The sequence below is a fragment of the Pavona decussata genome, unplaced genomic scaffold (assembly GCF_977016875.1).
Source record: "Pavona decussata unplaced genomic scaffold, jaPavDecu1.1 SCAFFOLD_563, whole genome shotgun sequence".
Taxonomy (NCBI): Eukaryota; Metazoa; Cnidaria; class Anthozoa; order Scleractinia; family Agariciidae; genus Pavona; species Pavona decussata.
This window is the reverse complement of record NW_028145845.1, coordinates 349,090-421,178: the sequence shown is the minus strand read 5'-3', so window position 1 is coordinate 421,178 and position 72,089 is coordinate 349,090. Positions and strand designations below refer to the sequence as shown.

At 38.7% G+C, this 72,089-nt stretch overlaps 3 protein-coding genes across 5 annotated transcripts in view; 1 reads left to right on the top strand and 2 right to left on the bottom strand.

Annotated features, from left to right (window-relative positions):
* The first annotated feature begins 2,343 nt into the window (after positions 1–2,343).
* LOC146449874 (uncharacterized) lies at positions 2,344–22,670 on the top strand. Of its 2 annotated transcripts, XM_085101008.1 has the most exons (9): positions 2,345–2,848; positions 3,403–3,648; positions 5,431–5,754; positions 18,673–19,017; positions 19,677–19,715; positions 19,889–19,936; positions 20,414–20,536; positions 20,997–21,016; positions 21,047–21,371. In XM_085101008.1, the coding sequence occupies exons 1-9, from the start codon at positions 2,689–2,691 to the stop codon at positions 21,059–21,061; spliced, it is 1,320 nt and encodes a 439-aa protein (XP_084957134.1). In that variant the 5' UTR covers positions 2,345–2,688; the 3' UTR covers positions 21,062–21,371. The 2 variants fall into 2 exon arrangements, with proteins under 2 accessions (XP_084957133.1, XP_084957134.1); XM_085101007.1 differs by lacking the exon at positions 20,997–21,016 and having other exon boundaries at positions 2,344–2,848; positions 21,237–22,670.
* A 10,183-nt stretch (positions 22,671–32,853) lies between these two features.
* On the bottom strand, positions 32,854–52,373 carry LOC146449873 (uncharacterized). 2 transcript variants are annotated; one of them, XM_085101015.1, is made up of 7 exons: positions 51,869–52,373; positions 46,893–47,027; positions 40,141–40,455; positions 39,477–39,818; positions 36,526–36,582; positions 36,109–36,234; positions 32,854–34,450 (listed from the first exon to the last, which is right to left on the bottom strand). In XM_085101015.1, exons 2-7 carry the CDS (start codon positions 46,969–46,971, stop codon positions 34,002–34,004), a joined length of 1,368 nt encoding a protein of 455 aa, XP_084957141.1. In that variant the 5' UTR covers positions 46,972–47,027; positions 51,869–52,373; the 3' UTR covers positions 32,854–34,001. The 2 variants fall into 2 exon arrangements, with proteins under 2 accessions (XP_084957141.1, XP_084957142.1); XM_085101016.1 differs by lacking the exon at positions 51,869–52,373 and adding an exon at positions 47,304–47,399.
* Positions 52,374–68,187: 15,814 nt separating this feature from the next.
* The window catches only part of LOC146449872 (uncharacterized), a 6,508-nt gene continuing 2,606 nt past the window's right edge, over positions 68,188–72,089 (bottom strand). The window contains exons 5-6 of the mRNA XM_085100996.1: positions 70,798–70,916; positions 68,188–69,355 (exon numbers count right to left, since the gene is read on the bottom strand). Of these exons, the coding sequence (XP_084957122.1) occupies positions 68,925–69,355; positions 70,798–70,916 (550 nt within the window). The 3' untranslated portion in view covers positions 68,188–68,924. The remainder of the gene's footprint in view (positions 69,356–70,797; positions 70,917–72,089) is intronic.

The following is a 72,089-nucleotide window of genomic DNA, read 5'->3' as shown; positions in this document are numbered from 1 at the left end:
AGAGGGGAATTTGAGCGGCCAAGCGGAATTCACGTGTGGATATGATTTTTCCTGGTTTTTGGTAGTTAGGAGTTTTTCAAGATCAGGCTTTCGCCTTTGTGAACAAAATGGTCGCTTAGAACGTCTTCAAAATAGCTCTTGAATGTCTCGTCAATAAATCAGTTTACAAAACATGAATCCTTGCAAAGAGATCTTGGATCTCTTACAGAGTAAAGTATTTTCGGTCCCAAAAGTTCAAATTTCCGGGGAATATTGAATTTTCAAATTGATTGGGAGATAGTCTAGATCAGAAATGAAATGGCAAGACGACAGCTGAGAACTTAATGTATGCGAGGGATTCTAGAGCTCGCTTAGTCAGTTTCCAATTAGGATTGGTGTTGTGGTCTGCATACAGAATGAGTATTTAATTAATACTCAGCAAACCGCGTTTATAAGCTTTTTTCGCAAGTAATCAGGGATGAACCTTATACCCTCTTCAATTCTTGAAATAATGAAAAGCTTGTAAATATGTAACAATCCTTTCATTTCTATCAGCTAGCGAATCCCTTTTTTTTTTTTTGCGTCACTTGTTTGTTTACTACTTATTTAACTTTTATTTTAGTCAAGTCAGTTGTAAACACCAAATGTATTTGTATTTAGTTTAGTATAGACAATCCTATGTACCCGCCTCGACTAGCTTCAGCTGTTTGCGGGTAGGTATATAAACACCTTGTAACTGTCTATTTTTAATAAAGTGTTGTTTTGTTTTTTTGTTGTTGGTGGCAGATTAATTTTATATTCAATCAAGGAAGAAAGCTTGATCTGAAAAGTTCCCTTTCTATGGAAATCACTGGGAACGCCATCTGCATGAAGTCCTGTCAGTGATAACTAAACAGCTCCCCATTACAGATATGGATTTTTAAAAAGAAAATTTTACGTGCGTCAAAATAATAATTTAAATGATAAAGAAAGGTTCTTAATTTCTTAATAAAAACATCATTTTACCGCGTCAATTTTCGTCGGTCCCTTTGATTAATTTTTTCGCCCACAAAAAATATATTAGTTCGTTAACTCTTATTTTTATGTACATCTTTTCCATTTTTAACTTTATACGTTCGGCCCTCAGGCTCCTTTATAGAAAGAAGAAAGAAAAAGGGAAGAGAAATTAAAGGAGGCGCGGAGGACTCCCATCGTCCCCCGCGCTCCTCGTTATTTCACTCTCTCCAGTCCCTTGGTTGTCTCCGCTCGAGCGCGAAAGAGGCCTCTACAGAGGAGTGTTCGGCCGGTAAGTTTCAACAGCTGTTGTAACCTGTTATAATAACGCACGGTATGAGTTAGTTCGGCAACTGTTATATATTTTTGCAAATTTGTGACTTTGTTGATTTGCGTGGTTGTATATTAAATTTTAGGGGACGAATTAAATTTCTACGACCTCTCTAGTGGCTATAAAGTAATTAATTTCGAGAAAAAAGTTAAAATTAGATCTTTTGCAGGTACAATCGATTTTTGTTTTGTGCAAATTGCGGCTTCGGTAAATCGCCCCAGGCAGAAAGCACATTTGAACAATAAGCTCCTTTATTATTGAAGGTGCTTCTCATGAAATTTTAATAACTCGACGAATTTTCTTTCATTCACCACTGCCGAGTGTCGGCCAAATTTCGTCCCTCGAGGGTTCACCACGTCAAAGCAGGCAATTTTACCAATAACAAGTGACTGCTGCAATGATCAATTAAGTTAAAATAGACTTTTGTCTGCCAACAAAACAGCGATGTCAAGTTCAATCAGCTGCAACTTGCACTGAAGGGATATGAAATTGGTTTTATAAACAGAGTTGATAACTGGCGGTAAATTGGCCACCGCTCCCGTTTGTAACCGTTAGTCCTTCGTCAGAGAGCTGGATTCGCTCTGACAAATTTTTATCGAATATAAGGCAACCTTGACATGATAGCTTAACTCTATAGCAGGAATCAATGTTAGGAACGATAGTTAACGAAATGTTCGGTCTATTAGTGCTTCTTCTCCGGCCGGTTTTTCTCGAGATTTTTATACAAAATATATCCTTATGCTTCTCGTTAGCTTTGCTGAAAATGTACATTACCAAGACTGAATTACATGAAATGTAAGAACCCCAATCTATTTTCAGCAAAGGTCTGCCAGAGGGGGCAGCGCACGAAGGAAAAATCTTTCCTTGAAGCACATTAACCATCGAAGCAAGTTGCATTACATAAAATCATTTATGCCCCTTGAGAATAAATTTCGTTTGCCTTTCTATTATTATTATTTTCTTTTTCTTTTTTCTTTTTACTATAACGGACTAATAAACGTTTCATTACTTATTTGTTCATTCAATTCGTTGCACTGGTTGATCATTTTAAATTTGTTATTCGACCGATCAGTAAGTTTGTTTGTTGCCATCCTTGATATTCAGTTCCGTGGCTTCAGTTATGTTACAGACTTCCTCTTTGCCTGTTATATATAAAGCGAACAATCAACTTGACCACAAATTGAAATTAAAGAACATATGAATTTTAAAAGAGTGAATTGTGCTTCAGGGCCTCGTTTAGGGATCCATTGAAACCATTTAAATAACGTTTGCCAAATGAAAACCGCCTTGCCAGCATCTGTTGTCTGATCGAGAATTACTTCGTATGATTGGATGAATTGCAATTACAAAATGTGACGTAGGATGGCTTATTAAAAATACATGAAATGGTGGTTTACAAATATCGAGGAAGTTCGATGGGATCACGAAAGATCAACATGAAATCGCGAGCACAGGCATCAAGGCAGATCATCTGCAAAAAATACTTCAAACTCGGCGTCATGAAATTCTTTTTGCTTTGTTCTTTGTCAAGTCTGATCCTCAAAGGTATGGCAATTGTCCCTTACATTAAGTAATCATCAGAACAGCCACCGTGTGCTAAATTGCACGCGTGAAGCTAATCGAACTTTAAAACAACGGTTCCTACCACAGTGTACGCACACGATCACACTGACAGGATTTTCGCCGATCGTTTACGTTGCTTCCAACAAATTTTTACTCGGAAACTGAGGTCTCATAATTTGTCTCCTTTCCTTTCCGTTTCAATGAAAATATTGACATGCACGTGTTATGGCATAAGGCTACAATTTGTAGAGTACATTTGTAGAGTCTGAACTGTTTTGTTAAAGATTTCAACATAACCAGGAAGTCAAGTTGTGTTTACGACAAAAACTTGCAAATTTGATTCTTCTTTTGTTTCAGTCATTTTCTTTCCTTTTATTTTATTCATAAATAAAGTTAAATATGTGAGTCAGCTGTATCATAAAGCTACAATTTTTTCATAGGAACTTCAGGTGGCTTACATTCTGGTCGGCTTCCTTCTGTGAAAACACAATTTTTATAGCACAATTTTAGCTCTTTTCATTCTTTCTTCCTTACAGATGTCTCATCTGCGAGTAGCCTGGGGTGTGAAATAGTTAGAGCGGCACTTTGCTCCCCGTCAGGTGACTGTCTCTACACCAATCAGATGACAGTTAACCCAGACGCCAACATAACTCTCAACTGCTCGATCAAAAATGGAGGGACAACACTGGGAAAGACATGGAAACAAGTGAATGAAATGCTAACCTCAAACGCCCTCCTGGTCTTACAGCAGGGGAATTCAACAACTCGTATATACTTCGCACGTAAGTATCTCCTCTTTTATTTGCTGTTAAAAAAAATAATAATAAAAATGAAAGAGGTAAGATTTTCAAGAAGCATGTACATTAATTATGCGTTCTACCACTTTCATATTACATGTCATAAACCAATAAAGACAGCAATCATGAATAGAGTTTGAGTTTATCCAATACGCAATGAACTGTATAATTAATAACAGGGGTGGCGAGGAAATCTTTATTAGCCATTTGTTACAACAATGTTTCGATAAAATTTTCGAAACTTCCAAAACCGAAGGGATGCATGCCGAGTTTCGTTTTACTGCACTCGTTGACTTTGAGGCCGGTTTTTCGAAACACAATTAAACTATGATGGCTGAGTTTAATCGTTTTTCTCACGATTGAGTCACATAGATGTGGATCGTCACGTTTCGACCGCAATGCTGGTCTTCACAAGGCGATGGTGTCGATTGATTGCGTAACAGTATAAATAGCACCTTGGTTGCTGTTGATTGGTGCTGGTGACCCTATCTTAGGCTGTTGTTGATTGGAGGATTTCAATCCTTGTCGTTTAGACTAGAAATTGTTCCCTTGGCCGTCCACCTTGGTACCGATCGGCTGTTGTGTTGTTAGATCGCCGGCATCCTCGCTTCTGGAATTTAAATTTCATTATCCCTGTTGATGTTGTCAGGGTGATCATGAAGTCTTATGTGAATAGCCTCTTTAATCCTACGAGTGTACCAATGTGGGTCTCGGTCAATAAGCTTAACCTCATCTCAGAGTGGATAGTGACCTCGTCGCATTGCTGGGTTCTGAAACGGCGGAGAATTGGGTTCGAGCAAGCCGTATGTCTCTATCGTGTTCTTTAATCCGTTCATGCATAGATCTTCCCGTCTCTCCAATACAGACCTTGCCACCGTGACACTCGCAGGTTATCTTGTAGATTACTTCGTCTTGTTTTACATGATCGACAGTGTCCTTAGGTCGCACTAAGTGTGATCTAAGTGTTGTGTGAGATCTGAAAACTGTCCGTATGCCCTGTTGTTGTAGGCAATTGCGAAGAGCCTCTGATAACCCTTGACGTATAGTAGCACTGCAGTATATTAAATTTCAGGCGCAGGTTCTTTGTTCTTCTGAACGACAAGAATTGAAATCCCCCAATCACTAACAACCTAAGAGAGTACTGATCAACACGCACCATTCTACACAAACCAAGGTGCTATTTGTATGTAACGCAATCAGTCGACACCATCACCTGATGCGCGGTCGAAACGTCGCGATCCACATCTATGTGACTCAATTGTGAAACAAACAATTAAACTCAGCTATCAGTTCAAACCACGATGACGAGTAGAGTAGTAAAACCAGGTTGAACAGCAGCTGGTAATAGTTAACTTGAATTCACATGTCCTACAGTTAAAACGCGAAAAACCAGTTTCTGTTCTAAAGTAGGAGTAGTGTTTACTCCTCTCCCCTCCCCCTCCCCCCCCTTTCCCTACCTTGATGGGATGCTAGTGTTACCCCCAGCGGTATGTCGCCGGTCTCCATTTATGCACCTGGTGAAGAGAGACAACGTGTAACAAAGTTTCTTTGGTAAGATAATAATATAACTGCTGAGGCGAGGCCTTGAGTACAAACCCTCAGATCTGGCTCCCAAACTACACCAGCAACCCCCTACAGGCCGTAACGTCATCGGCAATGATCCATCGGCTCTTGGATTCACTGATTTATACTGCACAGTAAAGTTTCGTGACTGATAGGGACTTCCTTCAGGTTAAAAAATGTGTCTTAATCTTGTTCTTCTCTTAGGCGCACTACAGTTAACTTACTCAACAAATTCTCCATGGCTCATAGTAGAAAATGGCAAAGAGAATTATTTGGAATGCTATTTCCAGGGATGGCCTAATCCTAGTGTAGCATGGTACAAGGATGATAAACGAATCATAAATGGATATAAAGGCTTTTACTACACAGAGAGGGTGTTTGTAAATGATCAGAGGCCTTCAGAATACATTCTTCATTTTCCAGCTGGCGGTGAAAGATATGAAGGATTTTATACCTGCGTTGCAAAAAATAGCATTCTTGGCTGGTCGAGTACTAAACAGTCCCCTACGATTGAGGTGACATATAATTGTAAGTAATTTGGTTTGTTTCCTGATAGAACCCGTAAATAATTCGTCTCGTTAGAAGGAATTTGTTTTTTCTCGTCCCACTGTATTAAGTTTTTGGAATTTAAGGGTGGCTGTTCATGATTTTTACTTGTGCCGTGAGTCCACAACTGCCTGGAAAATCGTCGGCTTTCGGATATATATTTTTTTCGTGCCGGGAATTTCCACAGGTATCCCAAGCCCTAAGAGTCTTTGTAAAAAGTATTGCATAAGTTGTACTTCACAATTAGCCACATGTATAATTTGCTTTTGGCTACCTACAATTAAAAGAAATTTGATAAGGGGTCATACAGTTTGGTTAGATGACCAATTCCAAAAGCCAATTGCCTATCTCTAACAAACGCCTGTGTAAACGCTTTCCATGTATTGGATTTTCATGTCGTCCCAGGTGATGGGTTGTCTGAAATCCGACATATTTTTGACTTTGAAATTCGAAATCAAGGCATATGGAATCTGGAATCCAGGGGCTAGAATCTGAATCCAGTCATTGGAATCCATAATCCAGTGGAAACCCAGGAACCTTACTATTAAACCAAAACGAAAAAAAAGTTCTGGAAATTTCGGTTTGAAGTCAAATGATAAGACAATTTTCAGGAAAAAAGTCCGTCCGGAAATTGTGGAGTGCCTTCGGAGGTACTCCTCTTTTCCCATTCGGAATGGAACCGGGGAAAATTCCTTACAATTTGCATGAATCCTCCGCTTCTACGGGTATGCGCAATCTCATCCTGTTGGTCGGTCGAATTCGGAAAATCCCTTACCATTATGCAAAGGTTACACCAACCGGATTTGTCCTACAAATGGTAAGCACTCCTAGGCTCCTCTGTAATTCGGAATACTATTAATAATAGTTTTTCAAAACCACAACCCACTCCCGCAAACTAAACACACCAAACCAGCATCAGAACCAAGACGGGAAAAAGCACGGTAAAAAGAAAACCTAATGAAACGTTTTAGTACACAGCTTACAACAGTTGCCACCCAGCAGGCGTTAAAAAAAGACTTCGTGAAAGGAGAAGCTCTAAGGATTCTAAGGACAAACTGTTCTAGCCGGTTACGTTTCACGAGAACATTAACAAAAAAACTTTAGAACGCGCCTGATCTCGAGAGTTTATCCTAATAGTCTGGTGGGCAAAATCCTCTCAGCAGTTTATTTCACAGATATACAAAGAAAGCACGAACACACACACAAAAAAAGGAAATTTTACACTTTGTGACACAATTTTAGCCATCACTGCCATGTTTATAAACATTCTAATGGGCAAAAGGCATTTGGCATTTAATACAAAACCAACCACTAGTCAGAGAGAAAGGAATTTCCCTTGATATTATAGAAAAGCAAAATTAAAGCAAAACTATATATACATCGACAAAATGGACAAACAGCGGAAGTCGCACCGGACTGTCAACCCCATTTTAACATGTATAGTGCACAAATTCGTGCTTTAATAGCAGGACCTGCTATCCAAAATAAAATAAAACAAGAATTAAAACCTTTGGAATCTGGATTCAAGCCGAAGTATGGAATCCGGAATCCACAGTGCGGAATCCGGAATCCAACTCCCCCTTGGCGATTCATGGCCTTAACTGCGGCAATCAAGAAATTTCGCCCGGAGGTGTGCAAAATGAAAAAAAAAAAAAAAAAAAAAATCGAAAATTCCCAAACTTTGCCAGGACATGGGTCTAGATGAAGTATTACTAGAAAAAAAAAATACTTTGAGTTCGATTAGATTTTTATTTTTGGCGAACGGCGACAAAGTCGGTTCGGCCGCTCCAACATCCACACCATACGTTACTTGAAAGTCGCCTAAAAATAAAAAAAAAATAACAGTTAATCCGATCATTAAACATCTTAATCAAAAGAATGCATATTTAGGAACAGTCTGAAGTGTTAGTTATTCAATTCCATCGCGAACTAAATATTTTTTGGATTTTTAATTTTTTTTTTTTATATTTCGCCAATTTTGGCGGAGCAAAAACATGGCAACATTGGGAGGGTAAAATCCCTTCTTGGTACATGGCGCGCACAGATTGAGTTCGATTGAGTTCGATTGAAATTTAGTTCGATTGGGTTCGATTTACTATGCCGGGAGTAAAGAATGCAACAGAAAAAAATATTTATACAGTGTTCATTCAGAAGGTGTTATAAAATGAGAGTTATGTCTGTTAGAGAAATAGTTTCGCGCCAATGGAGTCTGACTGGGTGTTAAGACTCGGTTTCTTCTTGCGGATCCAAAGCATTTCAAAGATTAAGCGATTAAGCTTTCCCTGACATTTCTTTAGGATGGTGAAGTTGCTTTTCAGGTCGCCAATTGTCAGTGACACGTGCGAAGGCTTGTATCCTCACCATTCATTTCGTGCGGCTCCGCTGCTCAACCCTAAAACGTAACACTAATTCTGCGAACAATCTCACCAGCAACGCGAGCTAGCCTACCGTCAATACGATCAAGTTCGTGTACGCGCACCACGTACAAAAATTCGTGTCGCCTCAATACAGTCTATGAGGGTCACTAGATGATTTCAATTATATGATCACTGCTGTTCATTGTGAGAGAACAAAACAACAAATACAAAGTTAAAACCATACAAAATAATGGGTAGTTTGTTATTTTTCCATGCTCTTGCTAGAAGTAGCTCAAAACAAGTTGCCGGGTGGCCGTCAAAGACTGGGATCTAATTCTTTAACGACGTTTTACTCAAAAGACACCCATATAATCCTACCTAGAATCTTGTCATTTAAACTTTGGATGAAAATAAAACACGCAAATCTGTAAGCGACGTAGAAGGATGCAGGTATTGACTCAGTGACAACCAACACCCACCACCCTTTCCGTCGTTGTTTAGTTTTCATTATTTGCATGGTTTCCTTCGCTAAAAACGAAAAGGGCTGCAAGTTTCATAAAAGAGGACTATATAGCAGTCACATTTGTTAACCTAAGGATATTCTCTACGCGCTGAGTTAGACAATACCCAGGACAAAATGGTCCCAGGGTTAAGGTGATTCCACCGAAAAAGAAGGAGTATTTAAAATTGTCTAAGACTTGGTCCAGTTCATGGCTATGTTATGAGCATTACAAAAATGCAATAAAAAATGGGGGTCACCGTGCTCGTTTTTGTGCAACCTGAATGGCTATTATAGTAAATAGATGACCCACGAGGTTTACATTAGGAACGCTAGTAATCAGAAAAGGGAAATATCATTTCTTGTAGAAAAACTAATTTCTTGTATTAAAATATCGAAGTAGTTGAACAAAATTTACTTTAATCTTACACAACAAACTATTTTAATTGAACTGGAATAAAGATTATGAAAGAAATTAAAGATTTTGCTGCGTGTGCACGTAAGCAGCACTACCTAAATACGTGCTTTTTAAAGCATTCAAATAAAAATATCTCAAAGTAGAGTATTAAACTTTTCTTTAAATCGCGATATATAGTGGCCAACCCTATGCCATTTAAATTGATGCATTAAAAAATGGGGTCACCGTGCTCGTTTAGAAGAAAAGGACCATTTATTTTCCTGCCGAGCTTAACCTCAAGGAAATCCCGTAATATTGTGCGTGCGCGCGCTAAATGACGCGAAAAATTATGCGCAGTAAGGATGCGCAATGCAATTCGGTGGAATCACCTTAAATGATGAATACCCGCTTATCTTTGGTACTCTTAAAAAGGTCTCCTAAAAATGATAAAAAAAACAACCAGACATCAATGTATTATTTCAAGATTCCAAACAAGCTCCACAAACTTCTAGAGAAAGCGTAACGACTGGAATGCCTTTTCTTTGCAATTTGGACGTGTGGCTGCGTGGCCACGTGAACGCCTGGGTATTTGTCACGCGATCTTTTCCTTTGGTTCGAACGCGTCGGCCGGTGGCCGTCTGCAACTTGTGAGACAAAAAGTAGATACCTATCTTCATGTTAAGTGCTCACAGTTTGGTTTGTACATATCTGAAAATAGTAGTCGAACCTTAGTAATCTTAGTAGTCGAACCTCCCTTTGCGACCACCTCTCATAAGCGACCACTTTTCGACAATACCGAAAGTTTTCAAGTCAAGTCACTATCGGTGGAACCACTTTAGGCGACCACCTCTTGTAAGAGACCACCGCTAATAAGCGACCACTTTTAGAGATGATTGTTTAAAATTTTCAATTGTTATAAACCTCCCGTAGGCGACCACTTGACATGGTGCAATCTGCTGTTCCTCTCACGGGCGGAAGTTGAAAAATGTGTCGCTAAAACATATTGGCCACATCATTGCATTGGACGCCGTAAACCTCACAGTCGGAGCTATCGGAAGTGTACATTAGAATAAACTTAATCAGATTGAATCCCTTGTAGGAGAGTCCAGCGTGTTGAGCTGTCGTGCAGTGTGTGTATTGATTTAAGAGCGGCGGTCAGGAAAAAGCGAGCAAAATCTGAATTTTCCGGCGAAACTTAGCAGAATCGATATCTTTCATCTTTGGTCCATAATAAGGTTTTACTAAAGTAAGAATCATGGTGTGGCTGAAATTGGCCAGAAACACTTGCGTTTTGAGAAAATCAGGAAAATCAATCGAAGGCTTGTGAACTGAAAAATAATTGAATTTTAAACCGGAAAATCACCACTTTTAATTGTCTCCGCGTTTGTTTTAGAAGAAGCGTACGAAAATCGGGATTCCTTATATCGAAAGACAACCTCTTTCTGATATGATACCCGATGAATTTGTGGTTCTAATTTTATCTGGCAAATTTAAACAATTTAAAACCTGCGACATATTTTTACAGCTGGCGAACTCTGCAACGTAGTGCCAAGGATGTTTCGAAAACGAAGACCCCAAAAGCGAAGACCGAAGACCTAAGACCCCCTGATCGAAAACGAAGACCCCCTCATCGAAAACGAAGACCCCCTCATCGAAAACGAAGACCCCCTGATCGAAAACGAAGACCCTTTGATCGAAAACGAAGACCCCCTGATCGAAAACGAAGACCATTTCGCCTCAGCTCAGACCTAAAGACAAATTCTGTCAAGTGCCTTTGTCAGTATTGACATACACAAGACAGCATTTGTATTAAACTGCGATTTAGGGGAAAATTAGGTATCATTACAAATCCTGGGAGGGGAAGGAGTGGGTTGACAATACTCGTGTTCGTTTACCTAAAACAAAATATGGAATCCGGAATCCGGAATCCGGAATCCCGGATCCGGAATCCGGAATCTGGAATAAAAAAAAAAAAAAAAAAAATGAAAATTCGTCGACATGAAAATTTCAACGAAGGTTAAAGTCACTTGGGAAACAGTTTTTATAGCTCTTGAAAAATTATAATATCAGTCAGGAGCCCAGTGAAATTTTCAAAAGTTTGCCCAAGTGTTAGTATTCTAAGACAGTCCCTTTAAAGCGTAAAACTTTAAAACACACCAAAACGACACCTATCTATTTTTATAAAATCAAATAAACAGAATCTGTAAATCAGGAAAGACTTTATTTTCTTTCTATTTTTCTTTTTCTCTGCAACTTGCCGTATGCTGATTGGCTTGTGAGTAGGGGATTTTCGTTCTTTCGGAAAAGTTAGGGGAGAGGGATGTGTACGATTGGTGGTGTTTTGACAGGCACAGTAGGCAAATTAGCGCATTCACAATGGTGACGATGGAAATATATCTTTACACATGTCATAACATTGTGACTAACGTATATTACGGCTCAACAAATTGTTTGGGCATAAGGGTGGGAATGGGGCTTAAAATATTTAGACTTATTACCTCTAAATCAAAATCAATAGATCTACCGGCTTCCAAGGTATCTAGAATTAGAGGATATAAAATAATTTGTTATCTAAAGCCTGCTATTGTGATTACTAAATTATGGGAAATCGTTCACAGGTTCCTGAAGTTCTTACTGTATTTCAAAAAAGGCCATCGACATAAAACGTTTCCTTTGTACTGGCAGCTCGACACTCTTTTGTAAAAAGGTGCATAAATGAATACATGCATACATGATTGAACGTACGAATGTATGACAGAACCACGACCGAGTGAGTGAGTGAGCGAAGGAACGAAAGGAATGAAAGAATGAACGAGCGAACGGACGGACGGACGGATGGATGAGTTGATAAATGAATAAATAACTTTGCCCGCTGTCTATCCAGGGGCCCGTTTCTCGAAAGTCCCGGTAACTTATCGGGCCCGAAATCAAATATTCAAATGAAAATCTAAAGAATAAAAGTGCGGGTCGTAGCTAACAAACCAGTCCATTTTGTTTTGTTAACTAATAGTTTTGTCATATTATCTGCAAAACTATTGAAACCTCGACCTTGAATGTAAACAACAGCTTTCCGGGCCAGTTAATTATCGGGACTTTCGAGAAACGGGCCCCAGGGTCGGTGCCAATTCAAAGCTTTTTTTTTTTAAGATGAAATCTAAGCCACCCCAATACGGATTTGTTTCAAGACTTTTTATATTATTATGCAAAGACAGTGAGTCTTGCGAAGAGTTGATGAGTGACAAACGCAACACTGACTCTTTTCTCTAGTTACGTTTCATTGTCTATCTACGTGCTATGGCAGGAGGAAACGTTATCGAGTAGGAAGAGGTGTGGGGATATTTAAGGGTACGTTTGAAGATTGGGAACCTTTGTTCCAAATGAGTGGCTCAACTGCCTAAGCAATTGAAATCTAAGGGAAACTTTTCCAAAGCTATAAAAACTGTTTCCCAAGTGATTTTAACCTTCGTTGAAATTTTCATGTCGACGAATTTTCATTTTTGTTTTTTTTTTATTCCAGATTCCGGATTCCGGATTCCGGATTGCGGATTCCTTGTTTTAGGTAAACGAACACGAGTATTGTCAACCCACTCCTTCCCCTCCCAGGATTTGTAATGATACCTAATTTTCCCCTAAATCGCAGTTTAATACAAATGCTGTCTTGTGTATGTCAATACTGACAAAGGCACTTGACAGAATTTGTCTTTAGGTCTGAGCTGAGGCGAAATGGTCTTCGTTTTCGATCAGGGGGTCTTCGTTTTCGATCAGGGGGTCTTCGTTTTCGATCAGGGGGTCTTCGTTTTCAATGAGGGGGTCTTGGGTCTTCGTTTTCGATCAGGGGTCTTCGTTTTCGATGAGGGGGTCTTAGGTCTTCGGTCTTCGGTCTTCGCTTTTGGGGTCTTCGTTTTCGAAACATCAGGCATTCCGAGACTTTTGCTTGAATGTCCTGGTCTGTCGCTCTGTTCATGTGATGATATGTACGTTAGACATGTTAAGCACACACTCATATGACCTGTTCGCGATACGATGAGAATACTTGTGCATAGTATTTCTAAATTCAAATACTTATTAGCTGTGTACAAGCTTACTAGCTATACTAGTAAACCATCTAAAGTAGACGGCGCGCATACAGCGCATATGCATTTCTCAAAGACGATACTATTCTTGATACTATATTACAATGACATACAACGGCATACAAGACTGACATACCTCAGTAAACGGTCTTTAGCTGCGTAGGTAGCGTTAACGCAAAACGATTTTGGCGATTCCTAAAACAAAAATGTTAACATTTAAAAAAATAAATCAAGGATTTTCTAAATGTGTTAACCAGCAAAGAAGATCTGGTTGTCGAAACTCTAAGCACACAAAGAAGATAATACACAATTACATAGAATTAACTGTTATCTAACTTGGTCAGAACAATAAGTCTTAACGGCATACTCAGAATAGTAGAGCAGAAACTACACAGCTACCCGAGAAGAGAAAGCACAGAAAACTTACCTTGTTGAAATAAAATCAAAACTATATTTCCCCACTCTCTAGAAGGATGTAGCCAAAAGCGTTTGTTGAGACGTGACCGCGCCGGCAATAGCAACGTTTTTGACCGCTCGGCTGTCACACATGCACAGGGGTCAATAAATGTTGTGTAATATGACGCTGCGCATGTCTAGATAGACGAATTGTAAGTGACCATATAACTAGGCCGCACACTGAGTCCATTCTTCGCACTTCCAGGGTCTAATTTTCTAGGGGCCGGCTGGTAATCAAGTCTACCAGGGAAAACCTCACATCACAATTTACCAGCTAGATTCATCCCGAAAATGAACATTTTCCAGCTAGGATGAGCTTTTGAGTTTAAATTAGTAAGCAAGCAATTGTTTTGATGCGGGCCTCCCAGCAAGTTCCATGCCAGTGCATAAGAATCCCAGCCAGCGCACTAAGCCCTGGGGAGCGGATATTTTGTATATCGGCTCCGGTGAGCACTCCTGAAACATCCTAGTGCCAAAGGTCAAGCACACATTTCAGTATGTGGTATAACTCGAAATATTCTCATACTTTAGCTTTCAGTAACAATTGCCTTGATGTACTTCATACCTTAAATTCAGGCTGGGTTCTCCATTGAGATTTTCACAAAAGGTTGTTACAGTTGGCTAATTTCGACCACGACATCGTTTGGCGGAATCAAGTATTAAACTGCACTGAAAACAAACCGACGCGACGGGTAAATTGCCAATTACAGCTTCAAGGCCTTCAACAATGCTCCTATCTTGCTTTGTCAGAAGGATTTCTGTTTTCCCCTCACTTCCTTTTATCCATTATCGACGGAAAAAGAAGGAATCGAAAAGATTTAGACATGTCTGACAAAGTTGCGTGACAGCAAATATGCAAATTAGTTTGATCGTCACTGAGATATGGCAGAAGGCAGTAGGGAGGGGGTGGGGGACGGGAAAGGAATTCATATAAACACCTTTGTTCCAAACAATTGCTTTAACCGGCCCGTAGTAAGGCTAAAACAACTTGGGGGCGGGGGGGGGGGGGGGGGAATTGTGAACATCAAAAAGGAGCAGATTTAGTAAGCAAAACAATATAACTTTGCACTTGCATCACACTATTTGGTACATTTCTTTGCCGTCACTGTACGCGGACTACACGTTTGAAGGAGGACGTAAAAAGACAACGATAAATTTTCCTTTCTCTTTTTCCAGTGAACTTGGAATCGGGAAGTAAGAATCCTTCCGCACAAGGAGAATTCGCCTAAAATAAAAAAAAAAATAGTAATAAAAAAAAGTGAGCTGGAATTATCGCGATGAAGTTTTAAAAGAACGCGAATTCTCTTTATAGGTAATGTTTTCGAATTCGCTACTGACAAATACAAATCGGTCATAAGGATTTTGGTTCTTATTTGCGATTCACAAGGAAGGAATGCCTTTGTTGCTGTTGTATAAAAATCGAATGTTAGCGGTGGAAACTGTCAGGTAATAAACAAATGATTAAAGGTTGTGAAAAGGCACTTACAGGTTAGAATTCAAGATTGATTGTTGCACATTATTGCTATTTGCCAATTTTTTATTTTTTGACACATTGTTTTCTCACAATTTCAAAAATTCTGGAGGGAGGGGGGGGGGGGGGCTTGCCGCTCCCCTTGCGACGGACTTGTTTAACAGTGTGGCTTTATATACCAGCTGCTTCAAGAGATCTAGGATAACGAACTCTTTGTGACAACTTTTACGCAAATGACTAATACCCGTGGTTCTTTATTGAGTTTTATTTTTCGTAACGACCAGCAACGAAAACCGTCAATGCGAAAGATACACGGGAGGAACAGATATTAAAACCTACACTCAGTAAATGAAGTGCAGAGCGAAAATCCACTTCTTCTCTAGAGGCGGGGGGGGGGGGGGGGGTGGGGGGTGGCTTTACTAGTTACATAACCTTATATTTCAGCTTCTTCATTGTTTCACTTAGAACACCATAAGCTGCTTCCCTTGTTCTAAGGATTAAACTAGGACGATGCCATGGCATGCAGACCTAAAACTCTTAGCATTAGGCCTCTTTACGGCGTGGCAAAGACACAAACTTCACACTTTCAAGAGCTGGGATCAGGCTTCTTTTTTCTTCATTTGAAAAGTTTTCAATACTTTCCTTTAATAGGGATAATACGTCTTTCGCATGGACGTTACATAAGCCTGAAAAGCTCCAACTAGGTCTTACTGATGTCTTACTTTCCTCAAAAGAAGTGCCTTTTTACGAGGTGATGGACAAAAAGTCGTCCCGGATCTACAGTCAGTAGCACTAGAACTAGGGTTCCAAGCACAGAAAAAATAAATAAATAAAAAAAAACACTGAAAACTTCACGTTTAATGTAATTAACGGCTTTCATCGCATATGATGAACTGAAAATACACCTCGGAATGCTAATATACTACGCTGGAAAAGACTGAAATGTGAAAAAAGGTAAAGTGTTACATCAGACGTTTTTACAGTTCACTATATATAAAAGGTAATGGAAATTATGTATACGCATACCTGAACCAACTGGAATAAATAGTCCTAGTTTCTTCCATATCTAATGGCACGAATTTTTTGCCAAGTCCTCGTTCTGCTTTTGCGACTTTTTGCGCCTGGCCGTCATGGCCTCGATATCGGCGGAGGAATTTGACACTCATTTGAACCTCGACGCCAGCCAATGCCCAGAGATTAGCGGTGTCGAAGACAAATCGTCAATTCCGAAAGGTTTAACTCCATGGTGAAGGAGATAACCGTTCTTGTCAGAATAAGTTCAATTTCGGTTTTCTATATCGGCAATTAAAATATATTGACAAGGAAGACTTGTGACCCGCGATGTTCCTTTTGCAATTTACTTCAGTTGATCTGCTCCTGTCTCTGGGGTCATAAGAGCAAGGACCTACGACCAAAGAGCTAAAAGAACACTTAACTTCCATGACAGCACAAGAACATTAAACCAAAGTGACGAATTTTCCAGTTTCCGTTATTGAATTTATCTTACTCTTACTTTACTATATGTAATTCAATTTACTTTGGTAAACACCAGTGCGTGATATTATTCACTGATTATTGTTGATTTTGGAATTTATAAAACGCAACCCTAACTATTTAGTGAATTAAAAACAGAATAGAAAAGTTTGACCGGTCTGAAAAGTTTGACCGGTCTCCAATTTTTATTTCGGGGAGCATTTTACCATAGCCATAGGGGAGAACTTCAACCCCATAGATTTCCTTTCTGATGCGGTTTCATTAGCAATCTGACATCTGAGCGAACTCATGAAATTGGCATCAAGACGCTTACTGGTCCTTACTAGATATGGTTTTATAAGCAAAAATCTCACGGTGCAAACAAGAAAAATCGGTTCCAAGCCCGGACTTTTCCTTATTCACATTAAAAAGGATGTAAAGTTTAAAAGACATTTGTTTTTATTTTATTGTCACGGTAACGCAACAAAGGTTGTTTACTCAGCCGTTGTAGGAGTTTTAAACGAATCATGGTGACTTCAAAACCGTCGTGTGAAGTGCTTAATTCAAAACCCAGGCTGATTTTAATATATTGTCAAGAACAACATTAAATTACTCGAAAGGCAAAGATTAAGAAAAATTGGCCTTATACCACATAGCGAAAACCATCTTTAAAATGTATCCGTTTTTGCGGGATTTTTTCTGTTTAAAAAAGAGACATTTTCCTAAGCTCTGTTTGCTTTTATTAATAATGGTTAAGTCTAGTTCAAACTCTTCTTTAAAAGTGTGTAGCTTCCTCTGTCAATACCGAGTATAAAAATACCATGGATCTTCTTTCCTTGCAGATGAAGAGTCAGTTCAGAATATTAATTTCACACTGCCGTGCGGGTACTTCCGGGATCCTCGCGGGTCAAATGTTTTTCTTCTCAGTTTTCTAGAACGTTAAGCGCTCCTAGAGAAAACTAAAGGCGTCAAATTTGTTCTCTACTTAAGGGATTTTTGTAGCCAGAAAATGAGCAGAATTGATTTTACGAGTTCTGCCACCAAATGCTCGATATTTCGTGACCGCCACTCTTAATACTTAATGTCAGCCCACGTTTTAAGCGTTAATTAAACTGACACGCGCGGCCTCTGTGAAGTGCTTAGAACTGTCCTGCAGCAGTTTATTGTTAGCTCCCAACTTATCGACGTACAAGTGTGGGATTGTCTTGCAACATACACGCCTGCTGGTGTTTTGAATGCGTGTAGCCACGTACATCACAGGTTTCATAGAATAGTTGTTAACTTTTTACTTATGTTCCATTCCTTGAAAAATTTAGACAACGCCACCTGGAGTAACAAAAGAGTCAAGTTTCATTTACAAGAATTGTCTAAATCGCTGTATTAAGTAATTTGTGAGATACAAACAATAATCAACATATACCCTAAGATTTTTGCCTAGAATAATTTTTGACCACTCTTAATATATTTGTAGCTAAGAAACGTTATCACTGGGTTTCGATAAGCGACTATCAACTCAAGTAACGTATGGTGAAAACCGATGTGGGAGCGACCAAACCGACTTTGTCGCCGTTCGCCAAAAATAAAAATCTAATCCAACTCAAAGTATTTTTTCTAGTAATACTTCATCTAGACCTATGTCCTGGCGAAGTTTGCGAATTTTCGATTTTTTTTTTCCTTTTGCTCACCTCCAGGCGAAATTTCTGGTCAGTTAATAATAGATAGTTTAGGTGGGGTTTAACAAAACCACTTTCTAAGCCGTTTACAATTTTGCCACTATTACATCTAAACGTTGGCAGTTGCTGACTGGAGCAAGAAGGCTTGCATTCCAGACTAGAAACTATTCATCTAGTTCAAATGTAACACTTATAAACGGATTTGGAGGCCCACTGATTTTCTTACGCCACGGCCTAAGTAAAACTTTGTTTAACTATCTGGCCCTGACAGTTTCACCGTAAGAACGAGTTCCTGTCAAAATAGGAAGAAAAAAAAAGAGATGCAGTTGGAATGAAACATACCTATGTATTGTAAAATTGGCTCAATTAATCTTTTAAAATTCAAGGCTGAATTATATCACAATTTACGATTTTAATCGGATTATATCACTTACGTGGCTCTTTAGCATCTGTTTTCCTGAACTACATTCGAAAGAATAATTAAAATTACTCTAAACACAGGCCTACGGGATTACAGCCCAACTACTGGTCATAAATCTTCAAAGAATCACGCCACAGCCAATACAAACACCACCCTAAAGTGCTTTGTTGACTCACAATTGGATTATGAGTTTGACTGCGACCTTGAATGGCATTTCAACAACAAGTCGCAGCAATTGAAATCCAGTGGAAAGTATACGACAGATTTATCGGAAACAAACAGAAAATGCAAATGGGCTTTTACCCTCACCATTAACAACGTTACGGATGATGATGAAGGGACGTATAGCTGTCACATGAACTGTCACGACGGATGGAAAAAAAATTCAGCGTCCATTGAGTTAGATGTTTATCCTCCGCAAATTGGTAAGAACTATTTTTCAGTTCCATTTTAGGCAATATTTGAATACTTGGTGGACGGTCGGTCTGGCAGTTGGTTTGTCGGCTGGTCGGTCTGTCGGTCACTTGATTGCCTAGTTAGTCAGTCGGTAAGTGAGTTGGTTGGTTGGTTGTTTGGTTGGACAGTGGTTCAGTCAGTCACACGGTTGGTTATTTGGTTGGTGGATCCGTCGGTCCGGGAGGCGGTTGGTTGATCTGTCAGTTTGTTGGCTAATGGGTGGATCAATCTGTTAGTTGGTTGTTTGGTCAGTCGGTTGGTCAGTAAGTTGCTGGATTGGCCAGTCGGAAGGGTTGGTAGGTGGGTTGGTTTGTTGATTATGTTGTTGGTTGGTCGAACAATTGGTTCAGTGGTAGGTTGGGGATTGACTCATGGCTGAATGACTTATTGGTGTACACAGAGTGGCTCACTCACTGACTCTCGTTCAGTTTGCAATAAGCAATAAGCAACAAACCAATCACTAACACGACGAAAGCACTTATACTGAAGAAGCAGATAGCTGTTTCTTGAAGCGCAAATCAATTTTTCAACATGTACAAATTCAAGATAAATCTGCATTAACGAGGTCATTAAAATCAACTTCTCATTCAAATATTTTCTAAGGTTCGACTTTTAATTTTAACTGCAGGGACCGTTCCAATTACAAGAGAGAAAATAAACATTTCAGGTACTGATTTCTTCATTCCTTAACTATGACGCTTTAAGATAAGGCTGTGGTCTACTGAGATACTCCGTTCTTGGTTTGAAATGGTTGACCCCAGTAGAATGCGTCCTCGCAGTGTGTTCTATTCCTAATCATTCGTCCATTGTCACTGTTACTAAATAAATTATCTTTTCCAGTTGTTTCAGCAAAGGCAAAACATCCAGTTGAGGTACCCAACAAATCAGGTAAATATTGAACCCTCGAGTCGAGCAGGTTATCCTCCTCGAATGCAGCTTTCTACAGCATAACCCTGCTTTAGAAGGTCTTCGATCATTGTTTGTAAGAGCTGCTTTCAGAGCTGGCCTCTTAAGTCAAACCCGTTTTCAGACCTGGAGGAATGGCGTTGGCGTATTTGAAGTGGCAAATTAAGCTTTATTACGGCGAAAGCGAAGTTTTGCAATATCTCCTTTTCATTTTAAGATGAAGAGAAAAACGCGTTGAGATATGTTTTGGCGCTTACTGTAACACCCATACCCAATCGGACCAAAACGTCTCAAAACCGTACCCACAGCATTTAATTAAGGAGGTCCATATCTCAGCCGCAATAGTTCGGACACCGGCTACTTCCACAAACAAACTATTGTAGCAAATCAACCCCAACCAAAGTAATTCGGCGTTGCCAATATAACTTTATGTGTCACGAACTTCTTAATTTTCCTTAGGGGAGAGCCGAAAGAGATGGATCTCGCCCGTCATTGCTTTATCGGCAGGAGGTGCCTTTGTTGTGATCATGTTAGCCAGTCTTCAATACCTCAAGGAAAAGTGTGCATCCAGGAACTTTAAGCGTAAGTTAAATACGTTTTATTCGATGAGTGAAAAGGATAGCAATTTTACCAATCCGTTCATAGAATCCGAGGGCTCTTCCACAGCGGGTGGTCTGGCGAACGAAATCCTGCAGACTCAATATTAAGCAAGGGACAGCAATCTGGGTCACAGTTAAACCGATTAACCTGAGTTCATGTTCGGGTTTTCGTGCGGTCGGTCAACGCCAAAGATACTTGACTGCTGATGAGAAATTAACATGGGCTTTTAACACAAAGAAGTGAATTCGTACAGTCTGAAAAATTCTTTTCGGGCTTTTCGTAATTTTCTTGAACAACATCAACAAACTTTATTTACCTCAGAGTCACCAAAAAGCATTTACAATGTAATACACAAATAACAGGGGTACTGGCTGCCTGAAATAACCTTAGAGTTAAAAATGCCAGGTAGCCAGTTAACAGAAAATATATTTTATATGTTCAGGTCAGGCACATAAACAAACATAGACACAAGTGCAAACAAACATAGACACAAGTGCAAAAATATGAAGAAACAGAGTTCAGATGATGGTGATATCCGAAAATCTGGAAGCGGCAGGTTGCAATACAGTGTAAACTGACAATTTATTAACGTCGAGCCGCTGTGCACAGGAGAAATTGAAATAGGCTTTTGTAGTTGATAACCCTGTTTATTAAATATTTGGTGATTTGCTTCTCAAAACAGGCTGTCCAGTTGAAGAAGGTACGGGCAGTAAACTGTTTATCAGTTACAGCTCAAAAGACTTTACGTGGGTCAGTGAAAATCTGATCTCTCTTCTCGACAAACATTCGATACCATACAGCATTCACATCCGGGACTTCGAGCTTGGAAAGCCCATCGTCCAAAACATGGCGGACAGCGTGTACGGCAGCCGCCAAGTGCTGATTGTTATGTCTGACAACTACCTGGCCAGCAACTTCTGTCGGCAAGAGCTGCACATGGCCTACCAGAGACGGGTAGACACGGGGGGTTCGTATCTGATTCTTGTGATGATTGGCAACTTCAAGAAAAAGCGATTGCCTGGAGCCTTGAGAAAAACGAAATAACTGGATTTTGAGAAGCACATTAAGAAGCAGGACTGGGAGGAGAAATTGCTGGAAGCTGTATTTAGAGACAAAATTATTAACGTTTAGAGAGAGATTTGATTGAGCCAACATTTTGAACCCCTCTCACCAAAAACTCACCCCTCACCCCTTCCCTCGGGAAGCGGGAAACTTAAAAAAATTAGTTAGAAGTTACTTTGATTTCTTAAAAATAAGGACGGTGCCTACTAATACAGAGGTATTTTTGTGCAGTTTATTACTATGCGGGAAAAGTAGGTCTTAGCAAGGGCTATTGGAATCTAAAAAGAAAATTGGGGTAACTACGAATTTTTTAGAGATCATTAAGAAACAATAATTCTAAAAAGTGCTAAAAATACAAAACAATCTATCGCATTTTTTTTTTATCAAATTGAAGCTTTAGTATCTCTGAAAAATGTATGGTTACCCACAATTTTATTTTCAAATACCAAGAGCACTTGCTAAGTTCTGCTTTCTCTGCACAGTTTTAAGCCACGCAGAAATATCCCTGTGTTAGTAAGCACCCTCCATAGGAAACCCGAGTGTCTCGAGATGGGCAAAAGGTATGAGCAGGAACAAAAGTAGACACTGTCCTTTAAACGAACGATCGAAAACGTTGTTAAGCTCATTCACGTGTAAACTTTTCCAAGCATATTTTTCTCACGGCTTAAGCTGTCAAAGTCGGCGCGAAAAAATGCAGGCAATAGGATAAAATTCGAAAACCTGATAATTTACATTTTAGCCAAGGTATAGGGATAAAATAACGGTTTTCCCTGCAAAAAGGTCTGGTAGCCTTTTTGACGCATACGTTGAGTCATCTATTTACTTATTTATTATTTAGCTTGATGGTTAGTTAGTTAGTTAGTTAGTTAGTTAGTTAGTTAGTTAGTTAGTTAGTTAGTTAGTTAGTTAGTTAGTTAGTTAGTTAGTTAGTTAGTTAGTTAGTTAGTTAGTTAGTTAGTTAGTTGGTTGGTTGGTTGGTTGGTTGGTTGGTTGGTTGGTTAGTTAGTTCGTTGCACTGTAATAATTCGTTTCTTAAATACTGGTAATTTCTACAGATAAAAACACTTTTTTAAAGGAAATAACACAGGACAATCAACCTAAGGCAATAATAGTACACATTCGTAACTTAGTACATTACTAATTATTGTTGCAATAAAATAAAGATGTTCCGTTCGTGTACATTGTTTGTACTTTAGGTAATAAAGTTGGCATTATAATAATAATAATTAACAATAGGCGCACTTTTGTTCTATGTAGACCAGTTATCAAGCGAAAAACTGTTTTATTAGCATTGATAAATATGCATCAACGGGTTACATGGGAATGATAAAAACTATGTTGGTGTAAGCGAAAGGCTCACTGTTTTCTTCTTGTCCTTTTTTTCGGTCTACCACTTTATTCTTAATTCGCACGCAGTAAACCAGTTTTGCAAATTTAAAGGATTGTTTGTCCATCTTGTAGTGTTTACTATTGTTTTATTTACGATTGAGATCATTTTTCCGAGGTCACTTTCCGAGATTCTGTAAATAAACTTAGCTATTCCATTACCACGAACCAATTATGTTCGTAATAGCGGTGCTGTGCTCTGGAAAAGCTTACCTCAAAATGTGAGACAAGCAGGGTCTCTGGCATGGTTGAATTTAAGATACTTTGAGATGTTTTTTAAATAATTAGAGGCACGGCATTCATTGATAACAGGAATTTTATTAGTAAATAATGAACATCATGTGTAATAATAGCGAATAGATTTTTAGGTTAATATTGTATTATATATATTCTCCCAAACCGGATTGAATTTGACCATGGGTAAATAAAGATTACTACTACTAAGTGCACCAGTACTTAAGTACTACTACTACTACCACACTACTACACTACTACTACTACTACTACTACTACTACTACTACTACTACTACTACTACTACTACTACTACTACTACTACTACTACTACTACTACTACTACTACTACTACTACTACTACTACTACTACTACTACTACTACTACTACTACTACTACTACTACTACTACTACTACTACTACTACTACTACTACTACTACTACTACTACTACTACTACTACTACTACTACTACTACTACTACTACTACTACTACTAACCCCCTAGCATGATGCATCATGCGTCCTACAGTCATGTCCTGCAGAACGGTTCACCTCATGGTCAACCTTGGCCCTTTTACCATCAGATGCAACAGCCACCCAAGCCCACCCAAGCCATCAGTCCGAGAACCATTACAGCTGCGAATACACATGGGGCAACAAGGACAGCATCAGTTTCCCGCCACGAATGCTGCAAAGATGACGACAACTCCCAAGGAGAGTTCGCCCTACAGTCATGTCCTGCAGAACGGTTCACCTCAGGGTCAACCTTGGCCCTTTTACCATCAGATGCATTAGCCACCCAAGCCATCAGTCCGAGAACCATTACAGCAGCAAATACACTTGGGGTAACAAGGACAGGATCAGTTTCCCGCCACGAATGCTGCAAAGATGGCGACAACTCCCAAGGAGAGTTCCCCCACCTGTCCTGAAACACAGATACCCCAGGATATCATATCCTTTCTACGTTTTGTAAAATCATTTTTATAGACATCACAATTGAGTCTGGAACATTGAGACACTTAAATAGCTAAATTAGGATAAACTTTCTACCAGTAAAATGAATAATAGTTAACCTAGCAATCTATCATTAGCACTCGTACGGGTCATCTTGATACCCCAGGCACATTATCTTTCTGTGCTTGGAACGTCAACGGACTATCGTCCAAAAATTTTGGAAACAAACTAAATGATGTTGATTTTCTGAGCGTTATTACTAATTTCGATTTGATCGTGCTAACAGAAATCTGGAATTGTCGCGACTTTGACATATCCGGATATAAATCATTTGTTCAAGGCCCCATCCCTAACCAATCAAGAAAAGGGGGGTCGGTACTCAGGAGGAATAGCTTTATTATACAAAAGCAACCTTCAAAAAACTATTTCCATTGTAAAAACAAATCAAAACTTTCTATGGTTTAAAATTGATAAAAAATTCTTGAATTCGTCAAAGGATTTTTACGTTTGCGGGGTTCATATCCCTCCATGTAACTCTAAATATTTCGATTCCGAAATATTCGATCAACTTGAGCAAGATATACTGTGTTTTTCTTCAGCGGGATCAGTGATTCTACTAGGCGACTTTAACTCAAGAACTGGAAAATACTCCGATACAGTTTCCCAAGATGGAAACAATATAATCACCAATGATCAGTCAGAATCAGCTTTCCACCCAGCAGAAAGAAATAGTTTCGACAATGTTCTAAATACTCACGGGAAAAAACTGCTTGAGATATGCAAAACTTTTGATTTAAGGATAGTTAATGGAAGGGTCAATGGAGATACCTTAGGTAGACCTACCTTTCATGGAACAAACGGGACAAGTGTTATTGACTATTTCATCTGCGATCACCATACATTTCTAGACGTTGCCAACTTTGTTGTTGAAAAACCATCCCCCATATCAGACCACAGTGCTATCTTAGCGTGGTTAAATCTTAACACCAATCTACCAGCAGGGGAAATTCAAAGAGCAAATTCTAGCAATCGGTTAATGAGATTACCGCGCCAGTTTTACTGGGAAAACGACTCCTTCTTAAAATTCAAAAACACGTTGCGCACGGAACCAATTCAAATTCTTATCAGAAACTACTTAGAACGAGACGATGGTGATGTTAACACCTCGTTAACTGATGCTGTAAACATTTTGACTGCGACTTCAAAACTTTGCCTCAAGATTAGAATAAAAAAGCCTCGTAAACGCATAAAGAAAGCTTCAAACAAGAAATGGTTTGATAGCGAATGCCGATTAAAAAGACATGAAGTACAAAAACTCTCAAATCAAAAGCATCGCGATCCTCTCAACTCCGAAATACGCGAAAAATTTCACCAAACGTTGAACGAGTACAAAAATCTCCTCGATTTAAAAAAGAAAAATTTTCAGAAAGAAAAAACAAAAGAACTCGATGAAATATCATCAAATCCTGACAAATCATTGTTCTGGAGTTGTCTTAAATCGATAGATGATACAATCCCCAACAAAAATCCTCCTTCAATACCAGAAGACAAATGGTTAGAACACTTTCAATATTTACACTCCGACGAGCCAAAACCATCTACACATCAAGAAAAAATTTATAATGAGCTACAACAATTAGAAAAAGAAAAAGACCAACTTAACTCCTTAGACCAAGTAATAACTCAACAGGAAATACGTCAAGCTGTGAAAAAATTAAAGAATAAGAAATAACCCTTTTCCGACAGAATAAGGAACGAAATGATCAAAGCGAGCCTTGAAACACTAATGCCTCTTTACATCAAACTTTTCAATCATATCCTAAAATCTGGACAGATGCCAGATGTATGGTGCCAAGGCCTGATAACCCCCATTTACAAATTTGGTGACAAGAATGATCCGACAAACTACAGGGGCATCTGTGTATCAAGTTGCCTCGGAAAACTGTTCTGCTCAATCTTAAATCAACGTCTACACTCTTATTTAAAAGAAAACCAAATATTACATAACTCACAAATTGGCTTTCTGCCTGAAAACCGCACTGCAGACCATGTTTTTACTCTTCGAGCCCTGCTAGATAAATACGTTCACTATCACAAAGAAAGGGTCTATGCCTGTTTCGTAGATTTCCGCAAGGCTTTTGACTCCGTCTGGAACGTTGGTTTATTTTATAAGCTACTCGGTGCTGGCATTGGAGGACAATTTTACAATCTAATTAAAACTCTTTATTGTAATTCTTCCTGTTCTATAAGAATTGGAGACAACAAAACACGATCTTTCTCGTACTCCTGGGGTGTCCGTCAAGGGTGTATTCTAAGTCCTCTGTTATTCAACTTTTATATTAACAATCTGCCATATTCATTTCAAAACGCGCTTTCTGATCCATTTGTCCTCCCAAATGGAACGAAAATAAACTCACTTCTGTATGCTGATGATTTAATCATTCTGTCGAGATCCAAAACAGGATTGCAAAACTGTTTAAATACGCTATCTTCTTACTGCAAATCATGGATGCTAAAAATCAATCCTAAGAAGACGAAAGTAATGATCTTTCAGAAACGCTCAAAGAAATCCGTTGACATTAATTTTAAAATAGACACCGAACCTGTTGAAATTGTTCAGGAATATACTTATTTAGGAACTCGTTTAACCCCAACAGGAAATTTCACTCTTGCGTTAGATCACTTAAAAGAAAAGGCCATGCACGCCTTCTCTGACATCCAAAAACACACACTCCTCAGTAAACTAAATCCCAACACAGCATCTCAGATCTTCGACACAATGATATTCTCGATCCTAAGCTATAACAGTAAGGTTTGGGGTATGTACACGAAGCAGGAGTTCAAAACATGGAATAATTCCCCATTAGAAAAAGTACATTTAAAGTTTTGCAAACGCTATTTGGAGGTAAACAAAAAAGCCTCTAACCTAGCATGTAGGGCTAAGTTAGGGCGATATCCATTACTTATTGCAATAAACCAAAAAATTATGAAATACTTTGTTTACCTAAACAATAAGGAGAATGACTCTATCGTTAAGCAATCTTTTCTGATGTCAAAACATTTACACTCCATTAATAATTCCGGTTTTTACTCCAATTTTATGGGCATGTTAGAAAAATACTATTCATCTGATCTAAATCCTGAAAATTTTAGCAACGAGACAATAAGGCAAATTGAAACTAATATGAAAAACAAGTATCTACGTTTCTGGCAACACAACCTTGAACACTCAAAAAAGTTAGAGTTCTATAAGGTTTTCAAGAATGAATACTCTTCGTCTAATTATTTAACTCATTTAAGAAATTTTCCTGATAGACGAAACCTAAGTAAGTTTAAATTAAGTAACCACAAACTCAGAATTGAAGCTGGTAGATATCAGAAAGATCATCTTCCTAGAGAGTTAGGATTATGTCAGTTGTGTCAATCAAATCAAGTGGAAAATGAAACTCATTTCTTGTTTCAATGTAGTTGCTACTCTTTACAGAGGCAGACATTCTATGAAGACATTAGTAAAATGATACCTGATATTCAAACGAAATCGACATCAGACATTGTGAAACTACTCATGAACTCTAAAGACTATAATGTAAACAAACTGGTTATGAAGTTTATTTCTTCATGTATGATTATACGTGACAGGCTATTATTGGATATTGATGATGTAACATAGAATTAATTATATATTGTTATGATACTTTACACTGTTTTGTTAGTAAATTAGATTATATAAGCTTTTGCAATACTGTAAATCTTGTGGTCATGCAAATAAAGCAATTACTACTACTACTACTACTACTACTACTACTACTACTACTACTACTACTACTACTACTACTACCACCACCACCACCACCACCACCACCACCAGTACCACTGCCACTGCCACTGCCACTGCCACTGCCACTGCCACTGCCACTGCCACTGCTATTACCACTACTACTACTGCTAAATCTGATCTCTGCCTCAATTTCATGATCGATATCGGTAGGCAAATTTCATAATCCCTATGGTTTCTCCTATGGTTCTTCACCACTTTCTCTGTTTTTTGTTTGTTTGTTTAATTTTTTAATTCTCCCACTCGTATTTTGCCTTTGTAACGTGTGTGGTGAAATAGCTTTTAAAAAAATGAAATGGTGGTCAAATTCTGTTATCAACTTTTTTGATAAAGCCAAACATTCATTCCCACTTTCCACGGACGCAACACCACAGTTCCTTTAGAAACAAACCCTCCCCCTCTCTTATCTATTATAGGCTACTGTTTTCTTTGTTGTTGTCCGACAGATGAGCCTGGGTTTCCTGCACCCTCTCACAATACACCTTCGTGTTTAATCTACCCTTACGTGTCTACACTAATAATGTAATCTAAATTAATACAATTTAATGAGTATATTTGTTATACTGATTAAAGGATTTCGCATAAGCTTGATTCCAACTTGGCGTGCAGCACTGAGTTGGTTTTTAGCGCATGTACAACGAGAGCAACTCGAATAATTGTTTCATCACATAGACATGCCTCCTGGTTGTTATCGTTTTGAGGAAAAGTACGCCATTTTTTTCAGTTTGAAAATTTTATCATTTCCAACCACGATCAGTTTTTGATTGAGTATCGTAAAACCAAATTCCAAGTAACAATTCTGGCCGATCACAGCCGAAAAAATTGGGCCAATGAATGATCCACTCGGAAGCAAATACACGACGCGAAAATGCGCGCGAGCAAGGCACGATTGGTTTTGGTTTCGCTTCTCACTGATTGGTTGAAAAGGTGGTGCGAGTGTTTCTGACCAATCACATAGCGTAATAAACCAAAGCTAGAGTGTCGAAAGTAATTTCGCGTTTTCTTTGATTCTGCTCTACTGCACTCTGTGATTGGTTGGCAAAGTCCATGATATTTTCTTAACCAATCCAGGGACCAAACCAAAACCAATCACGACCGTGGCTTGCACGCGTTTTCCCGCGCTTGCCATTGTTTTCATCTGCATTTGCCTTGACTTCTGATTGGTTCTTTGTGCTGTTTGCCTCTTCTGTGATTGGTCAGAATAATTAATTAGGGTTTGGATTTCCGACACTCAATCAAAAAAACACCAAACTGAGATTTGGTTGATGACAGAAAAAAGGATTTCAGAAAATATGACGCAAAAGATACGAAAATCTATTAACAAGAGAGGCGTAAATCAATTGCATCTGTTGGTTGAACAGTGAACTAAATTAACCATGTTGTTTAGGGACTGTGCAATAATTATCAGGAGGGGGGGGCTGAAAAACCAGAGTTATCTAGCAAAAACGTAGACAGTACCCCCCCCCCCCTCCAAAACTAAAAAATTAGTTCGAAGCCCCCCTCTTTTATGTTAAAAAGAACGTCGCACCACCCCCCCCCCCCCCCCCCCACCAACACACACACACACGCACTCACTCCTGGCCGCCACCATTACCATAGATGCCTTTAAGTGCATACCTTTTATATTGTCATATAACTGTAAGCGTACGCTTACTTGTTGGATGTCGTCGTCTGGAACAAATAATACCTCATATGAGTGTTGAACAAAGCCATCCGTTTCGGAGTCATCTGAATCCAACTCAGAGCTGTTTTCGGAAGTGCTTGTGTGAGAATCAGAGTCGCATTCGGAATCACTGGATAGGAGTTCTGTGTCACTGTCATTGGCACTAATTCTTTCGTTGTTTCGTGTTCCAGTTAGCGAGAAATCAAGAGCACGTGCTACCAGCACGGCTTTGCTTCCAGATACAGGAAGATTGTTCTGCTTAAGATAGATCTTAATTTGTCTTGCTGTGAGGGATTTGACTTCATTTTCTTCTTTCCAGTTAATGTCTGGAAGGGTATTGCGCTCAGCTTCCCTTTTTTTTAGCTTTCAATGCAATAAACTCACGGTGTTGAACAAAACGTTTGAGAGTGATTTCATCAACCATCAACTTCTCACACACCTCCTGTACTTCGTTGGCGTTGGAAGAGGTTAACATACCAGAATCGACTAACTTCTTGACTTGCACACTTGGAAGTTGTCGATCGATTTCTTCACTCAGACTGGTCACATTGGATGGAATATACCCGCGTGGTAAGGCTGCTGTGTCCCTAAGATCAGGAACAGGGAACCAATTTGCAGGGACACCAGCTGTCCACCCTTCCTTTTCACACGAATTACATGTGGGCTCACAAGCAAACTTCAGGTATTCTAAGAAGTATTGCCCTTGTCGCACATGACTGTCCTTAAGCTTCTGAAGCTTCAAGGACATAGCATTTCCGCACATCTTTTTACGTTTATCAGCAGATGCCTTTCTCCACTGAACAAGATGACAGTAATATCACTAGATGTAAAAATGAGGCAAATAAAATCAAGCTTAAGCTTCAAGCCATCAAAGATAAGATATCAAAACAGGACGACAGCCTCTTCTCTGAAAACGCTGGTAAACTCAAGCCTGGACTGCGCTGCCATCACAGCTTCAATAATGACAAACGTTATTACGTAACATTTGGTATCGAGAAGGATATTGATCGCTTGATTGAAGACTTAAACAAAGCATTTGCTAAGTACCGGGGTGCTTACCACATTGGCTCAAAATCCAAAACTTCTGAAGCCAGAAAGAGAAAGGAGCAGAGAAAAAAAATCAAAGAACAGGAGATTGAACGCTTCAAATAACAGACGAAAAAGGGCTTGCGTTATATTTAGATCCTTGGGAGGAGAGCCTGTTGAACTTTGTTATGAGCCAGAGATGTATGGAATTCAGCAAATCGATTCAGTCGATGAAGAAACATTACTTTTATTCACATCAAAAACCGACAAAGCTTGTCTACGAGATCTGTTTGATTCCCATTGTTTTACGGGGGATGCTAAAAAACAAGTGCATGATTTTTGCTTAACATAGGGTCAGCTTAATTAAATAGAAGAAGGGTTAAAATTAATCAGTTATCTTTTCATTTTGATGGAATTTTTTCAATAATCGTTTAACAGCTGTTCGTATTGATATTTGTTACAGTCTATCATGAGGCCTGTATTGAGAATCTTTAATTGCGTTTAAGTTTATTTACATTTCGAATAAAACTTAAGGCCCCCCCTCTGTCAAATGAGTGATTTTACTTTGACCCCCCCCCCCTATCTTGGCAGCAATTTTAGGTAATGCCCCCCCCCCTCTGGTTTTTCAGCCCCCCCCCCCCCTCCTGATAATTATTGGACAGTCCCTTATAATAGCTGTATTTTAGGCCTCATGCACCGATCAAATCAAACCTTAAACATCCCTCCCTCTCCCCCCCCCCCCCTCCCTCACAGGGCATATCCCGGACATTTGACCATTTTGCGTACCAAAGTAGTAAGGCATTTTAAGCGAAAGTTCTTCCATGGGCGGGACAGTTTGAGCTTTACCTGGGTGGGGTGGGGGAAATTGAACCTGAAATGTCTTTCTTTCTTTTTTTTTTTCTTTTTTTTTTTTTGTCTGTGGGCATACACATGGTCTCTGGTTCAAGGAGAAATTGTTGTGAGCAATAAGCAATATTCGCTCGCCAGAAAGAGTATCAACAAACCGTTTGCAGTTATTTGGAAGGTACAAATAGTAAATTTGATCAAATGTGAACGAACCAGTTTTCAAACAGTGTATACCAAAAATTGGAACATTTGTTTTCTGGGGCGGGCAATGTATCGTCCAATTTGACGATAGGGAAGGAAATTTTAACCGCCGTGAGCTTTTCAGTCCTGTGAGGCCGGAATTTGAAAAAGCTAATTTTCAAAAGTTCAAATGCCCGGAGGGTTAATATTTCGAATTAACAGGTGCATTGTACGGATATCTCTATTACAATCTTTTTCAACCGCTAGTAGATCACATGTTGCACAAAATTCGCGAGAACGCCAACTGTGATTCTCCATAATTAACGCTGTTTTTTCTTTTTCAGAAAGTTGATATAACTAAGACTTCACTAGGTAATTACTACACTAATAAAATGCGTACGCCTAAAAACAGACATCAGTTAGTCAGTGTCCTCCAGCCCTAATCCTCACCTAAACGCAAGTAATTGTGTCAGGCATATGTCATATGAAAGTGGCGAACACTGCGGCTAATATGAAGTACCCAAATCCAGATCTAGAGTTATGCCCATTCTGGTGGAGACAACTAAGGAGGCTACACTTACAATACCCAGAATAAAATCTACTGTACCCAGTGCCTATTTCAGTGGCACCCAGCGGATAATGTTGGTGAAATTCAATTTGCGGAAGACCTTAATAGGAAATCGGATTTACTTGTAAAAGACTGGTCTAATTTTATCTTGACCAAAAATTGACCTCTAAATATTTGAAGGGGAAAATGTGTCATCCCAAGTGTGAATTAAGGCCAGCTTTCATCCCGGCTGAATGGCGTGCTCTTAATAAAACATTAACCGCTCCCATTCCTAGCACTCCGACAATCAAGACAGACAGCGGCCATTTAACTCCAATTTTTAATTTTTTATCAAATTTTTCCTTGCGGAGAAAAAAGCAAACCCCACCACTGCTAAACAAAAGTCAGGTTAAAAGATTACTATTCAGATACAATTGGTAACTGGGAAAAGGTTTATTCCTTAGCCTTTCACACTACATTAGAATCAAATCTTAGGCCGGAATTCCAATAGCTGTGGTCACTAAATTGTGTTGTTTATACCAATGAAAAGCTATTTCAGCTCGGCCTAACTGACTCTCTGAGTTGTACTTTCTGCCAAGAGGAAATATAATACGTCGAACATTTTCTTTGCTCGTCAAAAGTATTTCGGAAAATGAATTTTGGAAACACGTTTTGTCCTGGTTAAGGGATAATGGAATCTAAAAGATAAATTTGATCTTTGCAAAATTTGCTGCTACGGACGGATCTCATTCTAATCAATCACATGTTACTATTGGGCAAATTTTATCTTTACTCCAGATGATACTAAACAGGTGTACCTCTAGTACTCTTGCAGGTTTTATCGCGAGGACTGGACCTGTATACAACATTGAGCATGATACTACAAGAAAGAACAATAAACTATTGTAACACCTAAAGAAATGCGAAAAATTAACCCACATACTTCAATAGTATTACACGACTCGGAAGCTACTTTTGCAGTTGCAAGTTCTGTGTGAGTGAATTGTGTTTCCTCTCTTGACTTGTAATTTATTTATTATTGTTGTTTTAGTAGCTTTATTTTATGTGCTAGTATTACGTTATTATTCCCTTTCTGTAACTGTGAAAATTGTATTCTTGAATATTTAATAATCAATAATAATGATAATAATAATAATAATAATAATAATAATAATAATAATAATAATAATAATACTGTTCCAACTAAAGAATTAGAATGGTTCTTGTGGCTCAACGAAAGGATAATATATAATCCCTAGCCTTGGAAATGGGTCATATAACCCTATTTTGTCACGCTATGCTGCAGTTCTTAAAAATAGATAATTGTAACACTTAGGTTGCCACTTTAGGTTGCCTTCGATTGACCATATTCCAGAGTAAGAATTAGTGGAATAGCTGTTACGTTTCTCTTTTAAGTAAATTTGACAGACATTTCTGCAAACTTTCGCTGACACATGATAATTTAAGAGCGATTTTGTATTCCAGTAACTCCAAAAACCTCTTTTAAGGGATTTCTTGTAATCATTGTATGTATTCTTATTCTGGAATAACGTTAATCGAACGCGCTTTTAGTAAAGAAGAACAAGGGCTTTGTAGAAAGGTTCATAGTTCGTCACACTGTTCAACACGTCCTCACTATGGAAGCGTAGAAACCCAGGATTTCCAGGCCAGGGCTAGAAATTTGTGTGCAATTAAGTTTATAACCACCCTGATCTACACAGTGATAGCTTGTGCATCTAATACAGCTTTCAACAACTTCTCCTCCCAGTCTTGTTTCCTTTTGTGTTTCTCAAAATCCAACACATTTGTTTTCCTTAAAACGCTAGGCAATCGCTTTTTCTTGAAGTTGTCAATCGTCACAAGAATCAGATGCGAATCTTCCGTATCTACTATCCTCTGGATGGCCATCTGCAGTTCTTCTCGACAGAAGTTGCTGGTCAGGTAGTTGTCAGACATAACAATCAGAACTTGGCGGCTGCCGTACACGCCGTCCGCCATGTTTTGGACGATGGGCTTTCCTAGCTCAAAGTCCCGGATGTGAATGCTGTATGGTATCGAGTGTTTGTCGAGAAGAGAGATCAGATTTTCACTGAGCCATGCAAAGTCCTTTGAGCTGTAGCTGATAAAAATTTTGTTGTTCACAAGCTCCAGTTCTGCTTTGCCTGGAAGGAAAATAACAAATGGAGTACATCATAAATCTTCTAATTATTGTACTAAGCTATTGACACCTTATCAAACTGAAAAACATATCATCAAGAAGCTGTCCGTCGTCATCTACTTTCTTCCTCCAAGATGGACACCGCCGTAATTGAACAACTCTCCAGGACGGAGGCCAATCCAATCTAGATCCTCCCCAGGACAGGCACCTATCAAATGTGGACACTTCTAGAGTATGGACACCCACCTGATGTTGTGAGCTGTGTAAGATAGGAGCCTGTCTAATTTTTGTCACGGACACATATCTGAACTAGAAATTCCGTAAAGTTGTCACTTTAATTCTTTATACCAAGCTCATGTGGATACCTCTACTAGACAGTCGCCCGCCCTCAACAATACGAGCATCAATCTAACGAAGTAAGGTCTCTAAGAAGGACACTGATGTGATCTGGAAAATCCTCAAGATCGATGCCTATAAAATGTGGACATCTCTGCAAGACGCACACCCAACTGATGTTGTCGTCACTCTTAGAAGGAAAAGTGATATAGACATGTGCCTTTCTAGGACGGACACTTCCCTGATTATGTCACCAGATAGACATTTATCTAACATGGACACTACTCGAAGACGGCTCCTAAACACGTCTTCAAGACTCTCATCTGAACCCATCTAACATGGCCGGACATCCTTTCTCCAAAACGGAAGCCCATTTAATATGAGCACTTTCTCCAAGGCTCATCTAATTTTGGCACTTTTCAAGATGGACATCCATCTAATATGGACACTTTGAAACAACCGTGATCCACTTAATCTGGACACTTATCTAACAAGGCCTCTTTCTTAAGATGGCCACTATTTCAAGAATGTACCACCTCCCTGTAATTAACGAGCATTTCATGGGTTGACCTTGGGATCCTTCTATAATGGGAAATTTCGAAAATGATTTATTCGCTAAGAGGTCAGTATTAAGACTGCAGAACTGTCGGCTATTTTTGTTGCTCTTTCACTTCATACTTCTGGGGCGGATCCAAGATTTTATTGAAGTGGGACTCGGATAAATGTCCGCCGAAGGCGAACCATCCTTAGGGTTTCCGGGGGCATGCCTCCTCGGGAAGGGTTTGAAATTTATGTCCTCGGAAAGGTGATTTCCAGCATTTAAGGAATAGTTGTACGTTGTTTCATGCCTTTGAAACAATCTCTGTTTTTAGCTATTTTAGAAATGGACTACGCTTAAATATTTTCAATAATCGAAACCAATCTTAAAAAACAAAACTGAAATAACGGCTATATATTTCTACTGGCTAAAAAATCACGCTGAGTTTCCTCAAAAACGGGATCAACAAGTAACATTCTCCGAGGTTGTTGTTCTGCAAATCTCAGCTGAACTACAGCATCACAATCGACGGGCTTTTCATAGCGAGTGTTCATTAGCACCAAGCAAGAGAGTCTCTCCGTTGTGATAGAAGTCCACAGGTCTTCACTAGTTTAAACTGCACGTGATTAAACGTTTTTCATTTCAGTTTAAGGGTTCGACCGAACCACCCAAACCACCCCTGGATCCACCCCAGCGACTTCCTTCAGATTCCTTAATGTGAAGACAAAAGCGGTCGTTACGAGGTCTTCTATATCTTCTACATTGCAATAGTGTAAAGAGGAACTCACATTTTGAGGATCCTTTTCTTGAAAACTTTAAATTGCTCTTCTTCAATAAGCACGCTACTGCGAGTATAATGACGAGGAAGACACTAGAACACACAATAGGAACAATCCATTTTGCTACCGGGCGACCTGTCGATTTTAAAAATTAAAAATTAAAATTATAACTTGATAGACATATGTTGTTTTTGTTGTTGGCACGGGGGTAGTTGGGAAAAGAAAACCTGACTTCACCCACGGGGAGTCAACCTGTGATCTTCCGATCTCTAATTCAGATGCCCTGCTACTGAGCTACAGGAGACTCGTGGGAGCTAGGCCATTAAACTAGTTTGTGAACGACGCATGAACGATCGAAGCGATTCGATCGACCCTAACTTGTTTTCTTCGCACCTTATTAAGTTAAATCCAACTTCAAAGACTTACTTGTTGGTAAATGCGGGTATGTTACTTCAGTGGAAATGATCGTTTCTGGTTCCTTGCCTGCGAAAAAAAACTCCCAAATAAACAAACAATCAAACAAACTCGAGCTCCTGAGATGAACACATTGTAAAGAAGGTAAATAACTTGTCACCTGGAAATTCCTCTTTAATTTATTCCAAGAGCATGCATGGGGTATAGTACGTGTCCTTGAAGAAATAATTATTATCATTTTAGGAAAATAGCTTGGAAAAAAGAGAAAATAAAAGAAAAGACAAGAAAAAGGGAAAGAAAGAAGGAAGTAAAGTAGTGGGGCGATTTGGTTAAGATAAATTTCATGCTTTCAGGCCCTGGCAAAGTCAATCCACCTCAAATTTTGGGCGATGGAAAGAAAAAAAAAAGGAAGATCCTCCGGATCCCTTGCCCCATGTTTTTTTTCTTTCCACGTTGTTATCTTTACGGTAGTGAAAATGCTAAAGTTTCCCGATATTTTGGCAGCTGCAGACCAACCAGGAATCTGGAGTTTCAGCTAATAGACCTTATTCTTTGTATATGATAATTGTCCATTACAAACCACGTTATACACTCAAGAGAATCGATCCTTTGTCTTTTTGGAAGTAAAGAATGCATGCCAGCGTGAATGTAACCAAACAACGAAGCCGGGATAAGGTTTATCCAGGACATCACCTATCCTTTTTGTTTAAACAAAACTAAAAAAAAGAATGGCTACAAAATGATTAGTGCTGCATAGAGGTGCAATGAATTATAATCACACTCACAAAACGATTCTCTGGTCCCTTTAAAAGTATGTTCGCAAAACTACCAACAATCGCTCACATCATTTTAACATCGGTGGACGGTTACTCCGATTGTTACAGCGAATACAGGGATGATACGAGAAACGCGTACAAAGACATTTTGCGTGGTTTATGACAATGTGGGAGAATCAGATCTTAGCAAGGGTAATTGAAATCAAAAAAGAAAATTGGAATAAGCATGATAAATATATGTTATTCACCAGCCGGGAGGTCCGTATTGGGAAAAACTGTGCCCGAGGTCGGCCGAGGGTGGTATCCAAGACAGAGGGCACAGTTTTTTCCCAATAAGGACCGACCTAGGCTGTTGAATAACATTTTTATTTTTTTTTTCTCAAACCTAACGAAATGCTTGCAAAAAAAAAAAAAAAAAACCCGAACAATTTAGGGCTGTAATTATGGCAAGATTCTCCGTAAACTGAACAATTTTCTAGCGAGTGGATAGTATAGAAAACAGAGGTAATGCAAATTAAAGAAAGAGGCTTCACCGAAACATTTTTATTTGCGTAATAATAAAGGTGATTTAAAAGGCTTCCAAACAAACTTTGAAACATTTTGTATGAATATCTGTCACGATCTGACACCTGTCAATTAGAGAGCGCGTAGGAAAAAAGCGCATGTACAGTTTTGAATGAACAACAGTTCAGGCTTCAGTTGTTCAAAGGCCGGATAACTTTATCCGCTGGATAAGGCACTCTTCAGCGTCTAAAATATACTTCACGTTAAATGTTGTCCAAGGTTTTCGTACACTCCCCAACTCAGCAGTGGTTAGAGTGCACATATTCGGTGGTGCATAAGGAAATACTGAAATCTTTGCACAGATTGAAACTGTCGGATAGTGACTTATCCACTGGATAAAGTTATCCGGCCTTTGAACAACTAGGGCCTGGTGTTAGCGTGGCAAACAAAGTGAACGATATTTTCTTCAAAAACACTCAAATGAACTAACGGCAAGTATTAACCAAAGAACTTGGATGGAGTTCAGTTAACTAATTAGAATCGGAATCATCGCTGATGATATTTCTTCTTTTCTTGGGCTTCGCAGACTTTGGGCTTTCTTCTTTTTCACGGTGAATGTTAAATGTGAAAGAACAACCTTCGATCTTCCCGATGCAAGCGAAGAAAGAAGAATTTCCCTGGACTTATGGAACTCTCGGTCTTTGAGAATGTTTAGTTTGGAGTTCTTGTCGTTTAGATATCGCTGCAGGCTTCTTTGAAACGATTGTAGTGTTGCTGGCTCATACGCTCCGCCATCTTTCTTCGTTATCTCCATCATGAGACGACATATCAAGATGTTTAGCTCGTCCGCAGGTATGTCCTCAACTTTTCTGGCTTCGCCCACCTCAAGAAAGAATCTTTTCCAAACGTGTAAGTCGTACTCTGTTTTTTTTTTCACTGTGTTTTCCGGTCGTTGTGATAAAATATACTTTTGCACACTCGCCAATGTAAACTGGACATTTTGCTGGTTTTCTTCAAGTTTCGAACCGGTGTTTTTTTTATCATTGTAATTTTCCATCTCGTCGGGGTAATAAAACTCGCTTTCGCTGTGATAGCTTTCGTCTGAGTCTATGTCGAAATTAGTACTTGCCATAAAAAAGTTAAACGTTTACATGATAAGCTTAAATTTATGAAAAATTGCAACGAAGCAAGTGATGTAATCGACGTCTCATCACGCAAGGGATACCGCCCACTGTGAGCGGGCCGGATGGGAGAATACCGCCCGCTCCCGGAACCAATCAGATCGCAGGATTTGTAGAATACCGCCCGCTCACGCACTGAGAAAAAATATATCTTTTTGTAAGATATTTGAGCTCTAATTTGGGAAAAATACGAGACTTTATAATAATAATAATAATAATAATAATAATAATAATAATAATAATAATAATAATTCATATTTGTCACTTTGTATGGCGCAAATTAACATGTGCATATGATCAAATGCGCCTATACTGTTATTATGTATTTCGAAGATTTTTAGAATTATTGTTGCTTAATTGTAGCTGAAATACGCGTTGTTACAACCAATTTTCTTGTTGGATTTCAATAGCCCTTGCTAAGATCTGATTTTCCTGCAAAAACATAACCTGCGTAAAAATGCATCGCTCAGCAAAAAGCAGAAATTATGTATTTTTGTCCCACCTGGTTTAACGAAAGTTACCAATGCAATGGAATCTTTCTCAACTTTTGTCAAGAAAGAGCATTTCAACTGACAGAAGTATTCTCCAGCATCTTCATCCGTCACGTTAAAAATCTTGAGAGTAGACTCAGCCTTCAAGAGCCGCCTCTCACAATTGTTGGTTTTGTGTTCCACAGTTATTGTATACTTTGTGCTGTTTAGCAGAGTCCTGTTTCTGTAGTGCCAGGTTAAGACTACACCAAAGAAACAGGTTTTCCAGCTCAGTGCTGAGCACCTCAAACTTGTGCTGGAGAACATTTGGGCCAACACCATTTTTCTGCCTGCTTTTATGTATCCTTCTCCACCTGTGTTCAATACAACGAACTATTTCAGAGAAACCAATATTTTGTTTTATCAACTGAATTGATAAAGTAATTTGGGCAACGTAAAGAGATTCGAGGGCTTACGTTTTGAGTTTTAGCGTTTCGTTAGACGGCTCCAGAACAGAAGGGAACTTTTTTTTATCTATTGGTGGCGGTGGGGGCTGGAGGGAGGGGGGGGGGGGGGGGGGCGAAGCTACTTATTTTACTGCTACAGGTTAATTAATTTTTCGGCCTTGTCTAATACTTGGTTTAGGCAAGTTCGGTACTCTTACATTTTAGGGCATCAGTGTGGCTGAATACTTACAGAGGACGTAGATATCAATTGTTCGACCGTTGGGACAACTGGTGGTTTGACTGGTGTCTGTTTTGCAGGTATAATTGCCTTCATGTTCCAGTCGTACAGTAGGAAAATGAAGCGTGCCGCGAAATTTGCGATAATTTAACTTTTCATGTGATTGATAAAGACCTCCAGTTCCATTGGTGATTGCTTCATTACCGTTTTTGTACCAGCGGACTACACGAATAGGAAATGAGAAGTCGCAGTCAAGTTTGCTGGTTTCACCCTCTACGAAAGTCTTTGGTCCCCCACTACAAAGTGGCGTGGTGTGTACCAGAGGAACTACAAAGAAAAAATGCTTTGATGAGCCAAGATAACTGATATAAAACCGTGTCATTGAAAAGAGAGTCCAACCCTGGAGGGAGAGGTGAAGAGGAGTTGAATTGCTATGGGTGGGAATTCCAATATTAAGGTGGTTACGGAGGCTAAGCTGACCTTTTCTCCTTATATCGACTAATCACACTACACTTTAATGTTTTCACCGCACCCTATTTCCATTCTATTGCAAAAATGCGGTAACTCCGTGCCTACGGTACTGTCGGAATTAAATACGCCTACGTTAAGGTGTTTTAACACCTAGGGGCTAAAGTGAGCCCTATCGAGGGCTGAAATGATTTTTGGTAGCATCATTTTTGCCCAGGTTGTGAGCAAAAACGACCCCACCGTTATCGGTTGAATCAGCCCCAAAGTCACCATGGCAAAATGAAACTTATCTTCTGAATTTACGGTGTAAATTAAATTTGCAGCGATAGCCCACGTTACTTTTGCATGACAGTCCTCTGAGGAGGGGATTTTCAGGGGGAACACAAAAGGAGAAGGAGAAAGGAGATCACGAACTCCCTTAATGTACGTGGGTATTCCAATTAACGATAAACGAAAAATTCAGCAGGGGTTAATTCGCCACAGGGGAAAAAGGAATACAAACAAGAGCACCAGTGGTGAAAAGTTAAGCAAAATGTTTCAATGATGGTTTATCCAAGTCGCATAAAATTATAAAGAACCGAATCTTATCTCTCGAATTTCTGAGCTGGCCCTCCGAGCTGGTTTAATTTCGTTTTCAATTCGCGATGTTTCTTCCTCCGAAAATAATAATTGTCATGTTTCTTTAGTCCAAAAATGAAAAGGATTATAATTGCCATGTTGCGAAGCGTTCGAGGTGATACTTTATTTAAAAAAAAAAAAAACGGTAGTTTTATCCATCAGAACTAAATCCGAAAATCTCCGGCGATTTAGACCTTCTGAAGGGATATTTACCGAAACAGATTTTTAGGTGTCCCAGCAAAAGGTGCTAAAAAGGAAAATTCGAAACACGTTAGTCAAATTTTATAACGATAAACGAGCAAATGTGGCTTTGACTGTTAAACAGTATTCATTTTAATTTTCTTGACAGTATTGTCTTTTCATAAAAAAAAAAAAATGCTTCAATACAGGAGAACCCAACAGGAATATTTAAGAAAAATACTTCGGTTGTCGTTTTCTGTTTTCCAAGGTCATTTTTCGTATTTTCATATCTGTGCACGCTAACGCAGTCTGAACTGTTCGAATTGTTTTTATAGGTGAATTTTTAAGTGGCAGAAAAATTTAGGGAACAGATGTCTATCTCCCTAATTTACGAGTTGCTGTCAGTTTTCCAAAATTATTAGCTGTCCTTATTTCGATCTGTTAACAACATTTCTCGTCCCTTTGAAAGGAAAAAGAATATAGAAGAAAATGCGAATTTTTTTTGCTATTCCCCCAATGCGAATTTCGGACTTGATTTAGTCCATCCGAAAAAATATTCAATAGAAGGAACCACGGGTGTCTAGTTATTTTAATTTGTTTTAGTTTTAAAGTGCCCATATCGGAAATTTTGTTATTTTCTTATCTGAATCTAAACATCACCCTAAGAACTTCAGTGAAAAAAATTTTCGATTTGCATAAAACGCGAATTTTTTATGAATTTTATAAGACGTTCAAATTTGCCGCCATTTTGGCCCACCATTCGCATTAGTCTCCTCTCGGTTTAGCAAGAGCTGTGACGTAGATTCAGGAGCACGTGACTTCAGCCTTTCTCTGGATCTCACTGAAAACAAGTCGCGGTATTTCTGTACGTTTCTCGAAAATGCCGGAAAGATGTGTTGCAGCGAGATGTGGAAACATCAAAGACGAAGCGAATGGAATAAGCATGCACAGGATTCCTTTTTTTGGCACCACATGCCCGCAAAGACTGAGGAGGCGAAAGAAATGGATCGATAATATGCTGGAGCGGAGGAAGATGTGGACGCGCGCATGGAAAGACCTCGTCCTTGTGCTCGATGCACTTCAATGACGAGGATTTCACAAGGCTGATGAATTCAGGTTTAAACCTAAAACGTGAACTGAAGTAGGATGACATCGCGTTTGTGTTTATCCTTTAAAACAGCTAATCGAAAGGAAGACGAAGACCAAGAGCCACCTTCGAAGAGGAGCAGGGAAAAGCGAATGGTAAGCTTTCGATACTGAATATTCACACCCGCTTGTGACATTCTAAGCGTTGTAACCTTTTGAGGTTTATAGTTTGACCTCACTGTTAACTCAGTCGCAAGTTTTACAAAATATGGCGTGATTGTTTTGGTATATATACTCATAGATCGTGAGATCCGCGAAGTTTGGTTGAGACCAAGCTCTCAAAGAATACTTGCACAAATGCTACCACTGATGTAAATAGATCGATGCGAGAACAGTCGCACTCGGCGAACACAGAAAACATTGTAAACCACGATGTAGATAAGGTAGATAAAATGCAGCAAGAATTCAACGAGCTCAAACAAATATTTTGTACACACATGTGTTGCAGAATTCTGCAAACAATAAAAATGTTGAAAAGTCTAACAGCGTTATCTTTGAAAACCTAACCACCACAACGGGGGTTCAAAATAAAAAAGGGCACAAAACAAATAACAAGCGCAAAGAGCGCAGAAAAAAAAAATTGGCTAAAAAACAGATTGAGACACAAAGAGAAAAACTCGAGAAATTCATGAAGAATTTTTCAAACAAACAACTTAGCGACAGCCTGTTAGCGTTATTTCTAAAAGGCTCAAATTTGTCCCGACACCGGTGACAGACACGAATTACATTAGACGCCAACTCTTGTTAGACTTCGAACATTTCGCAAGACGTATGCGCCTAAAAGATACAATGAATTTCGTAAACTGTGGGACAGTGACAAAAAGGAAATTAACCTGTTCATTGGACAAGCTAGCAGCTTCCATCCTACAATTAAATTTACGGCCGAAATTTCAGAGAACGAGACAAACTATTATTATCGCAGTTCAACACGGGTCCTTCCTGTAGTTCCGCGAGAACAATGTCGCTAGTCAGCGCTTCCCAATTGCCTTCGAGTTCCTTGCAGCAGTAGCACTCGCTGATATTTGCTAGCAGATCACGGCTACAGTTACCACAAGTACATCTACATGGAAAATAATTCGTTCGAATGTATGTGAGTACTTGGCCATAGTTTTGACAGATGATAATGAAGAGCGCGTATGCGAAATGCAAGGTGAGAACTTTACCATCCACTAACACGCACTCTATTCTCCAAGCGTTTCGTTAAATCTTCCTCGAGTCGTCGCTTCTCCTCTTGTTCCTTACGATATCTTTTTAGCCATTCTTCGTCTGCTATCGGCTCGTCCGCGTACGGTTCGAGTGTATCATCATCTTCACACGTATTACTTGTTTCGTGGACGCCATCTATCGCCTCACTTCACTTCGACACTTCGACGCTTTCAAATTCGTCCTAGCTGCTTTCTTCAGCGGTTTGCTCACTTTTCGTGTCAGATAAGTTTTCTGCCGTGGAATATACTTATTTGGAGCTAAGGCCCCGTTTATATGGAAAAAAAGTTGTCCCGGGCAAGAGGGTCACCCTCCCAGCCGAGTCAACTTTAGCGAGCGTTTATATGAGAAAAAAGTTGACCCCTTTTGCCCGAGCCAAGAGCTGACCGTCTAGAGATCATGAAAACATGCGAAAAAAAAGCCGCCTCGAAGTCTGCAAATCAAATCGGTTGTTTTTCGTAAGTTTACAAACGTTGGCTTTTTATACCCAAGAAATTCTGGTTCCTATGGTTTTTGAAACCAAGTTAAACAATTCTGAAGTTAAAACTTCCCGGGCAAAATCGGTTTGCGAAGGCTACACAAGTCGTGGTTGACTGAATCTAGCCGCGTGACATTTCAAGTTCTTTTCGCGTTGAATTTCGCCTGTAGTTAAGTCCGTAATCACACAAAACTGAGATACAAGTGTTTGTTGTTGCATGACTTGATAACACTAAACGCCAAATGATTTATATACCTTTTCATATAATTTGACTTTGTCGGCGTTGAAGTCGGTGGCATTGAACTCGCACATTCCCAATGACAACAGAGCTCGCGCATGCTCTGATTGTCTCGCCTTGACGGAGTTGACCCGGCTAGGCGAGCCAAAGTGTTTATATGGAGAAAAGTTGGCCCGGCTAGGAGGGTGACCCTACCATCGCAAAAGGGTGACCCGGCTAGGCGGGTCACCCTTCTAGCCGAGCCAACTTTTTGTTTCTCATGTAAACGGTTCGCCAAGTTTTGTAAGGAAATGTAGGAAAAGTTGGCTCGCCCAGGGTAGCTCGGGTAGGCGGGTGACCCTTCTACCCGGGACAACTTTTCTCCATATAAACGGGGCCTAAGTTTTTCGTTCCTACCGGTGAATCTGACGATTTTCTTTCTGCCGCGAATGTACTTTACTGAAGGTCAAGTGAGTGGATAGACTCGAGAGTTCCTGAATGTACGTCACAGACCATGTCACGTGGCCCTATTGTGAGCCCGTCGGCATTCTCATCAGCGGGGCGGGTGGACCGCAACAAAATAGGATTTTAAAGATTTGTAAAATTCATAAAAAATTCGCGTTTCATGCAAATCGAAAATTTTTTCCGCGGATGTTCTTCGCGTAATGTAAAGATTCAGATGAGAAAATAAAAAAAATTCCGTTATGGGCACTTTAACTCATCTCTCAATCTTGAGTGTTCGAAACATGGCTTCTTTTTGTCTGCCGGCTTATATGTCATCTGCCGGTTATCATTAAAGAAAGTGATATACGGTGTATGGTATGGACAAAGCTAGATGAAAATTTATTGCTAACAGTTAATTAAAGACTTAAGATATTTCAGGACAGAATACATAACTACAACATTAATTCAGAATAGAACGGATAACAAATTTATGTTGAGTCTACATAGGACGCATACCAATAATTTTATCCGCTCGAAAACGGTCTTCATCTTATCAAAAATGTCCTTAATATCATGCCTTATCAAACAATTCTCTTAAAATTAAGGGGTATTGTGGCTTTTTAAGCGCAAGTGCATACCAGGAATAAACGCGAGCTTTGATCATTTATAAACAATTTTTTTCTACTGCAGCAAGGCGACCTCATTAAAATGTAGAAGGTATATCACTTACTGAAAATGGCTGCTGACAAGTTGATTTGAGAAGGGACTATCGAACAGTTGCCCGTTTTCTAGCGAGAGGATAAGAGAGCGAAACTCATTATAGATAGCGGGCCGGCGGAAACTCGCTTACAGCGGGCAAACTCGATGCGTCGTCTCCGACTGACGAACAAGGGAACACAATATAACCAAACATTACCACAGTGCCATCTGACAGATAAACTGGAACACGCAGAAAGGCAACAGCGATCGATCCTGTACGGGATAAAATTGCCAGGCCTTTTTTCTAGTGAAAAATGATGTAATTCAACGAAGAACTCGAGTACCTCAGCAATGACACGTTTAATTGTACGATAAATCTACCCCCTATAAAAAAAAAAGTTGTTGCAATGGAACAATTGATCGTGCAACGATTATATCGAGTGTCTACGCCTTTAGGTTAAAGTGTTTTGGTCAAGATTTAGAAATTCGTTTTATTCAACCAATTGTTTTGTTTCCCTTACAGCCCCAACCCGAGAGTGGGCAGGAAAATTATGGTGAATTGTAACTTTCACTTAAGTCGTCTTGTCACCAAATTTCTGCTCTCGCGCACACTGATTTTCTGTCTCTGAGAACGAGAACGCCGCCAACGCGTTTTAGTGTCAATGAATCAATTTTTATGCTATCGGAGATGCAATGTAGCTGGGACAGTCAATCCCTCTTAAACCCAATTTGGCTGGGTTCAACCGCCAAAACGGTTTTGTTGAGATTTAATTGTGTTGTTCTTTCTCGTATATTGTGACGTGTTCGTATTCCCAACGGTTCACTTTAGTGGATATCTGGCCGTAATCATACCTCAGAAATTTATATTTAGTTGTAAATAAATATAAAGTTTTCTCAGGCAAAATGTCAGCACAAAATTTCGAAACATTGGAAATTTAATTCCTTTCGTTTTCGAAGCGGCAAATATCTCGTTTAAAATGCGAAAAAGGCCAGCTAGCGTTTTCGTTAACCTAACAACAGCTCGTGAATTCGGGGAATAAAATTCCTTTTCCTTAAACTTTCTGCAACTTAGATTATCTGCTAAAGCATTCGGACAGATCTCACTGTATTGGCTTACACAAATATGTCTTTAAAAGGACATGAAACTATCTGGAAACACAGAAGAGAGCGTATAAAAGCTTAAATTTCTCTTTGGGCGGCACCTGTTTTATTTTGTTTTGCTTTTGCATAATGCTTTCTTTTCCCTTTAATGTCTTTTAACATTAATAGTTCCGTGCTCTCTGGGTTGCTGTCAGAAAGACGTCAACTTACCTGAATACAAGATGCCTGCAATACAGCAAAGCAAAAAGCAACTGACTCGACGAAATTTCTCCATGGTTTCTTTCAACATCGAAATCCAAAACACTTGCAACCTTCTCACATCTGGTCTCAGATGCAAATTCAGAACTGAGATGAAAAAAAAAAAAAAAAAAAAAGAATAGCAATGATAATCCTTCTACTCAAAATATGCACATTATTTATCAACTGTCTAATTAAGTGACTTGGTATTTTTTAGTCTTTTTCGTATTGTCAGCAGAGAACTAATTGATCGATGTTGAACGTAAGATAAATTTTTCACAGCAGGGTAGCTCAGAGCTTGGCTTGTCTTATTCGTTTTCACCAGGAGTTGAAATTATAGCCACCATTTAAACTTTGGAAATCAGAAAAGTGTGTAATTTTTACCTTTTATGTGTAAATTTTCGAATCACTCAACATGTTTTCGACTTCAAGTAAATTGAGAGGTCTTCAAAGCAACCAAAATGGCTGACCGGCCAGCACCTGTTTCGTTTTGCATTGCTTGTGAACGCTGAATTTAATTATGCTTGGAGCTGTCTCATTTACAAGTGAAAACTGCCCCTTGTCTGTAGAATTAAAATCAAGCTAAGAAACAATTACGCTTACACTGCAAACAAATTCACCTATGCCTTTTTCTTTGTTAACTCTTTTAATGATTTCATAAACTTTCAAACTCTTGACATTTAATGGAACTACGTTCTCTATGTTAAGTAACACTTCGAAAATACAAAGGTGTCTGATTTCGCCACTTGCCACCGAGAAACAATAGCCGCATTTTCTTTGCAACTCTCATCCTACTAGGCGAAAATCCTTTGAAAATGTTTTCAGCTACGGATGGCAACGAAGGTTATTGATAGCACTTGTAATGAGGGACTCTTCCCACGCGCCTTGGGTCTGAATTAAACTTGGTGAAAAGTTGTTGTGTCTCATTCTTTCTTTGACTGAAAATTCACTTGACTTCATGAGAGTTGTGATGTGGAAGGTTAATGATTGAGCAAGAAATTTAAATATGAATTTAGCAAACTTTTAATACGACCATAAAAGGTAATTCTCAACGACCAAGTTGTCTTTCGTAAACATTAACCTGGGTCAATTAAGACTTCCCTAATGTGTGCGTGATAAATATCCTACTGCGTGGGTTTTACTTTTGTTTTCATGGCCCTTCTTTGACAGTTCGAAAAAAAGTAATCACCGAAGATTGCTCCACATAAAGGAAATGTTGAGTTGATAGTTGATCCTGATTCACATAATGGGCTCCTGATCAATGACGGTGGTGACGTCATAGGACGTCGTTTCAGGCGCCATGAAAAGTGGCACAAGGTCGAGGTAACTCAGCTTAATAGAGCAACGTAATCACGCTAACCAATCAGAAGAACGCAAACGGAGCAATAAGCCAATCATAACTCGAAGCAATGCAAATACACGTAACCAGCGCCAAGAGTGCGCCAAGCGCGGGAAAACGACTAGGAGCAGGTCATGATTGGTTTTGGTTTTGTTTCTCATTGGTTGAGAAAGTGGCGCCAGTTTTTGTCAACCAATTACAAAGCGAATTAAAGCAAAACTAAAGCCGCGAGTTACTTCAAGACTCTGTTGATCACTCTAACCACACAAGCAACCAGTGATACACTTTACTGTAAGACGAAAAGGTCTAAAAAAAAAAAAAAAAAAAAATATTGAACAGGATGAAGATGTAATTATTCCGCGAGCATGACAGAGTGTGTCAGATAACCAAGCTAAGGGAGCAATAAATTACCCAGCAACTTCAAAAACGAGTGAGGAGCGACTTCTTGAAAAATTCATTTAAGCTTCAGTGGACCCATTCCTTGCAAAATCGCACGAACGATTCTCCAGTTATGCTATGTCTAGAAATATTTTCCCAACTGAATTTTGAGTTGGCCGGAGACTGGGTGAACAACTAACATCTAGGGTACCATAATAGACCTTATTCCAAAATGGCTGCCATTTTAAAATTGCTTTGTTGGTATTTACATTAGCCCTTCTTGCCTAAGTTTTAAGCTCAAAAATTCAACGAATATTTTACCCTGAACGAGGCAAGAAGGGCTAATTTGAATGCAAACAAAAGAATATTAAAATATAATCCATTCAGGAATAAGGTTTATACCCCTAACTGACCCCTTTTTCAAGAGATAAGCTCTTATAACATGGATTTTACCGAAACCTCTCTTTTAAAGAACTTTAGCAAACAGATCGCTTCCACGCAAAGTTAACTGAAGGACAAAAATGGTTTTTGCCGATAATTACCTTCCATTATGCCTGTGGGATCATTAGGCGACAAGCGGCGCCATAAGGCTTTAATTGACACGCAGGAGCTTAATAGAACTTTTGAACAGATGTTCGCGGCTCCTCTCACAGCAATTGCATCATGATAACCGCTCAGTATTCAAAACGTCGCATACGAAATCTTATCATGGTACTTTGCGAGCCTCAATTTTTGCGAATTTGTTTCCATCGCGAAAGACATTACAACTTATGTTACCCAGTATCCGACCATTTCTGAGTTGTTGTGAACCTCATTATGAAAGCGAGGCTAAGTGCAAATCTTTTCATATGAAAAATAGGTTTGTTTGCATATGAATAAAAACTAATTTTCATAATAAAAACTTTGCACTTAGCTTCGCTTTCACAATAAGTTTCAAAGTGTGTTTTGGAGAAATACTAAAATCTTATTTATAGTTCGTTCTTCACTGGAGAAATCAAACAATATTTTCCTCCCGGTGCTCTATGAACAATTTCATGTTAGAGAAAAAGTTCTATGTTAAATATTTGAGTTGCTTTGTTTAAAGTACAACAAAATCTCCGTGACAGTGCCCCTTTACAGGGGAAGTATCATGGGGTGTTGTTTACTCTTTCTCTGGCCAGAGACACTAATCGACAGATTTATTGCATTGGGATGATGATTTATAACAAAACTAGACAATTAGTGTTTTTTCCTCTTGACAGACAAACGTTTTTGGGTTTAGAAATGACATCAAATTCGCGTGATACTTCCTTTTAAGACATGCATAAAATAACTGGCTGCACGTTTTTTTTTTTTTTTTTTACAAAAACGGGTTTTTTTTTATAAGAACGTTGAGGCTGCGATTAACTTAAATTAAGAACATACTAAGAACATTACCCAAGCTGAGAGTAGGTTAACAATATTTTTATTACGAACAAATGTTTTTAAAATGAACAGTATAAATACGGATAAAATAATACAGATAAAAATTCAGTCTATGTTGTCCAATTAACTCAAATAATAGGTGTCTTGATCACGTCCGCATGGATTTATTGAAATACTATAACAGATAACTAAAAACATCTTAAGAACTTTTCAGGTTCAAATTGCCAAAATAATAAGAACGTTCAGCCTCATCCCCAAAATTAGACGTTCTTCTAATAAAGAGTGTAGTTCTACAGGAACTGCCTTCAGCCAGTTATGATTTTCCTCGTGGTCCAGACGCAGAAACGAAACGAAATGAGAGGGAAAATAGTAAATGGAATGGACACTCTAAACAATGCCGTCATTGGAATCAGTTATTCAGTGGAACTTATTGTTCAGTTAGCAAAATCAACAGCAGTGGAAAGTGCTGCTGACCAACTTTAAGTTGATATTTGAGACTTGCATCTGATTAATGAAGTCTCACTGTTCATCTGTTTCAGCCTAGCGTGAAGTGCCTAGGTGCCTTTAAAGAAAACGAAGAAGAAGAAGAAGGAGAAGAAGATATTTTCGTTTGCTATTGATCATTATTGTAATTAATCTTAACTTACTGCCTTCAGCATCTGTGACGTAGGGGAAGTCCGCTGATGCGGCTTCATCTCTGGTGTTTCTATACTTATACAAATTAAAACATCATTCCGAATTTTTTGTTTCAGCTTTATTTGTAAAACCCAATCATAACACAACCTTAGAACTGTTTCGTCTAGAACTGAACTTACATCATTAAATCTTGTCTAGAAAGGAAAGGGAAGACATAGGTCGGAAAGTTAATTCCAAAAATTTCGCGGATTTCTGCCGATTTATTGATGTTATAACTTCCGTTTAAACTGCATAATCCGAAATTAACTGTCCTATGGCTTCGCTTCTGGGAAAAATATAATGTTAAGATTTACAAGATTTGCTAATTTCACTGCTAATTGCTAATTGCTAATTTCACTAACTTCACTGACAAAAGCATCGGTGAATTTTGACTACTCCGCTTAATTTAAAATTAATCAAACCCGAGTACACGAGGCGGTTTGGCGCCACTCGCGCTGCGAAAATCTGTGACAAACCAAACTATTGTTTATTAAGTTCGGGTCACCTGCCCGTGTTCTAACTATGATTGCTAGTTAGGCTGGTTGCAAACACGCAAGTTTTACCTTGACAAGCTTTTTTATTTTTGGTCTTTCGTGTCAGTAAATGAGCGAACGGGTGTTCCGTGAACTTCAGTTCAGCAAGCAGACGTGGCATGGATACCCTTGACAAACTTTATCGTACATGCCTGAATACCGTAGAACGTGTCAAAGTATACCTGATTAATTGTTAAGTTTTAGTTGGCCTCCCACATGCACACTCGTTAAGTTTAGCTTTCCATGCCATCTTTACCTTATTCTCAGTGCCAAGGTCATTAAAAAACAAATCTAAATTAACAATTCTATATTCAAAATGATAAAGATTAAACAGCGTAACAGGAAAAACGAACTTTCCTATGGCTTTCAATTAAGCAAATGGCTACGCTTTTAAGAGGTTTATACCCTTAAATTTAAAGCAAAACCAAACGACATAAACCGGATGCTTAATTCAACAAGGAAAAAGTTACCTGAAATATATGATAAGGCAGGAATGATTCTTTAGGCAGATTCGAAAGTAAGAGATTCGGAAGTTAAAAATCAGCGAATATGTCATGAAAGAAATGGACAATTTCTGAATTAATTATTTGCTGCATTGAAATATTGAATGAGGTACATACATATTCTTATGTGCTTGGTCTGCTTTGGATCCAATTTCTTTGCTTTTCGTCGTTGAACGGGAATCAGGCATCAGTCTTGTCGTCATGACGTTTTAAAATACTTGTTTGATATTTTTGCTTGTCTGCGATTGGGTCAAAATGCGTCACGTGACTAAGCTATTGTCAGTAACACCCAATGCATGCTTTCAGCGAAAATAGGGAGCTTAAGCACAGACGTTCGTGAGCCAGGGACGGCAACCGGAAGCCGAATAATTCTATTTTCGGCGTGGTTTTGCTCCTTACCATGGACAGAAAAAGCTCTTGCAATTGTTGATGACTGTGGCTTGATGTTAAAAACGCGATGTCGTAAAAACGCTCCAAAAAGGGAAAAATTCAATTTCCGGTTGCCGTCCGTGGCTTAAAAACGTCTGTGCTTAAGTTCCCTAATATTTCAAGGATAACGAACTCAATAACCTTCGTTTGGCTTGAAACTTATCTACGCAGAATTTCCTGACAGTTCAGTTTGCCCCAATATAATGTCCACAGAAAAATATATATTCGTGCATGTTTTCGCGCCAAATTAGTCCAAATAAGGGATTGTAGTATTCCGATTGGGAACTGAGTTATCTAGTGGGACAGATCTGACAAACGGAAAGAGCCGTTGCACTTGTACACAGCCATTCTTTGGTCATCACGAAAACGTCTCTCGCCAAAGAATTGAGAAGTCCAAGGGTGGATGTGATGAAGAGACTACCAAACAGTAAGAAGTACGTCTACTATAGCCACACCATTACACGTTTACCTTTTATTCTAAGCCCTTAAATATCTAGCAGCGTCTATTTACAGCCTTACATTATCCTTACACATGGGTCATGAACGAAAAGGAAATGAACACCACAGGTCCACATCAGCCTCTGGCTGCCTTATTTCTAACCTGAGATAACAAATAAAGGATGTATGTATATATCTACGATAAAATATTTTGATGTCCAAATAGATTCTTCTAACTAGTACCACAAGAAAGGATGGAGAAAAGTAATGATTTGTAACCCCCAAACGTAAGGATTTATAAAATCAGAACGGAAGGATTATAATCCCGAAACGTAAGGATTATAACCCCCGAACGTAAGGATTTATACGCCCCCAACGTAAGGATTTGTAACCCCCAAACGTAAGGCTAGGATTATAACCCCCAAACGTAAGAATTTATAACCCCAAATGATAAGAATTTGTAACCCCCAAACGTAAGGATTATAATCCCCAAACGTAAGGATTTATAACCCTATAACGTAAAGATTTATAATTCCCAAACGCATAAAGATTTATAACCCCAAAACATAAGGATTTATAATCTCGGAATGTAAGGATTATAATCCCCAAACGTAAGGATTATAATCCCCGAACGTAAAGAGTTTTAACCACCTAACGTAAGGATTTGTAACTTTCAAACGTAAGGATTATAACCTTAAAACGTAAAGATTTATAACCCCAAAACGTATGGATTTGAAACCCCCAAACGTAAGGATTATAACCCCCAAGCGTAGGGATTTATAACCCCCCAACGTAAGGATTTGTAACCCCCAAACGTAGGGATTATAACCCCAAAACGTAAGGATTTATAACCCCAAAACGTAAAGATTTGTAACCAGCAAACGTAAGGATTATAACCCCCGAACGTAAGGATTTATAACCCTCAAACGTAAGGATTTATAACCCTTAAACTTAACGCTTTGTAATCCCCAAACGTTAGTATTACAACCCCTAAACGTAAGGATTTATAAGCCCTTAACGTAAGGATTTGTAATCCCCAAACGTAAGGATTTGTAACCCCCAAATGTAAGGATTATAACCCCCGAACGTAAGTATTTATAACCCCCAAACGTCAGGAATTGTAACCCCCAAATGTAAGGATTATAACCCCCGAACGTAAGGATTTATAACACTCACCTTATAACCCCCAAACGTAAGGATTTATAACCCTTAAACTTAACGCTTTGTAATCCCCGAACGTAAGTATTACAACCCCTAAACGTAAAGATTTATAAGCCCCAAACGTAAGGATTTGTAATCCCTAAACGTAACGATTATAATCCCCAAACGTAAGGATTTGTAACCCCCAAATGTAAGGATTATAACCCCCGAACGTAAGTATTTATAACCCCCAAACGTCAGGAATTGTAACCCCCAAATGTAAGGATCATAACCCCCGAACGTAAGGATTTATAACCCTCAAACGTAAGGATTTATAACCCCCAAACGTAAGGATTTATAACCCTTAAACTTAACGCTTTGTAATCCCCAAACGTAAGGATTTATAAGCCCCTAACGTAAGGATTTGTAATCCCCAAACGTAAGGATTTGTAACCCCCAAATGTAAGGATTAAAACCCCCGAACGTAAGTATTTATAACCCCCAAACGTCAGGAATTGTAGCCCCCAAATGTAAGGATTATAACCCCCGAACGTAAGGATTTATAACCCTTAAACTTAACACTTTGTAATCCCCAAACGTAAGCATTACAAACCCTAAACGTAAAGATTTATAAGCCCCTAACGTAAGGATTTGTAAACCCCGAACGTAAGGATTATAATCCCCAAACGTAAGGATTTGTAACCCCCAAATGTAAGGATTATAACCCCCGAACGTAAGGATTTATAACCCCCAAACGTCAGGATTTGTAACCCCCAAACGAAAGGGTTTGTAATCTTTAAACGTAAGGATTTTTAACCTCCAAACGTAAGGATAATGACCCCCAAGCGGACCCTCAGGCGTAAGGATTTGTAACCCCAAAACGTAAGGATTATAACCCCCAAACGTATGGATTTATAACCCTCAAACGTAAGGATTTGTAACCCCCAAACGTAAGGGTTATAACCCCCGAAAGTAACGATTTATAACCCCCAAACGTAAGGATTTATAACCCCCGAACGTAAAGATTTATAATCCCCGAACGAAAGGATTTCTAACCCCCAAACGTAAGGATTATAAACCCCGAAAGTAACGATTTATAACCCCCAAACGTAAGGATTATATCCCTGAACGTAAAGATTTACAACCCCCGAACTTAAGGATTTATACCCCCAAACGTAAGGATTATAACCCCCGAACGTAAGGATTTGTAACCTTTAAACGTAAGGATTATAACCCCCGAACGTAAGGATTTACAACTCCTGGACGTAAGGAATTAGATGCCCCGAGCGTAAGGATTTATTATCCTCGAACGTAAGGACTTACAACCCCCAAACGTAATGACTTACAATCCCCGAACGTAAGGATTTACAACCCCCAAACGTAAGGATTATAATCCCCGAACGTAAGGATTTACAACCCCGGAACGTAAGGATTTGTAACCCCTAAACGTAAGGATTATAATCCCCAAACGTAAGGATTATAACCTCCGAACGTAAGGATTTTAACCCCCAAACGTAAGGATTTATAAGCCCCAAACGTAAGGATTATAACCCCCAAACGTAATTATTTGTAACCCCCAAACGTAAGGATTTGTAACCCCCAAATGTAACTGCCACCGCAGTTTTTCCCTCTACCCAAAAACCAACCTTTTTCAAATTCCAATTCGATCTTGAGAGTATCTCCAATTAGTGCTCTCCGCTAAATATATTGTCACCTAAACAAAGTGATTTAGTTCATTTCATTGTCACAAATTTGATACAAGGCCAGAAAAACAAGAGCTATGCTAACAGTTTATTTCCGTGTTATAAATTCAAAGAAGAAACGGAACACAGTCTAGGTTTGGGCAAGTAATAAGATATAGGATGACGAGGGTTGAAACTGCGAACATTCCAACGTCCGCAAAAGAACAAAATGCCACACTTACCTGATGGGGAAAAAATAAGAAGGGAAAGACCAACAATCGTACAGCATACATCTCTGATTCTCGAGAATCCCATTACCGTGTCTTGTAAGTTAATCAGAAGTCGTGACACTGATTTGACTGGATAAAGAGAATAAAGCTGTTGGTAACAATCTTTCGATTTAATGCTCACCTCAGTGCAGAGGAATCCCACCTTATATATCTTAGTGCGACCACTCATGCAAAAGATTAATATTTGTTTTCTTTAAACCCCAACTGAATCTAACCACTGTTGTAATGCAAGTAACGACCACCCCTTGGAGTCCAAAGTGTCAATTCCGTCATGATCAAGACAATCTGTTAATCGGACCATCAGGACAAAGACTGACATGGAATTGTGCCAGGTGGCTTACGTCATAAAACCATACAAACAAAAAAAAATTACTAAGAAATACTCAAAGTTATCTTTTTATAACATGTATTTAGTGACCGGTTTTCAGGTCATTTCGCCCTCTAATTTTTGCTGCCTCCCTATGCTATTTTCCTCTCTGTAATTCTTTCCTCTTTGTAGGTCATCAGTAATCTGACCACTATGGTCGGTTGCTAAGGCTTTTTCTCCCGCAACTCTCAAAACTGAGTTATAGGCTATAGACAAAAGTAGAATGCATCGAATGTAACGAGACTTGGAAGGGAAGTAGATGGATAAATTACCTAGCAACTGGTTATTATTTCATTCTATTTGACTGCTATTGTGACGTCATAAATGATGTCCAAATTTGGATCAGAATTAAAATTCAGGGAAATAATATGAAAAATGCTTTATTGGTTTTCGGTATAGAATTCTATGATTTCTGGTGAAAACCCTATCTCAATCGGATAAAAAGACGTGAGGTTACAGCTAATTAAAGAAATTCAAATTTTCCTTCACATGACCATATATGGTCAAACGTTAGGGGTATTTAAACGTGAAAACAATAAAAAATCGAATTTTTAGTTTTTTTGACTTAGCATATGTGTTGCTATGACGCGTATTTATCACGAATTACTTTATTATGACGTATTTTCTTATCGTTAACCTTTAAATTAAAATGCTCATAGAACCCGACTGTTCAGAAAAAAAATAATGCAAAGTGATCCAATATCCCTGTTTATAAAATCTGATACTGAACAACTGAGTACCCGGCTCACTTACTATCAATTTGGATGTCACGTTCTAAAATGTCCATCTCTTTTTAAATTTATTCTTTCTTTCCCTCTATCTTTCTTCTTTCCATTTCGGCGTGTTACAACGTATTCAGCACTTTGCGTGCGCTTTTGGGACCAAAACGTTGTTTCTATTATGCGTTTCATTCGCGCCGACTGCCATTACAAAAATTGTAGTAAATGAAGAAAAGAGCAAGTCAGCAAGTAATAATCATCGCTTTAAATGATGAGTGGCCGGCCTACAAGAGGAACAGTACAGTATATATCAGGGCCCAGTTGCTCGAAGCATGGTTAGCGCTAACCCGGGTTAAATACCATAACAACCTATAGGTTTTAATACCTCTTAACTAATGGTTAGCGCTAACCATGCTTCGAGCAACTCAGCCCAGGTTGTTAAATGTAGCTTTAATGGTTACGGCTTAAGAATTCAGCGCCAAGGCTGAGCTGCGGCAATTGATCTTTCGGCTGTGTCCTGTTATGCCTCTTTTTCGCCTTTTCTGTTTCGTAAGTGACAAAAATCTTAGCATTTTAGATTATGCTAATCGAATACTGAACTGAAACACGCACCAATGTAAAGATATTTCCTTACACAATAGTTATTCATGATCTCGTGTCAGATGAACTACATCAACAATTTATTCACACATGCGCACCTCAGCTCAACTGGGTTTTTGAAATTCTCAACGGCCGTTCGTTTGTTCTTCACGAACCGAAAGAACTAAAATTTGGAACGAAAATTGGTCTCTGAAAACTTAGCCAGTGTACAGGTTTGCAAAGAGTTTGCCAGACTTTGCCTGGATTTGAAACGGACACTTTTTAAGATGTATGGAAGTCAGTGTTTGAGCTTCAGAAGATTTAGCCAAGGTCCCGTGCAAGCGGTACGTCCAAGAGTTGTACAGTCTGACACTGGCATGAGATCGTGGCAGTGTCTATCTAACGAGGAAAAAGGCTCCGATTTGGCTAGAAGCTGTTAATCCGATGAAGCGGGTATGTGATGTTTTATTTTCACTTGAATTGCAAAGTTAAACCTTTCAGGTGCTTAAGACATTGAATTTGAACCCCCATTATAGGGAAAAATTAATAAACTACACGGTGTTCACCACCCATTGTATGTATTATCTTGCTATTTGGCAATTATCTTGATTATCAAGACTAAAGATTTCAACTTCAGTTACAATTAGTAGAATGACACGAAGAAATGATGCGCGTTAAAGTGGAACTAGAAAAAGAATTATTTCGTCGTGTTTTTTATTGTTTGTTTATTCTTTGCTGTAGATAATATGCTGCTATAAGTCGACTCAAAAATACAAAGAAATCGCTGAGTAAGATTGAGTTATGTGCAAATGTAAGTACTTTAAACATTATTTATTTATTTATTTATTTATTTATTTATTTATTTATCTATCTACTGAATAAATCTTTCTCTTAAACTGATTCGGGACTCAATTACAACATAAAAATAAATCGCTAACATTTAGCGCTAATTGAAATTTTTATGGAAAAACTGAGGTCACAACTTAAAATACTTGTGTTAATGATGGAGAGCTTACCTGTTAATTTGGGTTTTTTGAAAATTGTTTTCCAAAGAAAATTTCTTATTCTTTGTGTAGCTCAGGTAACAAATATTTTACTCACTCGCCGTGCTCTTTCGTAAAATATTGTTTGAACACAATCGAAAATAACATTAATATCTTCGTGCCACCGTGTGATAATCTCTATGTATTTATTCATTTCATTTTGCTTTTCGCAGGTTCTCGAGTTTTTCAAGCGCACTTGTAACGCGTAATGCAAGAGGAAACATTAGGGATCCTAATGGTTGAACTAGAAACCGGAATTCATAGAGGTATGCCATTCTTATTTTTGCGCTGCTTTCAACGACCGAGCCCGAACAAAAACTAAGACAAGAAATTACTTCCAAAATATTTTTTAACCAATATTTTCAACCTTTTCCAGGTAGCGGATAATTGACCTTCCCCGAAAGACGCTACTTTATACAACAGTTGCAAGTTAAGTATCGATATATAGTTATATAAAATGTATTAGTTGCTTAAAAACCACATTTTCAACAACAACATCAAAATAACCACATCAAAGAACGAAATATCCTATTGATTTTTCTGAGTGTTCTTTTTAGAGGAGGAGGGAACAAGGTACTGCCTTCTTAAAAGCCCGGCATAGCTAGAGAAAACACAGAACTACGAATGGTTACACTTAGCACGGCAGTGCCCAACCCCTGCTTTCATATCCCACATCGTATCTTAAACTTAGGGCAGCAACATCTCTTTCGACGGAATCAAACTCTAAATTTTTGTGGAAAAAAATAGTTTCAATTGCGGAAAGGTGGCTAATAGTTGCCAATCACGTGACCCCAAGCTGGGTGGAGGGTTTCGCGCGCTCCACTTGGTGCTTGTCTTACTTTCGCGCTCCCGAGGCCCGTATAGTCGTGGCAGTCAACCTATCCCGGTCTGCCGGGGAATGCACTCAACAGGCATTGCACACAGGTACAGTAGTCAACTCTGTTGAATACAGGCCGGGTTATACCGGCAGCAAACTGTAACGTGACCTGTTAGGGTGACAGGCAATATACTGGGTCGCTGTGTGAAGTTCATGGCTGGTTCCAGAGGACCGTCTGTATTCAAGCGGGGGTGGCACGTTGTTTCAATTTTCAAGGAAACAAAAATCCCAATATCAAATATTAGTTTTAAATTCAGCTTGAAATTCCTGAGAAGGGGTTGTTGCTTTTTTCAATAGTTTATACTGAAAAAAGAAGCAATATTCATGGACGAGAGAATATTATATTATAAATGAATTCTATTGATCTACAGAAAAATTTGACGCAACTTTAAAAAACATCAAAAGCTTCATTCAAATTCACGACGAAAGGTAGTTAACTTGAAGGCTGGAGATTTACATAAAAAAAAAAAAAAAATTAATGCAATTCTAGCGGTGGCTTCCCCTAAGGACATCAGGGTAACTAAAACAAGATTTAAAGTCGTTGGTTTCATTATGCTGTACAAGCTGTCCTCGACTGGGCTATCAAGCCCCCCTTCCCCTACTAACATACTGTGTTTTAGAATTGTAGAGTGATATTTAAATCTTAAGGAAGCGGGAACTGTACATGTATGTATGTGGACCGGACTACTCAGAATCCAGCACAGTGTGAGTAAGTGTCTAATAATAAATCAGTATTTTTGGGATTTCTTTAAAAGTTTCCTGGGCGTGTTCCATATCTCAAGAGCATTGAATTGAAATTCGGGGAAATTTGTCTTTTCGATGGGAAAGGAAGGGCGAAAAATGAACTGAAAAACTCAACAAGATCACTGTGCCATTCTTGCTTCCCTAAGCGGTGTCACTAATTAACGTAACATTAAGACAGCAACAATTCTTTTGACGGAAGTAAACGCTAGAATGCGAAAGGTGTAATAGCATCAAATATTGAAAAGTAGCCTATAGTTGCCATTCACGTGACTCCAAGCTTGGTGGAGAGTTTCGCTCGCTGATAAGCAGTTGCTGCTTTGCAACGTAAACGTAAACACATTTCTTGCAAAAGAAGAGGCCGTTCAAACTCTGGGAGAGATAAAAGCCGAATTCAAGTGGTTTATAGAAAAAGAGTTTATAGCAAAGAAATTTTAAAAGAACTGGCCTAAATGAGATTACTAACAGAATTTGTTTTTGTTGCTTGCAGACTGATGATATTTAATTCGAAGACATTAAGGGATGCGGTCTGGGATAACCTAAAATAGCCTTGGTAAGTTCCATAGTCACTATTTCTAGATATACTCTATCATTTAAATTATGCACATCGTGTTATAAAGGACATAATATTTGCATGAAATTCAGAAACAACGTCCTTTAAAAAAATTTTTTTCCAACCACACTCTTAATGGTCTTATGCTGAAGTAATCAAGGTTAGGGCCTGTTTACAAATAGGAGGGGGAACCCTAGCCCTTGGATTACCCTAGCACTTGCACATTTCAGTCCTTTTTTACGCGACGTGTTTACAAGGCGCGTAGAGTTACCTTGGCGCCAGGGTTTATAGTATAGTTGATCCGAGTGACTGGGTAACCTCACCTGTGGAATTACACTTGGAAACCCAGGCTATCTTTAATCCTCTTGTTAGGGTAACTCTCAGTAGCACTAGGAGTTAACCCTTCCTCCTTGTGAAAAGGGTCTTAAACGTCAGTGCCAGTATCAATGTATTTTAATATAATTATCAATTAACAGTTTTTAATTCATTCTTTTCAGGGCGTTTTCTATGGTTGAAAATCTTACGAAGTTTTAAAGCTGTAGTTAATTAGAGTGAAAATTGATCAACAAGATTCTTGAAGCCTTCACTCCAAACCGTTCGTTAAGAACCAGCATCCAATTTTCCTTTAAATTCTCTGGAATAAAATGATGCAGCCATCCATTTGTTAATATCTCATTATCACGTTCTCCTCACTATCAAATAACAATCCTTGAAGATTGCTGAGGAGAATGTCTCAATTGACATCATGTTAATGGTCCATAGCAAAAGTGAGTAAAATTCGATGAAGGGATTATATCCACTATGAAAAGTGAACGACTTTAGTTACTTTACGATACAGTATATTTCTAAGTAGGCCGTTTCGGTTGTAGTTAACCTCGCATAAGTGGCACCGAAAATAGTCTGTACCTCAATCATTCGGTGAAATCGTGAGCTCACGGACGAATTTACGTCAAAATTTCATACTGCACGTAGCGAAGGCCCTTGTCCTAGGTGCGATTTTTCTAATTTTTCTTTATCCTAATGAGCCGATCTAGGATTTAAAGTTAACCAAGGTTTTACAATAGCTTCCTGTATCTATATGCGTTTTGACAACTAGGTATATTTAGGTCTTAGACTACCAACAGTTGCGATTGAGATAATTCACAACAATAAATGGCAACCAGACGTTTACAGGAATCCTCATTATTTAAGTTAAAACACTGAATAAACATCAAATAAAACTAAAGATAAAAAGTAACTGCCATAAAAATAACTGATAATTAAAACATTAAAATTAACATTTAACCCACCTAAAGCAGTCCTTCTCAGGGCTTCAGTTACCTGAGGATGATCATAATTTACCTATTTGTTAGGGTTTATTAATGTGGATTCCTGTAAAATAAGATTTTCCTGCATGCGTCGATTTTGCCAACTTGTTAAATACTGTGCAGTCAGTTACGAAAGAAAACAGAGACCTTGGTTAACTTGAAAGCTATAGAAGAAGTGCTGAACGATTTCCGAAGAAATTAGTCAATGCATGAAGGCGTCGATTTTTATGGTGATACTTCAAGGATTTTCGATTGTTCCTACTCAAGAGCATTATGTAGAGTTTTACATTCTCAACTTGAACCAACTTATGCTCTTTTTGACTTTCGTGGTTGCAACGTATGATGTGTAACGTATTTAACGAGAATGATTACAAAATAAATAAAATGTTTTTGTCCACTGTGACTTGAGTAGCAGCCATTTCTGGGAGCACAGCCATAATATGATATGAGATTCCTTATAAAAACAACTTGCAGGTTTTATTTCTCGGATGAACGCATTTGCCTGTGGTAATATTTTTAGGAAATAACATAACGATTCTCCACATGCCAGTTTTGAACATAAATCTTGTTTCTGCTCGCTTTTCGTGCTCTCTGAAATGACTGTTATGCAGGTTACATCAGCCTCGTCTTATGTCGTCCAGTCTATTATTTAACAAAAAACTGCAATTTTGTTAAAGGAGGCAGCGTTTGGTCCATTTTGGCGCTTATTTCACTATGAAAAGGCTGGAACCGAATTGAAATCCGCAAAGAAAACGGATCTCAGTATTTTTTGTTAATATCTTTAACGAGTGCAACACTCGAAGCTAGAAACTGTGTTCAAGAATCCGTGCGTCTTGAACAAATCGTAAAGATTGGGTGCAAAGAGAAACAGAAATGAAGAGAATTGAGTTTGATCTGAGCTTCCGTGCGTTTCAGTCGAGCTAAATTTGCGTCTGAGTCAATTATGCAGGAGCGCCTTCTGTGTTCTTACGTCGTTTTCATCCCTTTTCCAGACACGTGTGTTAAGCTAATACAGCCTAATCTGGTAACTAAAAAGTAAGAGAAAGCAAGTTTTAGGGAACAGAATTTTGTTCCCTGAATTTACGAACCTGTTGTTGGTTTTACGAAAATGCGAGCTGACTTTTTTTAACGACATATTTTCCCGTTCGAAAATAAAGGAATAAGGTTTTTAGATGATATTTTGCAGAAAACTAAAGATTTTCGTTGCAACTAAATCCGAATTTCTGAGGTCCTCCGAACAGATATCCACCCAAATGCACTGTTGTGTCCCCTTTATTATAGCTGATGGTCGCCTCTAACTACAACATTAAGAAGGATTATAGGAGACATCTGTGCAAAGGCCGCACATCGTAAGAATCACCAACGATTCTAACACACTCACATTCATCAGCAAAATAGATTATAGTTCTCTGCGGACAGTCTCGTGATCTATCTTAAACGGACTATGACACCGGGTTATTTGTGAATCTAAAATCTCATGTACACTTGTCGCTTGATATAAAATTGAGTAATTTTATTCCCACCCTTACCCCAATGTACTTAAATCATCGACACTAGCCAGCGCAGTCATTAAGTATCAACTCTCAACATATTTTTCTTCCTTGAACTCTCGCTTACACTAGTTTTGACTTCTAAACGCTTTTTAATGGATGGCTCTCAGTTGCCCGATACCCTATCACACGCTCTCCCGACTGTCCTGTGACGTCTGTGCAATGAGCATAGACTCTCGATTTCTTTACTATAAAAACGCTCGATCTTCGAACTCTCGTGCTCTGTCAATGGGCTGAAATTCTTCAGTGACGATTTCTATCTCTCTTGCCCACTAAATAAATATGTATTGTTTCACGACTGCCACTCTTAAACTCATAACTCTTAAACGTTTATGCTTTAACTTTTATATAAACTGTTATTTGTTAGAGGTATTGCGATAAATGGGCGATTATTAGAAGATTAGACAGTCACAAATGGTCATTTTCTCACAAATATAAACAGTCAACGCAATGGGAACATCAAATCTCATCTCATTAATCTAAACCACCTCTGGTTTTTTATGCTATTTGCCATTAAAGGCTGTTCGAACGAAGTGATCTTATTTGGCACCTTTTACAGAGGTAAAGGAAGGGCAATGAAGCGCTCTTATTTAATAAGCAAAATTTGGACACTGTTGGTCAATTTTTAGATGACTTAGAAAACGTTTGGTCGCCTTCTGGCTCTGATATGTTATGAAAAGTTATTGTAGCAAGCCTTTGCTTAGTTTTGTTCGTTTGGTTTTGGGAGTAGCAAGTGAAAGTTTCCGGGTATGCGCGCGCAAAGGGCACAGGTTTGCTGTGCGAGTTTGGTAGGCTGCAACTTTTAACAACAGCACATTTCCAAAGGGCAAATATCAGGCCATAGTCCCGAGAAAGAAAGACTCTTTGGTTTTTATTTTTTGCCACAAAATTTTCTTCCGCAAAAAGTCATTGAGAGTGGCAGAAAGAAAAAAGTGTCACCATTTTAGATGGCGCGGGATCGAATAAGAGGGCAAGGTGGTGAGAATTAGCATCAAACAGATATATAAGATACCATTCATTTTCACTTGGCAAAGGAGCGTGACCTTGTAAAGGGTCACTTGAGCTTGCTTGTATGACTTAATATTCCGGTTATCTATCGTCCACTACGTCGCACTTCTCCTAGCCGTTTGACCTTGCACGTGATAGATGATGATGACTGATGACCGTTAGGAAGAGAAATGAGATCTTAAACAACGGATTATGCATAGAAATTATCCAGAAGGGCGCAGGCCTTAGTAGCAATGACGTTCTTTTAATTAATACGCAAGTGTATGTACCCAAGTTTAAATGCTTATGTAAAGTAGTTAGCGAAGCGTAAGAGTTTTTGAAAGACAAATTCAGTTGTAAGTTGGGCGATTTTCTTAGAGGATGTATCAAATCCAGTTCTTTCCTAGAGGGGATATTTTTGTCTCCTATTGTACTTATTGTCTTTAAGAAAAATGGTCCAATCAGAATGTAATATCTTAGTGCATGTCAGGAGGGATCGGACGGGAGTGTGTCACTATTGTGACGTCACGTACCGTGAACTGAAAAGGAGCAAGCGGCCATATTGTTTTAATGTTTTAGATTCAAATATGCTGTTTACAGAATGAAAATTAACTCTTTCGAAGCGGTAAATCGAAAAAATAAGTTCAAAGAACTATTCGACAGTTTAAATGATGGAAAATGGACAGCCTGCGGCGAAGAAATTTGACTGCGGACCAGATTGTGTTTCGCAGTGCGGAGAGGAAAGGTCAAGCTTAAGCTTAAAACATTACCTGCGCTGCAGACTTTGTCAAACTGATGCCTAAACGTTACTAGAAATCCACTTCATAAAAAAATTAAAGGTTTGATTGCCAATTTCTAAAAATTTCGTGTTCATTTAGGAAAGGTTTTTGTCTTCAACAATAATATTGTCTTCTGTCTTCTGAGTCAGATAACGTAATCTGCCCCTTGTCATGAAGTTTTCCGAAAGGAATTTCCGGTATGATCTGGAATAATGTTATGTAATAGATAAATAGGAAATTTAAATGGCCCTGAACTGCACGTGAGTCAGATATGTATCTGCCTCTCTCATGACGTTTTCAGAAAGAAAAATCTGGTATGATCTCAAGTACCGTAACGCAATATTTCAATTGCGAAGGGAGGCGAAGCGTACAATGGAAATAAATCAGGCACAGCATCACACGTCAATGCCAGTATAGGCATCTTGTTTCTAATAGGGACCGACCTGCTGAACACTTTTGTATTTTCCGCGAGAAAACAAGGCCCAGGTCTTCCTGCAAACACGCAACGAATCCAGCACCAATCAGATTGCACGATTTAAACAATTCCGTCTAGTCACTAGCCTGCTACAGCTCCGCAGACGTTCTTTGGCTCGTCACGTCACGCACTCTTCCCTACGAGTGTCACATCACGCACTCTTCCCCACGAGTGTCACGTCACGCACTCCTCCCCACGAGTGTCACGTCAAGTACTCCCCACAAGTGGCATGACGAGCAAAAAAACGTTTGCACAGGAGGCTACTCGCTTACAAACTAAGAAAAAATAAATAAACAAACAAATAAATAAATAAATAAATAAATAAATAAATAAATAAAACACAAACAAAGTAATTCATACACAAGATTTTTATTTTGTTTGACCTAAGAAACTAGTTTTAGAGTATCAATTTGGAGATTTCTAGAGATCATTGTCTATCACATTATTTCTACAGACGATTGTACCAATGGTATAGTATGGCACTTACTTTCTGATTGATACGTACACCTTTGCTTATGTATAATCATAGTTGAGAAATTTTAACAGATGCTATAAATTGTTTGTTTTTTCCACAAAAAATGCTAATTAAATTACACAAGTAATTACCAGATATTTCAAAAATAGCATTACAGATTGTCCTTTAAAATTATTAGCCGTAAAATAGTACATGTGTTTCACGTTCGAGTATCTGTGAAAATGAAGGTATTGTTTGTGCAAAGGTGAAGTTGCTGTTGAGGCGGCCAATAACTTCATTTTGCAGCCAACAATACCATGTGTTTGGCTCATTAACAAGTAATACAAGAAGACGGCTGTAAACCTTGCTTAAATACTAACCTTAAAAACAAAAAACAAAAACTTACTAAAAAGCACATTAAACAATGTTTTGGGAAATGAAGATTTCTACATTAAATGATAAGGCAGAAATTTCCACCCCAAAATACCACGGCAATCATGGCATCCCAGCAATCATGGAAGTAAAAGGATGCTGGAAGCGAAACCGCTGACATTTTTCTGAAGAAAACGGCATAGCTCTGAATGGAGTGAAACTCGGCGACTCATTGTGCTTATTAAACATATGTCTTTGCATGTTATCTTTTCTACTAAAGGATTTTTCGCAGAAGGAACAGAACCAACTCATGTCAACTCAGTGAAGACTTAACGTGAACTGAAAAAAAAAAAAAAACATCGAATGTGTTACATTTATGTAGAATTAACCCCCTATTGTTTTCCCTCCTCCTCCTCCTCAATTCTATTGTTTTCCCTCCTCCTCAATGCTATTGTTTTCCCTCCTCCTCCTCGATTATATTGTTTTCGCTCCTCCTTTTCCTCCTCAGTTCTATTGTTTTCCCTCCTCCTCCTTCTCATTTCTATTGTTTCCCTCCTCCTCCTCAATTCTATTGTTCTCCCCCCACTACCACCACCACCACATTTTTATTGTTTTCCCTCCACCACTACCACCACCACATTTCTATTGTTTCACCACAATAAATGTAAGCAATTCATTCGCCTTAGCTCACTCTACAGGTATGTCTCGTGTAGTGAACAACAATCGTGGTTTTCTTCAGCTGTTAGCTCACTGTCCTGCTTATCAGCGCCAATTTCTTTTAAAGACAGCTTCTCCACAGCAACTACATCCACTAGTCCAAGTCTTATACAATATACTCAAGGGACACATTCCCATCTCCAAAGAAAATAGGCGGATGTTGCTGCCATATAAGGATGCTTTACTTAACTTGGCCAGATGAAATGTCCTTTACAAAACAAAGAAGCGAGTCCTTGTACAAGAGGGTAGTGGTTTTATTGAAAATGTATTAGCCCCTGTTATAAGTAGCTTGGGATTGCTAATGTTATAAAGGAAACCACACAGGCCTGGTACATTTATTTTACACATTATCAAGTGACAGTAAAATAATGAAATCGATTGTAATTACTATATTGTAAAATCCAGTCCAAACGAGGTTTTTTGTAATTTATCTAGATGTTGAAAACACTTTGTAATTCATTTTCAATGCGAGAATGTGATGATTAAAAATGCTTATTATTGTATTATTATTATTATTATTATTACTATTATTATACATAATTAATACCTAAATAATAATTAATAAAGGATGAGACATACCCATAGAGACAAAGGCAAAGAAAAATTACTACACTCTTTCTCAACAAATTTCTTCCGATTCTAAGAACAACAAGCTTTATCTAATATCTTGAGTTTCCCGTTGATAATTTTGTTCATTCGAATTTTACACGGAATTTCGAGTTCAGGGTTTCTCATAAAAAAACCCTGAGTTTACCGCCCGGTAGGGATACTTCATATAGTAAGACAATGGGAAGCTTTTACCATCTTCGTACTTTACTGAAAGGATTGCGAAATACAAGCTTTAAAAAAGTAAATTTAATTTATGCAAGGTTATATTTAAAGCTAGAAGCTTTTGGGGCAGTGTAATCAAACAAACATTTAAAACAACATAAATGATCTGAAATGATCGCAATAAAATCCAAGTATTAGAAAATGGGGCAAAAACATGGCGCCTTGTGATATTTTTCTCGGTTTGGCTTATCTCTCAGGTATCAGAAACATTACACGTTTTTTGTTTTATACTTGTGAAAGGGAGACCAGGGGTCCGTTTCTCGATAGTTCCGGTAACTTACCGGGCCCGATAAGTATATTTTTAAACGTTTTTTTCGCCGATAACACAGCGATAACAGACATGGTAATTGGCCAATGTTTTCATGGAATTATAAGATTTTAAAATTTAGTATTCAAAGCTAACAAAAATTGACTTCTGTTAAGAAACATTTGTCACTTAAGACACTTATTGGGCCCGGTAACTTACCGGGACCTTCGAGAAACTGGCCCCAATTCGGTAAAGATAAGTTGTTATATAATAATAAGCGATTGAGTCTCTGGATAAAATTTGAAGCGAAAGGGAAACAATGAGGGGATTGGGCTGGAAAGGGACGAGAAGAAACGAAACGCTTGCCGGCAAGCATTCACCTTCTGCTTTCGTTCCAATTTTTGCGCAGTCAAATAGCAAAAGCCCCCAGGCGGTAAAAAGTTTTCTACGCAGGCTAGTTGACCCACCCAGTGTGAACCTCTTATTGAGTGACCCCTTCATGGATTTAGCACAGTGTTTTGTTCATTTACGAGCTAAAGAATTTTGCTACTGAAAAATACATTGTGGACTCTGTCAAATACGCGGACCTACAGCTTTTATCCCTTCACTGCGAACAACAATTTCTCCTCCCAGTTTTGCTTCTTTGCGTGTTTCTCAAAATCCAAAAAAATCTGATTTCTCAAAGCGCTAGGTAATCGCCTTTTGTTGAACTTGTTGATCATCACAAGAATCAGTGACGAATCTCCCCTCTCTACCCCCCTCTGGACGGCCATATGCAGCTCTTCCCGACAGAAGTTGCTGGCCAGGTAGTTGACAGACATAACAATCAGCACTTGGCGGCTGCCGTATACGCTGTCCGCCATGTTTTGGACGAATGGCTTTCCTAGCTCAAAGTCCCGGATGTGAATGCTGTAAGGTATGGAGTGTTTGTCGAGAAGAGAGATGAGGTTTTCACTGATCCATGCAAAGTCCTTTGAGCTGTAACTGACAAACAGTTTGTTGTTTGTAATTTCCTCTTCTGGACGACCTGTATTGAGAAAAACAAAAACAAAAACAAAAAATAACCAAATTATTAATGAATTCAGTTATCACTTTAAAATCCTGTTCAATTTTGTTCTGTGCATAGCAATCTAGGCGTTGTTTATGTTGTATTGTACTGTTAATGCGGATTTTTGAAAACCTCCCTTGAGAGAAATTGGATTGAGTTTAAATATTTAAACTCGGAATAATGAGCCCTCTATGTCAGTGTCTGTTTGTGCCTGTCACCATAAGGAGCATTGTACAATAGTCGTACTATCGGTCAATCGTTAAGTGCCCTAATCTAAGTTCCCGGTGAGTTTTCTACACCTGCTAACATGTGACTTTAGCGTTCTTTGCCCCTCCCAAACTTTTTGTCAGTCCCACTTAGGCCTATTGGATCGGTTGTGAAAAGACAGTTTAGACGGTGTTTAACAAAACCACGTTCTAAGCCATTTTCAATTTTGCCAACAGTCATATCTAAACGTTGTTTGCTGCTGACGGTAACAAGAAGACTTACATCCCAGACTAGAAATATAATTATTGTCGTATTGTATGAGAATATGAAATAGTTGGCTCGTTTGTTATTTATTTTATTTACTCTTTGTTATTCCTCGTAGTTAACCCTGATCACCCCACTCTCTGATACGATTTATTAATAATTAAATGTATACTGAGTCAATAATTTGTTTTTGGTGGCGGCGAAGTGTGAACCTCGGCTGCATTTTACCCCAGAGTAAGTGCTTTGGTATCCACTGAAAATTGGTCCTTCAGAAGAGGTTACCACCCATTGTTCTCCCAGAAGGGCACCACTCTTCTGGTCCACCCTAAATTACGCTCTAACATGGATTCCTCTTAGAGACACCGTTACTGTAGGGGCTAGGCTCTGCCATCTTTGCCATCATAGCTTTCAGTGTTTTCAGTTTTTCTTTGCTTGCCCTAGCAGCGTGTAGCTTATCAGCCTTTAGTGCAACTAGAAGCTAATTTTTAGTCGTTAGCATCAAAGTCAAAGTACATTTGAAATACTAGTTTAGTCAACACTAGGGGTTAGCCGCGTCATAGTTTTACTTAGTCTCCCAATGTAAAGTACCAAGGTTAACCACTATTGAAAATTAATGAAAGGGTCTCACTTGTTTATTAAGAAAATGGCTAGAAGTTTCGAATGTGTGAGAACAACAAAAAATTTCTTTTTTTCTTTTAGCTAAGAGCCTACTTTTCTTTTCGATTCTAACCATTGTTTAAGAGACCTGACAACCTGTTGTAAAGTGTAACATGGCGTCAGCTCAACAAGTACGGCTGGAGCTTAGGTTGATTTACTGACCGAATCTTTGGGCTTTTAAGTCAGCGAATGGTCGCCAGCTATTGGCCACCGTTGTGAAGCACCCTATAGAATGTGGAATAGCGACCTTTGTACTCATTTGTCTTTAAATAAAACGTTCTTAACCTACGTTTAAAGTTCCTGGCTGTCCGCTTTTTCTTGACGCAACGAAGCACGACTAACATGTTCAGAATAAAGGCACCCCCTGCTGACAGAATAACAACGGGCAAGATCTACCTTCTTGGGCTGTCTCCTGTGGAAAATGAAAAATAAAAAAAGTCATGAACTGTCGTATCATCTTGTGCTAATATGCTTCTTTATTCTGACTTATTCCCGTGATTTATTTCGCGTAAACAGCACGTGTTCAAACCACTGAGAATTCTTGAATCAGTGAAAAAAAAATCTGAAACAGCAGAAAATCTTGAGCAAATATAAAATAACGCAATCAACGGTTTCTTACTGCGAAGAACAGACAGATGAAAGGGGAACAAAGTAGATTAATTCGATAATTCGGATATTTTAGTTTGAAACTGACAAGCCTTGTTGAAAACGGAAATCTAATGCTCCCGACGTAAGATTGTGAGTCAGAACAGAATGGATGGATTTTGCACAACTTATATTATTCCTTAGATTATTTTATTGTGTATTTTATCTTTTGTAAAATGTGTCTGTTGTTTTTCCGTAGAGTTAGACTGTAACATTGCTTTATATTTTCCCGATTATCCCCTGAAATTTATTAATTATTTATTGATATAAAAGGAAACTTATTTTTGCACGAAAAGCTTTCACGTATCCTCGTAATGAGTTTCAAGGCAACTGGAAAATGGTCTATTAAAAACGATTCCCAGTCGATTTCAAATTCGAAGTATTTTTAACAGGACTTTGTCTAAAAGCGGTAAAACGTAAAGTCCGATTTTTAAAACGAATCATGTGTTAAAACTGCCTTGTCTTGCACTGGTCACAATCGATTCTCCTGTCTGATGGCACAGATTACAGTTGGCGATGACAGTTTCTTCCATTAATTTCGTGTTGCTTAACGTTCATTTTAGTGGTTTAAATTTGAAAATATTTTTACTATTACTAGCTACGTTATGTTCACTGTCCGTTGATGCGAAATAATGGTCTAAGCTCTACTGTTATGTTACCGCCTCAAAGGGCGTGGGTTTTTAGCCTTTTCGCTCTGATATTGGATATGGTTTTTGCAGTACATACATGAAGGGCTTCGGACAACAACTTACGTGAAGGAATTCGTCTCTTCATCTTCAAATGAAAAAGACATTGATTTCAAAAATTATCATTCGGAAATCGTTAAAAGCCTGTTTTTTTCACTTCAGACACGCATACCTCATTCTTTTAGGTCCGAAATGGGCATGGATTTAAAAGGCCAGGTGTGAAAGCATGGGATGAAAAACGGTGATTTATTTCC

What these genes read in the sequence shown, in the direction of transcription:
- LOC146449874 (XM_085101007.1), top strand. Translation starts at nt 2,689, where the DNA reads ATGGTGGTTTACAAATATCGAGGAAGTTCGATGGGATCACGAAAGATC. An exon ending in AGAGAAAATAAACATTTCAG is followed by an intron (nt 19,716 to 19,888) that starts GTACTGATTTCT and finishes TATCTTTTCCAG; the next exon opens with TTGTTTCAGCAAAGGCAAAA. An exon ending in TGAGGTACCCAACAAATCAG is followed by an intron (nt 19,937 to 20,413) that starts GTAAATATTGAA and finishes AATTTTCCTTAG; the next exon opens with GGGAGAGCCGAAAGAGATGG.
- LOC146449873 (XM_085101015.1), bottom strand. Translation starts at nt 46,971, where the DNA reads ATGTTGAAAGAAACCATGGAGAAATTTCGTCGAGTCAGTTGCTTTTTG. An exon ending in AATTGATATCTACGTCCTCT is followed by an intron (nt 39,819 to 40,140) that starts GTAAGTATTCAG and finishes TATTGAACACAG; the next exon opens with GTGGAGAAGGATACATAAAA. An exon ending in GGTAACTTTCGTTAAACCAG is followed by an intron (nt 36,583 to 39,476) that starts GTGGGACAAAAA and finishes TTTTTTTCGCAG; the next exon opens with GCAAGGAACCAGAAACGATC.